This window comes from Oryctolagus cuniculus, chromosome 14 (assembly GCF_964237555.1).
Source record: "Oryctolagus cuniculus chromosome 14, mOryCun1.1, whole genome shotgun sequence".
Lineage (NCBI taxonomy): Eukaryota > Metazoa > Chordata > Mammalia > Lagomorpha > Leporidae > Oryctolagus > Oryctolagus cuniculus.
In genome coordinates this window covers 63,555,034-63,627,122 of record NC_091445.1, presented here as the reverse complement: position 1 = coordinate 63,627,122, position 72,089 = coordinate 63,555,034, and the positions used below count along the sequence as shown (strand labels likewise).

At 44.7% G+C, this 72,089-nt stretch overlaps 1 long non-coding RNA gene across 2 annotated transcripts; it reads left to right on the top strand.

The window, feature by feature from the left end:
- The first annotated feature begins 35,853 nt into the window (after positions 1 to 35,853).
- LOC103349610 (uncharacterized) lies at positions 35,854 to 65,310 on the top strand. Of its 2 annotated transcripts, none has more exons than XR_007922477.2 (5): positions 35,854 to 35,974; positions 36,895 to 36,952; positions 39,100 to 39,196; positions 40,569 to 40,641; positions 63,781 to 65,310. It is a non-coding gene; the product is annotated as an uncharacterized lncRNA (long non-coding RNA). The 2 variants fall into 2 exon arrangements; XR_007922476.2 differs by lacking the exon at positions 39,100 to 39,196 and adding an exon at positions 38,965 to 39,067.
- Positions 65,311 to 72,089: the final 6,779 nt, after the last annotated feature.

Sequence of the window (72,089 nt, the reverse complement as noted above, 5' to 3'; positions counted from 1 at the left end):
ATCATGCCATTTGATTATCATCCTATGTCCACTGGATCAATAATATAGAAGGGATTGCCATCCTGCATATCTCAAGCAGTGTTGACCTACAGTTACCTTCCACCCCTCCCAGGGATGCCATTTTGTTTTCTGGGAGGGACTGTCAGTCCTTCCTGCCATTATGTAGACCTTACTCTACAGGTAAGGATTCTTCTAATTGTTACTAATGGGTCTGTGTACTCGAGTGCTGATGAAATCACCAGGATGTGCTTGGGATTTCTCCAAGTTGCCTTTAAACAAAAAGCACCATGTGGTCCCTGCAAGCATCCTCTCGATCTCTAAGAATGTGTCAGCGTAGAGTCAGTGTCACAGTAATCTCTTTCCCTGAGACTGTGGGCAGTGTCCCTCAGTTACCTTTGATGGTGAGGAGGATGAGCCATCTCTTGTCCTGGGGGTACCTCAGTGTCCCTAACTCCTTCATCAACTGCTCGATTCCATCTGTTGTTACTCTCTGCCCTAGTGGCTTAGCTTACAGTCAGATATGGGGCTCACATGAGTTGGAAGCTACACGGCTTCAACTGTATTGATAACTTTCAAATTAGGCCCCATGACCTCAGAGGGGAGTTTTCAGTTTATCAAAATGTTTTTGTTTTCAGCTGAGTTGGGGGTTTCTATTTTGTGCTAGGTTTCCAGTGGGACTGTCTCTCCCAAACTTTGTCAGTGTCCTGGAGTCCATGAACCAAGTGTGGTGTTTCTGTCAATGCCCCACCAACAGGATATCCCTCACTGTCAGCTGCCTTTGGATTCCCTTTTCATCCCTCCAACAGTGTGGCCCAAGTCACCCAGTCCACCATAATTCTTTGAGATCTGATGGATCCAATCTTAAAAAATGAAGTCTTCCCAGGGACAAGCTCTTTGTTTGCAATGCTTGCTCCCCCACCCCAAACTGTGAATCAACAGGTCATACTATCACTTCAGTGTTAGGGCTAAATTCTCAATTCTGCCACTAAAATGGAGCAGTTTGGTTGGGCACACAAATGTGAAATCAAGGGGAAACAGGTATTTTCTGTGTTTACCGACTACGTTTAGCTCCTTGCTTCTCACAGTTGTTCCTCCTCAATAATTTGTGCGTTCTGTGCTATTGGACAGGCAGTGGTCAAGTATGGGCAGATGTCTTTCTGGTGTTTCATTGTCTTCCCATGGGTAAATGACCCTCAGGCCTCAGATTTCTTGATGGGAATCACTGGTAAAGAGAGCAGCAGGTGAGTTCATGTTCCTTCCTCTCTCACAGATTTGCACTATGAAAATCTCAGCAAATTCTCGCCTTGAATGGTATTTTCAGGTGTATGAATCAATTAGGACCTTAACGAATCTTGCCCATTGACCCATGGAACTTCAGAATTAACTAGCTTTCACCAAGGATCCTTGCCATCTACACAGTTCCCATTGCCAAGTCAACTCTGCTGCCCATCACAGCAAACACACCCCTTTGCACCTGCTGGGCAGGGCCGTCTCTTCTGTCCTCTCTCCTCACCAATCCAGCTGGCTCTATCAACCCCCCTGGAAAGAGAGAGCCCATTTCAACTCTAGTGCCTTCTATGAGCATACCCAATCCCACACCAGCCAGTATGAAAGAATTACTGAAAGATGGCAGGCCTCCTCTCAACAGTGTCATTTCCCAAGGCTTTGGTGAGGAACTCACCAGCCCCTCCAGAAACTCAGAGACTGGCTGCTGGTCTAATACACTAAATCTATTCCAGCTCTCCCATCTTTCAAATTCTTTTGACTTCCTTTTCTAGTTTATGCTAAGAAATTTATCTCATCTGATGTCATTTAGGGACTTCAGTGTATGAAGCCAACCACAGAGATCAGTAGGTGCACCTGTACTCATAAGGTCAGGCTACAGTTACGCCCTTTCCTCTTTGGTCAGGCAATCTGGGAACAGAGTCATACGTGATTCCCTAGATTTTTGCATATAAAATTAGAAAATTGTTATGATTTGGGTTTTTGGTTGCTTGCTTATATTTTTTCTTTTTAGCATATAAGCCTTTATCTAGATTTGTCTTTATAGATGAACCTCAAAGGCGTGGTTAGGCCTGGAAGGGTGAGGAAGCTTCACCAGCTCTTACTGGTTTTCTTAACCTGCTCATATCTCTGTAAGCAGTCTCTTCATTATGGTCTCTTTGAATCTTTCATTTGATCCCGTGTCTCTCCCTCAGTGTGCATGGTCGTTGGCAGGGGTTTTGACTGGCTGAGCCTGGGTCATTTGCTTGTGTCCTAGTATCTCTGGAATGAAGGCAAGGGGATGCTCATGCTTCTTGTGAAATGGGTTCTACCTTTCACCAAGACCCACACTCATGGGGATTTCTCCAAAACCACCGCTAACAACAACAGGTATTATAATGATTGGCAATTTTAAGAGAAGAAGCAAATGTCCAGGATAACACAGGATTGGCAAGTGGTTCTGCTTGGACAGAGCGAAGGAGATGGCTCCAGAAGCAGGTGAGGTTCTTCTCTCTAAGGGCTCAGACTCCAGCCCGTGGATAACACTTGTATGTCACATGGAATGGGACAGTCTTGAGCAGGGAATTGCATACAGTGTGTGCTTTGAGCTCTCTTGGCTAGGACAGTAAAAAAAAATACCAGAGCACAGAATTTTACTTCCTGTTTTGGATTGTGAGCTGCACAGGGGCAAGTCCTTGTGGACTGGTTCAGTGTTTCTCTTCCTGGTGAAACTGGCCATAGATTGGATACGCGGTCAGTACTCGTGACAGAGAATCAAGAAGCACAGACTGGTTAGCAGGCTATTAAGCCTGCCCTGGTGAGAAACCATGAGGCCTGAGTGTGTAGAAAGAGAAAGGACCTATACTGAGCACTCGTCACATATCAGGTGCTTAACCTGTATCATCTCATTGGGCTCAATCTGTTATAGGAGGAACACATTATTTGTTTCCATGACACAGATGCGACTTGAGTAAGTTGAGTAAGAAGTCCACATTCACACATGATAAGTAGTGGGGGTGGGATTTTAACTCATGTCTGACTCTGGGGCTCCATCATGCTGTCCAGGTTAAGGATGGGTGGAGGAAAGGAGAGAGCAGGTGTAAGAGATATTGGGGATGGGCTGGGTCCAGTGGGTGGGACAGAAGAATGAGACGAAGGTGAGGAGTTTCAGGTGTTGATCTGAACCACCAGGAGAATCTTGTGACATTAAAAGCAACACAGACATCAAGGAGAGGCACTGTCAGGGACAGACACTTGGGTCAGCCCTGGATGTGTTGAATGAGGGTCCTGAGGGGCAAGTTGGGGGCACCCACCCACCAAACAGTGAGAAACGCAAGTGTGAACTCCAGGCAGCCATAAGGAAGTGGGTTAGCAGGTGGGTCACACTGAATCGGTAAGTTGAAGCAGAGCGCCCAGGTGAGAAAAGGTTACCCAGGACACAGCAAGAATGCACCCAGTGCGAGCCTGCCCTGCAGGAGCAGTGAGTATGTCCAGGCTTTAAGGCAGGCCTGGAAAGTAGATGTCCCCCCTCCCCAGGTCATCATATCATCACTTTTCTTATGGTTTCCGCATTGATATAAATGTGGCGTCCTGGCAAGGGGTGAAAGATGCAAGAATTCTGATCACCGAAGGATTTGCTCTTAGTGCGATTTATGTCCTACACATCCAGTAACTTGCTCAGACTTCTCAGAGAGGAAATCTTAACATCCAGGTTAAGAGCTGACATGCTGGTGGCTCTCTGCCTGGGAGCTGAACACTCAGTGTCCAAGGCCACCTGCTGCCAGGGTGCACAAGGACAGTCTCCAGGGTTGGGTTTCTGTGGCTCAATTCTCCTCCCTTCCAGAAAGCAGCTACCTTGGCTGAAGGGGGTCCCCTTGCCCGGGGGCTTTCCAAGAAGTCCCGTTGTCGCCTGAGGAGTGGTCATTACACTCGTCCTAGGAAGTGGGGACCCTGAAAAGCTACTTCTCAGGCCAGTCTGCATTCCAGCCACAGTCGGAGACAATCTCATCTTTCTACATCAAACCAGAAGAAATGACACAACATTTCTTTTTAAACATAAGTAATTCAAAACGGCTGAACTTTAAGAATAGTTTTGCAGGCAACACTCAGCGATGGAAGAACACTGATTAATTTAGGAAAGCTGGCACCCTGATTCAGCTATAAATGACTGAGAAGACGATTTTGCATCTCTTTTCTTTAGGATGTTTCACGAGCATCTAGCGCTGCAGAACAATTTCCATGACAGTAAACACAGACACCTGTGACTCGATGGTTGCAGAACTGTAGTTTTCTACTGCTGCTTCTCAGAGGCGCATGGTTGCCTGTGTGGTTTCAGTTCCCGTTTTTGTTTTTTGGGTTTTTTTTTTTTTTTTCGCCTGCAGAGGAAACAACAAACGTAAGACACCAAAGCAGAGTGAGAGTCAATAGTCCATTGCCGCCGTCAGCCGAGCGCTTATTGGACAGTTATCTGGGAAGCAGGCGGGTTCAGCTTCACGCACCCTGAGCAGCAATGCTGGCTAATGACCAGCAGAGGGCAGGCACAGCCTCCTAATTCACCGCGAACGCGGTTAGACCACCGTCCACGCCAACAGCACCCTTGCAAAACCTTCCAACTCTCGGTACCACGGTAGAAATGATTGCCGTGATGGAAGGAGACCTGCGTTGTGTCCCGTCGTCACAGCCTGTGTTAGATCCTGGCTCTGCCACTGACTAGCTGTGTGACCCCAGGCAATTTATGTAACCTCTCTGGGCTTGTAGCTTCTGAAATATCAATAATGCCTACTTCAGGGGTCAGCATTGTGGCATAGTGAGTCAGGCTGCTGCCTGCAGCTCTGGCATCCCATATGGGCACCAGTTCCAGTCCTGGCTGCTCCACTTCTGATCCAGCTCCCTGCTAATGGGCCTGGGAAAGCAGTAGGAGATGGCCCAAGTGCTTGGGCCCCTGTACCCAGGGGGGAGACCCAGAAGAAGCTCCTGGCTCCTGGCTTTGACCAGCCCAGCCCTGGCTATTGTGGCCATCTGGGGAGGGAATCAGTGGATGGAAGATCTTTCTCTCTCTCTCTCTCTCTCCCTCTCTCTCTCCCTCCCTCCCTCCCTGACACTCTTTCAAACAAATAAATCAGTCCTTACTTTTAAAAAAAATGCCTACTTCATAGGCTGGTTGTAAACATTTAATGAGTTAAGCGCCCAGGGCAGAGCCCAGCACATGGTCACCTAGGATACTTATTGCTATGACCGCTGCTATTACACGAAACACTCTTGATTTCTCTTTCATGGTCCCAGCAGCAGTGTCCGCGGGAGGAAGGGAGGAAAAAGGCCTTGGCAAGTCTCAAGCCATGCCAGGGGTCTCTGGGTGATGGAAAAGGGATCTTGAGAAAGGGCTGCATCCTGGCAAAACAGGAAAATGGCTCCAACCAGGGCTGGGAGAGGCAAAATCTGCCCTACGCCCACTGCTTCTTTGCTAAAGACACAATGCCAGACCTGAACTCAGGCCATGGGGAGGTCAGCAGGCTTCCAGCACACGAAGGGCTAGGGGCAAGGCCAGAGCAAGACACTATGCTTCTCTGCTGCCATCAAGCATGGTGCAATTAGCAGCAGCCTGGGGGTCGTCCTGCACTCTGCCACTGGGGGGCGTCCTCTCCCAGTCTGGGTGAAGGACAAGGGACGACACAGCTGCCACAGAGTGGCCTTGGAGGTTGTTACACAACCCGTGAACACAACCCGAGGCCCAGGAGGCAGGTGGGTGGCCTCGCTGCCTCCAGCAGAGGTACTAATGTGGGAGAAGTGAGTGGTGCCTGTGTGCGGGGTCCACAGCTGGCAGAGGGGCCACACCCCCTGGGGATGCTTCAGAAACCTCTGGGTAGTGACCTGGAGGAAATTCTGGAAGCTTCAGGGCTGGCACCCCCTTTGGGCCATTGTGGAGTAGCAGCTGCTGGTCGTAGGGCTACAGGTGCACTTGCCAGGTTTGACCACTGCATCTCCTGACACCTGGTAGGATGCCCCTCTCCTGTCCACTTGACATCAGTAAGGCCACGTGACTTCCTCTGGCTAATGAAATACCCAGAGACACATAGCTTGCAGAGCCAGTGCGACTTTCCCAGGTCTGTTTTCCCCCTGAGCCGGCTGGCAATGGCTGTACCCGCAGCCCGGGTCCCTGTGTCACTGCAAGGAGCTGAGCATGCCTAGGCGGACCAGTGATGGATGTGGAGCGTGAGGGAGCCTCCATTGCTTTGAGCCCCGGAACTGCTGGGGGCTAGTTGTTACCACAGCATAACCTGGCTGGTGCTGACTGAGACATCAGCTCCCCTGTGCCCAGGCCCTGCTGGATCCCAGAGGCCTGTTTCATGTGGCACCACCCTGCTCAATCCCCCAGAAAGTGCTCTCATCTGGGTCCATCACCCCCATTTTCCAGATGACAGGATTGAGCAAAATGACAGAGCTGGAAACCTAACGCAAGCCCTAGATTCCGAATCCTGTGCTGGTCCTGCTACCTGTCACCCTCCGTGGCTTGCTGCCTGGTCCCAGCCAGTGCACCCCAGTGAAGCGCTAGTCTGGCCAGCAGTGACACCCCTGCGCTTTCCCGGGGGCCATGCTCTGTGCTTCTGTTGTGAACACATTTGTACCGCACTGTGTCATTAACAGCAAAGGGGAGAGCAAAGGAGAGGATGCATCATGCTGCGTGGCCCCCAGGGAAGGCCCTCTTCCCGAGATTGACAAGCTAACGGTTATCACAGTGTTTTAAACCAGTTGCTGCGGTTGGCTTTCTCCATGGCTCTCATCCTAGTACCGCTCCCTGCACACCAAGGCCCTGACGCGGTCACCCCACCTCTGAGGTTTCCCCCAGGAAGGTTTGCCTGGCCTGGTGTCTCCTTCAATCACAGCCCCGATTTCTCATGGACACTGACAGCCCTGTCCAGCTGACCGCATGCCGCGGCATCTGCATGTCCCCCTGCCTCTCCCAGGCTGTCGCAGCCAGGGGACTTTAGAGCGACTCACAGCCCGGTAGGGGAGTTCTCGCGGAGCCTCCCCGCTGCTCATGACAGCTCAATCGCATCCTGTACCTGGCAGCCAGAGCTAGCCAGCCTGGGATTGCTTTCTGCACCCATCCATCTTTCGATGCCGCCTTTGAAGGGATCAAAAGAGCCCTGTGTGTTTTTTCTAATCTCCCTAATCCTCCTAACTATTCCTGTGAGGATACAGGTATCATCACTACCATTTTTTCAGATGAAACGAAGGCCCCAAAAGTTTGGGTGACAGACCCAAGGTCACCCCCGCGGGCAGCCGGCAGCACAGAGAGAGAGAGAGAGAGAGAGGAATAGAACTGACAGCTGAGCGCCCAGCTATCAGGCCTCCAGGGGACCCCGCTGTCGCGCTGATTTCCCCCTGCAGTTTTCGCTGAATATCATGTTCTTCTGCACTTCCTGCCCGAAACAGGGCGACAGCTGCCAGAAACGCCGGCTGGCGGTGCTTCCGAGGCGGGAGAAGTCGTGGCTGGGGTACGAAGCGCGCCGCAGCCCTGCGGGGATAAAAGGGCCCATTGGGCTGGGAGAGATCCTTGACGGTAGAAAAGGGATGCCCGACTTTCAAATGACGCCGCGTCGGGAACCAGGCTAAGAGGGAAACACCCGGGGAGGGTGAGTATGGGAGCTGGAAGGAAGGGGGGGGGAGGTAATGGGATGAAAACTTGGCAACCAGAGAAAAAATACAGACGCAAAGGAGCAATGCCCTTGGTCAAAGTGCCAGTACACAGCTTTGCTGGATTGTCCTGGGTTCAGAATCTCTTGAGAACAGTGCAATAGGGCTTCAGGGGGATTGGAAGCGAGAGGAAGCAGTCGCTTCTCCCTGTTCTGCCTGTGGCGGCTCAGTGCTTCTGAGAGCCTGGGGTTTATCAGAATGACCTGCAGGGCTGGGTCAGGCTGTTTCTGGGGCGCCTGCGGGGAGCTGGTAGCCAGCAGGATGCGCGACCGACCTGCAGGACACACGCGCTAAAAGGGGAGCCAGGGCCATTTGGGTTCATGAGCCACGCCCTGACCCCTCCTGGATGCTGGGGGAGGGTCTTTTCCCGTGGAGAAGCAGCCTTGTGTCTGCCGCGGGCCGGGGCCTCCTGCCTTTGCGGCCGCCTGTCTGCAGGTGGAGTGAGGCGCAGCGCTGCAGTGGGCGGAGGCCCCGGGGGTGGGGGAGACGGGGCATCTCGCCCTTGGAAATCTGAGCGGTTTGGTCCAGGTCAGGAGGAAATTGAAAAACTTCCCAAGCAAAACGTTGACTTCCCGAAGAGATAAAAAGCAGCTCAGGCTCATAAATCTGAGCCAACCCCCAGGACCCAGAGGTCAGGCTGAGGGCCAGAGCGGATGGACACAGGCCAGCGCCAGACATGCAAGGTGGAGCCTCCTAGGCCATCGGGGGGCCCAGCCTTCCAGAAATGCCCAGGCCCACGGGCCCAGTGGGCTCCTAGAAGCCCCCGGGACTTCGGGGGTCCAGGCCACTCGCATGTGGCTGGGCAGCAGGAGCCTGGGGGAGGGTGCAAGCCTTCGCCCTCTGTGCTCGCTGTCTGTGCCCTGGCTGGTTTTGGCAGAGGGGACCCCGGAGAGGTCGGTCTGCAGAAAGGAAGTAGATTAGCAGGACAGGGACGCAGCCTTAGGGGTAGGGAAACAGTTTCCACTTCTCTCACTAAACCCTTGTCACCTGGGTGGGGCTGGGACTGGGGGAGGAGGGGTGGGAGATATTTCCAAGGGCAAGACGCGTGCTTGCGGGGACATTTTACATTTTCTGGATACATTTTAATCACTTCCACTGCACAAGAATGAAGCAGAGAATCCCTCTGTTAAGGGGGTGGGGAGGAGAGGAGACGTTTTCAATAATAGAAACTCTAAATAAGGCTGGTTTCCCTCCAAGATGGCCCTGACGCGTCGGGGGGGCCTCAGATTTTCCCTCCATGATGTTGTTATTTCACACAGTCAGCGAATCGCGAATTTTAACTGGACCTGGAGCCCTGTGTTTGACAGGCAGCAAAAGCTGATCAGAATAACCGTGTGGCATCGCCGTGGCAAAATCACAAACTCCATCTAAAAGCTGTTAGTAGCTGGATGGGTAGGCATCACAAAGATGGAGGTTAACGGTTCAAGCAGAGACCCCACTGTTCATCAAAGAACTAAGTCTCTATCAGGATGATCCTTTCTAAAGGGCACCTCCCGTTTCAGGAATGAAATGACAGATAGGACAGAAATCAGGACAAGAAGAGGTGGCCAGGGGGAGGGGGAAGGCAGGTGCCGTGGATTTGGCCCCTGAGAGTCTAGTCTCAGCATGAGCCAGCTTCCTGATCCCATGACGCTGGCCCTTGGGTCCCCCATGTTTTTTGAAGCTGTGGCTAAGCAAAGGAACAAATGAAAATCACTGCCTCCCAACAGAAAATCCCCTGGATGATTTTAAGTACACCGTACAGAATGAGCAATGTGAACTCTGCTAGGTGCGTTGTCGCACAGCAGAACCCTAGAACATTGTCGTTTGATGGATTGAAGCTCCATACCCATTGGACAGCAACCCCCCGTTTCCCTCTGAACCCGGCCCTAGGAAATCATCATTCTACCTCCTGTTTCTGGGTTTGATTACTTTAGATATCTCCTACGAGAGAGATCATCACAAAGTCCATGGCAACGTTAATTATGAAAAAAATAAAACTAGGCATGGATTTTAATTTTGTATGAGCTTTCTTGAAATAATCTCCTCAGTGAAATCAGGCTCTGTCTTTTGGTGTCTTTCTCTACTTAACATAAAGTCCTCAAGTTTCATCCATGGTGTAGCATCTGCCTGTATTTCCTTTTTTCAGGCTAAATGGTATTCCACTGAATGGACATACCGCATTTTCTTTATCCATCTGCCCTTTGATGACACTTAGGTCGCTTCTACATCTTGGCTACTGTGAACAGTGCTGCACTGAATGTTGCTTTGTAAATATCTTTTTGAAATTCTGCTTTTAATTCTTTTGGATATATACTCAGAAATGGGATCGCTGGATCACTAGGTCATTTTATTTTAATTTTTGGAGGCATTGCCACTGTTTTTCATCATGTCTCACCATTTTACAATTCCACTGACAGTATGTAAAGTGTCCCAGCACTCCATGTCTCTGTCAGTTCTTCTTATTTTCTGTTTTCCTGATAGTGGCTGTCCTCATGGGAGTGAGGTGCTATCTCACTGTAGGGCTGATTTACGTTTCACTAATACATAGTCCCATTGAATGTCTTTTCATATGCTTATTGGCCATTTGTATATTTTTTTAGACAAATGAATATTCATGTTCTTGTTGATTTTTTAATCGGGTATTTTTGTTATTTAGTTGTATAGGAATTCTTTAGGTACCCTGGGTATTAATTCATTATCTAATATATGACTTGGAAATATTTTCTCCCATCCAGTAGATTGCATTTTCCCTTGGTTGATCATTTCCTTTGCCCCACAGAAGTTTTTGAATTTGATGTGGAGTTTGTCTATTTTTGCTTTTTTTTTTTTTTTTTTTTTTTTTTTTTGACAGGCAGAGTGGACAGTGAGAGAGAGAGACAGAGAGAAAGGTCTTCCTTTGCCGTTGGTTCACCCTCCAATGGCCGCCGCGGCCGGCGCGCTGCGGCCGGCGCACCGCGCTGATCCGATGGCAGGAGCCAGGAGCCAGGTGCTTTTCCTGGTCTCCCATGGGGTGCAGGGCCCAAGCACCTGGGCCATCCTCCACTGCACTCCCTGGCCACAGCAGAGGGCTGGCCTGGAAGAGGGGCAACCGGGACAGAATCCGGCGCCCCGACCGGGACTAGAACCCGGTGTGCCGGCGCCGCTAGGCGGAGGATTAGCCTAGTGAGCCGCGGCGCCGGCCTATTTTTGCTTTTGACACCTCTGCTTTTGGTGTCATAGCTAAGAAACATTGCCCATTTCAATTTCATGTAGCTTTTCTCCTGAATTATCGCCTAGATAGTTTCAGGACTCATACTGAGGTCTGTGATTGATTATGAATTAACTTTTGCATATAGTGTAAACTAAGATGCTACCTTCATTCTTTTGCATATGAAAATCCAGTTTTCCCAGCACCATTTGTTAGGGACTTTGCCCCCATTTTGTGGTCTTGGCACTCATGTCAAAGATCATTTGACTGTAAACATGAGAGTTTATTTCTCAGCTGTCTATTTGGCTCCACTGGTCTATCTTTTATCATTATTTCTGCCCCATACTGTTTTGATTATTATAGCTTTATAATATGCTTTAAAATTAAAAAAAGTAAGATCTTTAGCTTTGTTCTTTTTCAAGAGTGTTTGGATTATTTAGGATTATTTGGGATTCCATATGAACTTTAGGAATTTTTTTTCCTATTTTACAAAAATTTCCATTGGGATTTTGATAGGGATCACATTGAATCTATGGATTGCTTCAGTTAGCATAAACATTTCAACAATATTAATTCTTGTAATCCACGAGCATTGGATGTCTTTCCATTTTGTGTGTGTGCCTTTTAAAATTTGTTTCAGCAACATTTTGCAATTTTCAGTGTATAAATCTTTTGTCTCTTTGGCCAAGTTTATTCCTAAGCATTTTATTGTATTGTAAATGGGATTATTTTCTTAATTTATTTTTTGGGTTGTAACTAATTTTTGAGTGTTGGTTTTGTGTTCTATAACTTTGCTGAAATTATTGGTTCAAATCATTTTTTGTGAGTGGAAATGTTAGGAGGAATATATTTATACATAAATAATTTTACTTCTTTTCCATTTTCAGTGATTTTAATTTCCTTTCCTTGTCTAGTCTCTCTGCTGTGTGGTGAGAGGGCATCCTTGGCTGTTGCTGAGCTTAGAGGAAAAGCTTTCAGTTTTTCACCACTGAGTATAATTCCTAGATGACTTTTAGTACGTCATGGCAGTCTCCTTCTATGGCTACTTTGTTGAGTGTTTTAATAATTTTTGTCAAGTGCTTTTTCTGCATCAGTTGAGATGATCACATGACTTTTTCTTCATTCTTCATTCTGTTAATATGCTGTATTACATTGATTGATTTTCTTATCGTGAATTATTTTTGCACCCCAGGGTTAAGTCCCATTGATTCTGGTATATAAGGCTTTCAAGGTGATGTGGAATTTGGTCTGCTAGTATTTTACTGAGGATTTTTGCATTAATATGCACCATATATTATAAATAATATATATAACGGTCTATTGTTTCTCTTCTTGCAGTATCCTTGTCTGGCTTTGGTATCGGTAATGCTAGCTCCATAAAGTGAGTTTGGAAGTGTTCCCCTCTCTTCAAGTTTTTGTAACAGTTTGAGAAGGATTGGCATTCATCCTCTGACTGCTTGGCAGACTTCTCCAGGAAATCCATCTACTCTTGGGCTTCTCTTTTTTGGGAGGCTTTTGATTACTGATTGAATCTCACTATTGAATCTCCTTTGATTACTCACTAATGATAAATTCAGATTTTCTATTTCCTCATGATTCAGTCCTGGTAGCTTGTATGTTTCTAGAAATCCTTCCATTTCCTCTATGGATCCAATTAATTGAGGGTGTAACTATTCATAGTAGTCTCTTAGTTTATTGTATTTCTGTGCCATCATTTGTAACACCTTTCATTTCTGATTTTAGCTATTTTTATTATAAGGAAGTTGTTGAACTAGGTGAATGCTAAGTGCTAAAATTCTTTGACCTCCCTAAAGAACATTTTAAAATGTATTATACAAAATGGCATAAGGAAGAATGCAATGAACACTTATCCAGCTTAAGAAATAAAGCAGATTACCCTCTGTGTATCCTTCCCCAAATGTGTTTTGCATCTCAGAAAAAACTATCCTCCTGAATTTTGTGATTTTCATTCCATTTCCTTATGCTTTTTATTTTATATATGAATATTTGTGTATCTATATCCATACATTCATATATGTATATAAATAGATACATATTATGTTACCCGTTTTCAAACTTTCTTAGAATTATCATCGTGTATTTCCTAGTCTACACATAGTGTTTTTCTCTTTGAACATGTGAGATTCATCCTTGTTGCTGCATGTAGCACTTGTTGATTTTCAGCTCCTAGAGTACCTGTTGCATGATAGTGACATATTTAATTATCATTTGTCGATAGACATTAGGTTACTTCCAAGATTTTGTGTTAACAAATAATCTTTCAAATATCCATGTGCATATCACCTTATGATACTTGCTCTAACGGAAAACTGTCTGGGGCTTAGGGAATGTACATCTTCTCCTTGACTGAATAATGCCACTTTTCTCTGTCAAGGAATCTCTCCTACCAGCGTTAGGTGGTTCAACATCCATACTACCACTTATGCTAGTATCAGACATTTCATGCCCTATTGTATGTTTCAGCATAGAATGGTCATCTGCTATGGTTCTCACTTTCATTTCCTTGGTAATCACCAGAGTGACATTTTGTTGAATGTTTAAGCCATCATCTACACTCCCTCCTCTGTGGATTGTTTTTCTTCTTCTTCTTTTTTTTTTTTTCAAGCTTTTGACTTTTAACATGAGTGAACTGTATTTACCCTACCCCAAGAGAATCACAGATTTCCTGACCAGCTCTCACCACTGTGGACTGCATTCTTGGGGGTATTTTTTAACATGGTTCCCAATTGTGTCACCAGTCATGTGAGGGAGCATTACCTCTTCTCAAGACATTAATATGTCTATATTTTCTTCTTATCTGCCAGTGCAGTTGCATCCCAGGGCAATGCACCGTCTGAGAATGTGAGTTTCCCATCAGCGAATTGAAACTCTGTGTCCCCATGGCAGCACATGCTAAGCTGATGCTGCTTCTTTCCCGATGGCCACACGAACCACCCAATCCGGAGAGGCCTAAGCATGCACTGTAGGGAGGCTGTGCATCCACGTCCTCCACATGAAGGTTCATGGAGCTGCAACTCATGCTCTAGTGCTTAGAATGTCCTGGGTGCTATGGAGAACTGTGCATTCCTGGAATTTTTCAAAGTTGCAAAATGCCACTATTTATTTAGAGATATGTCACAAACCAAATGAAACATGCTCAAGGTTGAATTTGAGATTTCTCAAGCCGCAACTTGGAGTGAAACATTTATGAAAAAAGGGTCAGGAGTGAAGAAGCAAGGAGCTTATTATGTTCATTCTTGTTTAATCCTCTTACTGAAACCTAACTTTGTCCATAGGGTGTAAGTAAGTTAGGATACAAGAGGTAGCAGACAGGACATGAGATAAATGGGTATCAACTGGCAGCTTAGTCTAGACTTTATTTGTGTGAATTACTGCCATTGTCACTGTAGGTTGTTGTTCCAGCTACAGTCAGATTGGGTTGGTTTGCACGGTGAATTGCTCGTTTCAATTGGTATATCCAAAATGGACACATCCCTGCTAGAGAAAACCAAATTCTCATCGTCGGCTCTCAAATTAAAAAGGGAAACTGTGGCTTTGGAGTTGAAATACAGTTCATAGGACATTAAAGAGGCAGAGAGGAATGGTTCCTTTTCCCCCAGCTCCCAAGCCCCCTGAAAAACATATATGTACACACAAACATGCACACACACATCAGTTCAGAAAAGCATATCTACTGCCCGCAGCCCTCAGTTTCATGATTTTAGTTTATCCTATTTCTGTTTTTAAGTAGCAAGAAAAGTAAAAAGTTGGGATGTAGGAGATTAGGAAAAACAAGAAAAATTCTACCTATCAGGCTTGAAATTCACAAGAAGAATGAACAAATATGTTTTCCAGCAGTCTGTGAAGCAATCGAAACACCATGAATATGTCAATTAGGGTATAATTGTTGAATGCAAGGTTTTGTGTCTATTCTGCATTGAGAGGGTGAGAACTCTTATGGTTTTCCCATAAGCTTCCAGAATAGATATTGAGGGGTAGTCCATACTTGGACTGTTATTTCAGTTTTCAATCAGCATCTTAGATTATGCAGCCTATAAGAGAAATACAGAAAAAAATAGGGCCAAGTGGGAAATAAACAGGCTATAAAGGGAGCTGGGCAAGTGGGATCTCTGAAATATACAAACCTTGAGTTGATCACTTCATTTACAAATATGTGTTTATTTACCTTAAAGCTTTTATGTTAATGTATTATTAAGGCAAAGAGAACAGATTCAATGCAGTCCATTATTGAGGACCCAATATACGTTATCAATGTCACTGTCCTATGGGCAGTGTCATAGTATCTTTCCCTCTGTGGTTCAATTTTCTCAACTGCAAATTGGAAATAATAAGAGTACCTGCCTTGGAGGATTATTGTGAGCATTAGATGCAACAACATTTAAAGCATGTAGAACAGTGGCTGACATAAGGTCGGTATGCAATCAATAGTAAGAACAGAGGAAAAAGCGTAACCACAGAGAAACTAAACAATAAAGACATCATTACAAGAGATGTCACAAGGCAGTACATTATTAATTGCCAAACAAATGCTTCTCACCCCTGAATGTCAAAACCGAGGGCGCAGAGCTCAGAGAGAGCCAAAGAGTTTGGTTTCTCACACTTGCCAAGCACCTGCCTTTTGCACGTGTCTGAGAAGCTGCAAACTGGGTCCCTCCAGAGATACCATGGATCATGATGGGATCTTGGGAAAGGCACAGAACTGCCCCTTAGCAACAAGAGTGGGGCCGTGTAGTGCTAGAGGCTGCAGCTGTGGCACAGACTGCCCAAGTTCAAAGCCTAGTACTGGCACTTATTAATGGAAGGCTCTGGGCAAGTTATATGACTCTTCTGAGCCTCAGTGTGTCTGTAAAATAGCAATGACGACACTGTCTATTTCATAGGTTGGCTTGAGGATAAAACGAAATACTGCATATATGCTGATAATTGGCATATACAAATCAAATTGTTCATCTAAACTGGATACTGAACCAGCTGCTTCTCCCAGATCTCCAGGGGAATAAATTCTATGCCCAAGCCCCCATGTTCAATCTTTCCTAGTGTTCAAACTTTCTTCCTGTTAGGAAATCTTTCCATTTTTTAAAGTGCATCTAATTTGAGGGAGCCCTAAGCAACTCTCATAAAACCACTTCAGATGTACAGATGAGGAAATTGAAGCCTGAGAAGTTGAAGTGACTGACCCCAAGTCGTTCAGGTAGCTAACAGCAAGGCTGGGCATGGCTCCCGGGTCTCCTGGCACCCGAAGCCTTACCCTTTCTATATAGACTGTACGTAGAGTTCCCTTTGGAAGGCCTCTCAACCCATGCTCTTCTTAGTGCAGAACTTTGACACCACAGGACCCTGAGCCCTTGGGCAGAGCTTTCCCAGCCCTCCATGGTCCTGCCTTTATCGCCCTGGCGAAGCACTCAACACACGTGCACTCTCCACAAGTGGCAAAATTAAACAAAGGGTGCCGACGGAGCCACAGCATCAGCTGTGCGGTGCATCAGTGGGGGGACACAGTGCTGGGGGAGAGCCCAATAGGCCTGCCACCTGATCCCCAATGGGAGATAGCCACCTTCTGCCCCCTGCACATGGGACATGGAGTGAGGGATTCCAGGAAACAGCTATTTCCAGTCCTGAGAGGAGGAAGGCAGACAGGGGCTGAGCAGAATGTGCCAAGCTGTCCCTGCCCACTTAGCAATCAGAGAAGTCATTACACCTTCCCCAGCAGGGAGAGAACAGAGACAGCCATGGAGGTCAGCAGTGTATGAAACAAAACCCCACTTTGTTAGAAACCAAGAGAGGGAAATGCCTTTGTCTTCTAGTCTCATCCTTTCGGACTGCCCCTGCCGGTGTTCCCTACTCCCTGGCCCTACAGATGGCTGGAACCCAAGGCCTCACTGCGCTCTCTCTGCTCGCATGATTCCTCGTCAACTGTGTCCTTGCTCTCCGGGTGCCCTTGGGCCAACTGCTCTCAGTCTTAGTCCCTTCGGGCTGCTACACAAAATGCACTAAATTATCTGCCTTCTAACAGACACTGATGTATTTCCAGATGTGGGGAAGGCCAAGATCAAAGCACCGATGGTATCTGGTAAGGGCCTGCTTCCTCCCAGATGCTACCTTCTTGTTGTGCCCTTACATGGTGGAAGGGACAGACAGCCCTCTCTTCTGAGGACACTAATCCTATTCACGAAGGCTCTGCACCCATGACCTGGGTCGCATCCAAAAGCCCCCATCTCTTAATAGCACCACACTCGGGATTCCGTTTCTGCCTATGAATGTGTAGGAGAGGTGGAGGCATCAACAGACCACAGACAGCACACTCCCATCATGCAAGACAGGGTTCATGCACCAGCTTCTACACACATCTCTTCCTTCCTCTCCTCAGCCCCACCCTCAACTGTTCACGCGAGCAAACTGGCAACCCGTTCTTGGTGTTTGGGACAGGTTTTCTCTTAGCCATTTTAACACTTTATTCACTTAACCTCCTGAGGGCAGAGGCTGCACCTTACTCATCCATGCCACACACAAAACTCTGACAGAGTAGGTCCTCAATAAGATTTTGTTGAATAGATGATGATGAATACTCTTTGCTAGGTGTCACATGTGATAGTAAGTCAATGCTTTGGCTTCTTCTCTTGCTAAAGAATCTCATTCTTTGATTTACACTGTTAAGTTCCAACAGGTTTGTGCCACTGGGTTAGGCATCACATGGACAGGTAGCTTGTAGCCTCTCCTTTCCAGAATTCTAAAGCCCATTTGGAAAGATAAGGTGTGGGTGCAGGAAAGCACCAAGTGTGTTCACATGATTTATGCAAATACTTCTTTGTATTTGTAAAACACTTTACAATTTATAAAGAAAATCTGCTTCCACATGCCATCTGATGGATGGCTACCCTGTAAGTGAATCAGGGGACTCATCAGCCCCATGTGACAGATTAGTGCATTGAGCTTGAGAAACCCGAGAAACTTACCCAGCATACCCAGCTGGTAAGTGACAGAGCTAGAGCTTAAATCCAGGCATTTGGCTCCTCATCTAGTTTGTAATTTCACACTGAGTAGCAAAATGGAGAATGTTTGGCTATACCAGGAAGTTGGGTGGTGCACACACCTGCTAGGGTCACCTCTGGCAATGCCAATAGGTCTGGTGTGTCTGCGCTGGCTTCCTGAATCTCAACACACCCGTGCTTCATTCAAAATCTGCCAGTAGGTGAAGCCAAGGTCTTTCTCCCAAAGAATGGGGGAAAGTTAGAGGAAACTTAGAGATGGAGAGAAGTAGAGAATATTAGGTAAGGTGGAATGCTAGCTAGCTTAGAGGAAAGACATGCAGATGTAGGCACACAATTTCATTACCTTTATAGGTTCCGGCTACACTCACTCTGAACTTCAAGAGTATATGCAGATTCTTTAGGTCAAAAAGGACTCTTAAAGATGGAATGGGATGGTGGTAGACTGAACAAATTCAGGTAGGGACTGAATCATTTTCTGTCTTAAAAAATAGGATTATAATATGCAGGCCATGAGATGGAAATCATTCCGATATATAGCTAAACAAGTGACTGCACGTCCCATTTCTCTTTAGATTTTACTTGAGGGATATGGGTCTTTTCAGCCTTTAGCATGTCTTGTTGTAGTTTTCAGTCATTTTTGTTCAAATACTTGAATATTGATGGCATAATGTGGATGTGTAAGTGCAAGTTAGCTGTAAGCCACATTCATGAACACTGGAAGAGATCCACTATAGAAGGTATATCAGAGAGTAAGAAGTAGAAAAGATTCGGTTCTCTAGGTCCAAGCTCGTATCTGAGAGTTGGTGATTTAGCAATAAGGACGGGCAAGCATTTCCACCACCCCCACCCCCACCGTGGTGAGGCAAGTGGTGTTGAGAGAACTGTCTGCTGGTGGTGCATCTGCCTTTGAATGAAAGGGCTGTGAGAACTTGACAAGTCCACCAGCCCACCTCCCTCAGAGGTGTGTACTAGGCCTGGGCTTCATTTATCCTCTGCATCCCATACTTGGTGGGCGGCATGGTGCTGATTCTGCTGGCTGGGTATCTGATGCGTTTGCCTCAGGATAAATCTTTTAAGCACCATACTTGTCAGACTGCCTAAAATAGCCAAGAGTGGGGACATTCTGAGTTTACAGAATCAGGTCACGTGGTTGGTTAGGGACCTGATGGTCATTGTCAAGTTGGAGTACAATGGTGTAAAACAGGGCCTGAGGTTTTCTGTCACTGTTGTTGCCACCAAGTAGCCAGGGCATGGGGGCAGATCTGAAGTTCCGTACACCCCTAATGACTGGGGACAGTTGCTGTTTCCCACCGGATCCCATCAACTGTGGATGGCTAAAGTGGTTTCAAGTCCTTTGAAACAGTCCTCAGCAAGCCCCTTCCCTTCCTAAACAAATCCCTGGATGTTTTCTCCTCCTTCCTTTCTTTTTCATTTCCTAGTTCTATCGAGTGACTCCTGATCAAAGGAAAGGGCCTCACAAATGGTTGTTAAATCTTCACACCTCTTGCACGCGTTATTTAATTGAATTCTCATTATAATACAGTAGGTATTGTCCTAGTTCGTAAAAGCTGAATCTCACAGAGGTTAAGAAACCACTGTAACTTTACACAGCTGGTGAGTGATGAAGCTGAGATTGAAACAATTAGAATTAAGAACTTCCACTCCTCTTTTCAGCAGACAACATACACACAGCTTAGAAAGGGGCCGATAATCATTGTCCCATCATGCTCTTACAGCGGATGGCTTCCCCGGGATATCCTGGCAGACTGAAAGACAGTCATAATGACCAGTGATCACCCCTCCCTCGTTCACTCGCTGCTCTATCTGTAAGCACTCCCCGCAGTGTTCCTCTTCCATTTCGGGGCATCATGGAGTGAATCAGAAGACAGTAGTGCTGCTAGGGAGTGCAGACTATCAGACCTTTTTAGTCAGATCAAGGACTGTAGGAAGAGACTCAAGATGAGTTTCCATTTTTCCTTGTTGTCCTGAAAATGCAACTATGATATTTAAAATATAAAAGGAGAAAATTAATGAAAAACTGTACTCTAAATTAAGAGAGACAGTTAACACAAAGGTAAAGTAATCTATGGCTAGAAACCAACCCTAGAACAGGAAGAGGTAGAGTAATAGGGAATTAAGATATGTAAGCAGAATTGCATAAAGCAGTTTTGGTTATTGGGGAAACACTACATTGGTCATGGTCAAAGAAAGAATTTGTGAATTGGAAGACACTTCTGACCAACTGATTCAGAAAACAGCTCAGAGAGATGAAAAGATGAGGAGGAAAGCTCTATACCAGACATGCAAGGAAGAATTTCACACACAAGTCAAACTCTTCAGCAGAAGGCAGAGCAGCCAAGGGATACTCAAGGAAGAAATGGCTGCACATGTTTAAGAACTCAAGAAGGAAGTTCAATGTGATTTTCCCCAAGGAGTGATGCCTTCGGTTCTGCTCCAGCGCTGCTCAGTGTGGAAACAAACATGCCTTTGCACAGCCTCTACTCCACTCCCCAGCCTCCTCCGGAATCAGGCAGCTCTGTCCTTCACGGAACGGTTTCTTCTCCCACATCTTTGCCATTTCTTTCTCCTCATCTTTAAGTTGGATTATTCACTGCCTTGAAACTGCCTCATTTTCCAGAAGAGAACATAAAAATTGCCTTTGATTTCCATTTTTTGTCTGGGTCATTAGGAGATACCTATTTCTAAGTCATTTCCCCTTAATTTCTTCGCAGACAAAACACAGATTAATTGACCTAAAATCAGGACAGTTCAGATCACTACACTATTTTATGCTTGACAAGCCTCTTAAACATACACCAACCTCATTTAATTTTCATCACAAAAAAGGTCAAAGTTCTTATCATCTCCAGGGAATCCAGGATCAGAGAAGTTAGACAATTTTTCTACAAGGACAAAACTACAAGGACAAAAACCAAACAAGCAAGCAAACAAATCACGAAGCAACAAATCGAATGCTTGAGGGTCCAATTCAAGAGATGATTCCAAAGTCCCAGGTGACCTCCAGGAAGGAAAATGCATCTCATCTGCCTACACCTCTTGTCCCCTCCACCTGAGCGGGCTCTGCAGGCCCCTAGCACTCCCTAGCGGATGCAGAGGAATATTCTCATAGAGCCACGGTTAAGGGCAGTGCCAAGTTAGAACCAGCACGCAGCACTAATCCCTGGCATAGGCTAGGAACTCCATGAATACTTATTCTTGAATTGGAATTAGAGTTCAGACCTCTCGTGGGTTAGATGGACTACTGCTTGGCTGGCCAGGGAAACCAACTAGCACTTTCCTCTCCCCATTGTTCATTCAACTCCGGCTCCTCTGGCCTTGAATATATTGTCCTTGACCATCCCAAGTTCACGTTTGCCTTGAGCCTGGAATTTTACTCCTCCACTTTCTTACTCTTAACTACCAGGTCTTGCTCAGATGAAGTCTTCATGGGTCATCCTATTTACAACCCAGCCCCTTCCCATTTTATTCCCCGCCACAGCATTTAGGATCACTCCACATTGCAGCTATTTTACTTGTTTCTTTGTGGGTTCTTTCTCCCCTCCAGGAAACAAACTCTTGAGGACAAGGGTTTTTGTCTGCTTTGCTCCCTGTAAATTTCCTAGTACCCAGAATAGTGCCTGCCTAGTGGTAGTGCTCAAAATGTACTATGAGGAATGAACAAATGCAGGTAGAATGCAGTTTCTGGGGACTTCCAGGTTCGCGTTTCTGTTCATTTCAAGATTCAAACAACTGATATGCAGGCTGACTGTTGGATCACCAGTCAGTTCATAAATGGGACTTTCTGGCCATGTTTTTGAGTGCTAATAATAAAATCCAGAAACTACTTTGAATAAGTCATTTAACCTGGTCTCACCTAAGGGCAACTCTGGGCCATCCAAATATTCAGACACATGCAGGAAAAGAGACTCACTGGGCCCTCTTGGTCTCCTTGAAACTTGGTGGGCACAACTGAGTAGATGCTGGGGGTGGGGGTGATAATAGGGTTGTGGTTCTGGAATTGAAAAAGAGCAAAAGACACACAGAGGCAGAGAAGCAATCCATTTTGAGTCTAGGACAGTGCTGGGCACTGCAGGCCAGGAAATGTCTCTACCATGACTCCAGGAGTTAAAAATCGGGGGAGGGCATCATCCTAGGGTAGGAACACCACACACACACACATACACACACACACAGTTGTAGCAGAACTACACTGCATGTTACAGTAGATGCTCTAGCAGGAAGCGCTCGCTCGGCCCTCGCAGCTTTCACAGAAGCCTCTCTGGAGGTCCTGGATCTGCCCTTTGATCAGGGTGGGAGCTGTCGCCCCAGGAAGGAAGGGGACAAGGAGCCCTAACTGGGCCAGTGTACTTGGTACCACAGAAACAGGGACCACAGTGCTACCCACAGAGAAGTCTGTGCTAGCAAATGTAAAAATACCTCCCTCGCTTTGCTTTTTTCTTTCCTTCTTGGTCTCTTACTCTTCTTCAGCCCCTCCTTCCCACTTTCTTCCTCCTCTGATTAGCCTTTCTGGCAACCCCAGACCTCCTTTTCTCATCCTTGGCGAGAACTCTGACCAGCTTGGGTGGGGCGGCGTTGGGGTGGGGGCAGTGGGAGAGTGGTTGTGGGGACAAAATCTCGCTGGACTCCCTGCAGGTACAGGTTGGCAGCAGCACCAAAGGCCTCCACCTCCCCCCACAGACTCCCTTCCTTCAAATGCCAATTAACAGGTGTCAGCTCTGCTGGTCCCAACTCAGAAGCCCCACGTCTGCATAACAACCCAACTGTTTTGGCCCTCCACCCCAGGGGCATAAATATCGTGGTGTTTGAGCCCTTGGGGCCTGTGGAGTTTACAAGTATGCTGTCAAGATCTCTTCATTGGGCTAGCGCTTGAAGTACTGCCAAGAACCCAGGGGACTCCTTTGCTTTTATGTGCTCCCAAGCGCAGGCTGCCCTGGCTCCTGGACGAGCCCTCTGGGGACCGAGTGTCGGTGTGAATCTCAAACAGCAAGCTGACATTCCGGTTGGGAGTGTGACAGTGCATGCCTGGGTGATGATGCCAGGGCGGCAGGTGACACGGGTCCACCGTGGAGGGGGAGAGTAACTGGAGCGGCTTCCAGTTACGTGTCCTCAGCGCTCTGAAGGATGGAATCAGGGTCGGGGGAACAGTTATAAAATGATGTTACAAAATCCGGATGTCCTGCTCACATGGAGACCACTGAGATGGGGCATTTGCAGCACAGTTGATACTGGTGTTCCCAAAAAAAGCATTCCACTTGGGCTAAGCAAGGATTAATGACTTTGCAAGGCAGAGACGCAAGCCACTGTCCCCCCGGTGAAGGCACACCCGCACACACGCACACAAACACTGTCAACCCTGCAGAAGGAAGGAGTGGGCATCCACGGATGCGCCGTGGGCGTCTCCCCAAGGAATCCGTCTTCCAGGTGCCTTCCCCTCCCCCGGGCTCCACACAGCCTCTGAGACTCTAACTCTGGGTAAACATCTGAAAACAGAGAGGCTGCCAGAGAGGAGAAAGAAGAGGCGAGGGTGGAATGGGGTGGGGTGGGGCATGGCGACAGGAAGAGCTCAAATGATTCTCAAGTTGGGTGACTACCAAGGTTGGCTTGTCCCAGACAGCAGTCGGGCCCCAGCCTGGCGGGCGATGGGGCAGTGGGCATGAGGCTGGCTCCTGCCAAGGGAGGCAGTATTTCCTCTGCCATTCGTACCCACCCCAGGGACTCTGCCCTGGAATTCAGGTATGGAAGATGTTGGTGGACATTTTGTGACGTTGTTTCCACTGCATGGAGAGCTGTATCAAAGAACTTGAACACAGAATGCCTCATCTGCTTTGGGGTCTATACGACAAGTTGGAAAAGTCCACATGAAGAGACTTGATCGCGGAGCGCAGCTGTGACACCTTGCCTTGGGGTCAGCCTGCTTATGTTTTTGCAGCCATTGCTCTGGAAATTGCGATGAAAGGAGGAAAAGTCAGTGCAGATTCTCCTAGCTCTTTTGCCATAGACATCTAGAATATTCAAGATTTCACATCTGTGGGGACCAAAGCTGAGTGAAAGGCAGCAAAGGAAAGAAGATCAAATAAATACTTGTTCTGGTTTTTGGCACAATCTAGCCCATTGGTCCATAATACCCAGTGATACATTATTCCGTGTTCTCTGCGTCTTACCCATATTATGATTTATTGAGAGGGTAACTTAGAATAAGTAAATGTGTCTTTGAGAGTATTTCCTTTGTCCTGAATGTGATTATAAAGGCTTCGGGAGCAGGTGGCCTCTATGCCTCTGCTCCCTCGGCTGGTTTCCTGGGCATTCTCAATGCAGCGCCTGCTCCATGGGCTACTGGAACCTACTGATTGGAGGGAAAACAGCCCACAGAGACTGGCGCTGTCCTGAGAAATGCCCGCCTGACCCTTAGCAGAATCCCAAAGAAGACACAGAGCACGGGCCCTCAAATGTCAGCATTTGGAAGAAGTCGCCTGCCTCCGAGTGAAAGCCAGATGCCTACAGAGGTGAAATAGGACGCTTTCAGAGGGGTGAGATCAGTTCTCTGGAAAAGAAATCGAGGCGGATGAAGGCAGAAAACAAATCGTTTTTCCCAACAGGAGAAAACAACATATTTCTCTGCTCCATGGGGGCCCAAGGCCGCTGGACTATCATGTGTGAAAGGAGTGTAGGTTTTAGAAGGTGGCTGGGGGGCTCATTTTAATTGTACTGTGCATGGCCCCAAGATGGCCAAAGAGGAGTGTCAGAGTCTCGAATCTTTGCTCCCCCCCTTTTTTTGGGAGGCCGCTCTGGGCAGACATTTCGCTGGTCATAATCACTTTTATATGTAACTGGACCTTAATTCATTCGGGAGTATGAGCTACGGAAGGGCGGCACAGATTAGAGAGCTATGTCTGTAACTGACGAAATCTACGCCTGGCGTGCATTTGTGGGGAAATTAAAAATAAAATGAAGCTCATCTGAAAAATGCGTGGACTGGAATTAGCCGTCTCCTGACTGATCACGCATGGAACTTGTCGGAGAGACGACCGGGACAGAAAAGTGAGACCCGGGCAGCCGCTTCCCAGGCCTCATTGCCCGCCAGGCTGAATTTATAATGGATTGTCGTAGGAAATAGGTGAGGCCAGCATGTCTTCAGGAGACAGGAAAGACTACTTTCATTTAAAAACAAAAAGTCCCGGGGCGGAGCCAAGATGGCGGAATAGTGAGGGCGCGCACCGATAGTCCGGGAAAATTTAGTTTAATAAAAGGGGAGTTACGGTAGCCTCAGAAAAAAGAACCAGGAAAATATTGCAGACAAAACTCTTCTGGATCCAGTGGGCGTGAATCGGAGGACCTACTGGGAGAACAAGGTCGCCCACCGCCCGCGAAAGCCGAACCACAGGACCGAGCCGCGGGACTGAGCCGCGGAAGCCGAGCCGAGGGACGGAGCTGCGCGCAAGTGCTCGAAGGGGAGTGCAACAGCGGGGAGACTTGGGAAGTCCAGGGCTCCGAGTCCACACATCGGCGCTGGAAGGGGAGCAGACCTGCGTGGAGAGCGTGGGAGCCCACAGTTCGGGACGTCAGCGGCAGACTCAACACACCAGCGCTGGAACGCGAGGTGAGCCGAACCTCAATAACCCGAGACACCGGCAGGCAAGCGGAGAGAGGAGACTAGAGGGAACGACCCCCGGGGCGGGGGGGACTTCACCAAGCTAACTGGAAGAGAGAGAGAGGGAAAAAAAAAAAAAAAAAAGGTGACTGGTATGGACACGGGTTTCTCTCTCTCCGCTCACCTCTCAAGGGCGAGCAAGACAAAGAGCAGGCGCCATCTTGGACATACGTCATAAGCAGAGCGACCTCAGGTCTGCACCGGCCCTGAGCCTAGCAGTAAAACCTGACTCTGGGTGGGGCGAATTAACAGGAGATTAGGACTTAGTAAATTTATGGTGCTACTGAACTGAGACTGTGAAAAAAGAGACGGTGGGGGAGAGAACTCACGGAATTCACGTGAGCACTCTCCAGAGACGCTACAATTCCGTAACTTTGGCAACCCAGTGGGAGACTGAAGGAGAATTTGAGCCCACTCTAAGGGCCGAACAGATTCCCTGTGTGGTCCTTGGGAAAGAGCTTCTGATCTCTGGCTCCTGTGGGTATATCATTTGCCTGCTAACTACCTCCAACTTTGTTCAGCTGTGCAGAATAACTTCCCTGTTGAATCAAAAAAAAAAGAGAGAGAGAGAGAGAGAGAGAGAGGTTTACCACGCCTAACCTGGGAGTGTCACCTTTGGCACACCAAACAGAGCTCTCAGGCCACACCCATCTCAAGCCCTAAGGCTCCATCAAAAACAGATAGTCCACTTAATCTAGAGTCATAGTATAACAAGAAAAAGCACCACAGTGAAGAAACCAAATATCTCCAATATGACAAATAACAAACGCAAAAACCAAGGTAATAAAAACAAGGAAGTCACCATGAAGCCCTCAAATGAAAAAGACACCCCAATTCAAGATTATGAGGATGATGAGATAGAAGAAATGCAAGAAGCAGATCTCAAAAAATTGATAAGAACATTAAGAAGTTCTCAAAAACAAATTCTTGAACTACAGAAATCCTTAATGGACAAGATAGAAAATCTCTCTCGTGAAAATGAAATATTAAGGAGGAATCAAAATGAAACGAAACAACTAGTACAACAGGAAACTGGGATAGTGACTGAAGTGAAGAATTCAATAGATCAAATGAAAAACACAATAGAGAGCCTTACAAACAGAATGGGAGAAGCAGAAGAGAGAATATCGGACTTAGAAGACAGAGAACAGGAAAGGATACAGTCAGACCAAAGAAAGGAAGAGGAAATTAGGAATCTAAAACATATTGTCGGGAATCTTCAGGATACTATTAAAAAACCCAACATTCGGGTTCTAGGAGTTCCTGAAGGCATGGAGAGGGAGAAAGGATTAGAAGGCCTTTTTAGTGAGATATTAGCAGAAAATTTCCCAGGTTTGGAGAAGGACAGAGAAATCCTAGTACAGGAAGCTCACAGAACCCCTAATAAACACGACCAAAAGAGACCCTCACCACGGCACGTTGTAATTAAACTCTCCACAGTGAAACATAAAGAAAAGATCCTAAAATGTGCAAGAGAGAAACGTCAGATTACTCTCAGAGGATCTCCAATCAGACTCACAGCTGACTTCTCATCAGAAACTCTACAAGCTAGGAGGGAATGGCAAGATATAGCCCAGGTACTAAGAGAGAACAACTGCCAGCCCAGAATATTATATCCTGCAAAGCTATCATTTGTGAATGAAGGTGAAATAAAGACTTTTCATAACAAACAGAAATTGAAAGAATTTGTTGCCACTCGTCCAGCCCTGCAAAAGATGCTTAAAGATGTGTTACACACAGAAACAAAGAAACACGGTCATCAATATGAAAGAAGGTAAAGGAAGGAAACCAAGGAAGGAAAGCTCACAGCAAAAGATCACAGGGAATTCAAAGCATATATTAGAACTTATCTTTGGCAAATGGCAGGGCAAAGTTACCACTTATCATTAGTCACATTGAACGTGAATGGCCTGAACTGTCCAGTTAAAAGACACCGTTTGGCTGATTGGGTTAAAAAACAAAACCCATCTATTTGCTGCCTACAAGAAACACATCTTTCCAACAAAGATCCATACAGACTGAAAGTGAAAGGCTGGAAAAAGATATACCATGCCAACAGAAATGAAAAAAGAGCAGGCGTAGCCATCTTAATATCAGACTCCATAAACTTTACCACAAAAACCATTAAGAGAGACAAAGAGGGACACTACATAATGATTAAGGGATCAATTCAACAGGAAGATATAACAATTATCAATGTATATGCACCTAACTACAGGGCACCGGTTTATCTAAAAGATTTGTTAACGGACTTAAAGGGAGACTTAGACCCCAATACAATAGTACTGGGGGACTTCAATACTCCACTCTCAGAAATAGACAGATCAATAGGACAGAAGATCAACAAGGATACAGTAGATTTAAACGACACTATAGCCCAAATGGATCTAACAGATATATACAGAACTTTCAATCCTACAGCTAAAGATTATACATTCTTCTCAGCAGTACATGGAACCTTCTCTAGGATTGACCACATACTAGGCCATAAAGCAAGTCTCAGCAAATTCAAAAGAATTAGAATCATACCATGCAGCTTCTCAGACCATAAAGGAATGAAGTTGGAAATGAACAACTCAGGAATCCCTAGAGCATACGCAAACACATGGAGATTGAACAACATGCTCCTGAATGAACAATGGGTCATAGAAGAAATCAAAAGAGAAATCAAAAACTTTCTGGAAGTAAATGAGGATAACAGCACAACATACCAAAACTTATGGGACGCAGCAAAAGCAGTGTTAAGAGGAAAGTTTATATCAATAGGTGCCTACATCAAGAAATTGGAAAGGCACCAAATAGATGAGCTTTCTATTCACCTCAAGGATCTAGAAAACCTACAGCAAACCAGACCCAAATCTAGTAGGAGAAGAGAAATAATTAAAATCAGAGAAGAAATCAACAGGATTGAATCAAGAAAAACATTACAAAAAATCAGCCAAACGAGGAGCTGGTTTTTTGAAAAAATAAACAAAATTGACACCCCATTGGCCCAACTAACTAAAAAAAGAAGAGAAAAGACCCAAATCAATAAAATCAGAGATGAAAAAGGAAATGTAACAACAGACACCACAGAAATAAAAAGAATCATCAGAAATTACTACAAGGACTTGTATGCCAGCAAACAGGGAAACCTATCAGAAATGGATAGATTCCTGGACACATGCAACCTACCTAAATTGAACCAGGAAGACATCGAAAACCTAAACAGACCCATAACTGAGACAGAAATTGAAACAGTAATAAAGGCCCTCCCAACAAAGAAAAGCCCAGGACCAGATGGATTCACTGCTGAATTCTACCAGACATTTAAAGAAGAACTAACTCCAATTCTTCTCAAACTATTCAGAACAATTGAAGAAGAGGGAATCCTCCCAAATTCTTTCTATGAAGCCAGCACCACCTTAATTCCTAAGCCGGGAAAAGATGCAGCACTGAAAGAGAATTACAGACCAATATCCCTGATGAACATAGATGCAAAAATCCTCAATAAAATTCTCGCCAATAGAATGCAACAACACATCAGAAAGATCATCCACCCAGACCAAGTGGGATTTATCCCTGGTATGCAGGGATGGTTTAATGTGCGCAAGACAATCAATGTGATACACCACATTAACAGACTGCAGAAGAAAAACCATATGATTCTCTCAATAGATGCCGAGAAAGCATTTGATAAAATACAACACCCGTTCATGATGAAAACTCTAAGCAAACTGGGTTTGGAAGGAACATTCCTCAATACAATCAAAGCAATCTATGAAAAACCCACAGCCAACCTCCTATTGAATGGGGAAAAGTTGGAAGCATTTCCACTGAGATCTGGGACCAGACAGGGATGTCCACTCTCACCACTGCTATTCAATATAGTTCTGGAGGTTCTAGCCAGAGCTATTAGGCAAGAAAAAGAAATTAAAGGGATACAAATTGGGAAGGAAGAACTCAAACTATCCCTCTTTGCAGATGACATGATTCTTTATTTAGGGGACCCAAAGAACTCTACCAAGAGACTATTGGAACTCATAGAAGAGTTTGGCAAAGTAGCAGGGTATAAAATCAATGCACAAAAATCAACAGCCTTTGTATACACAGACAATGCCATGGCTGAGGAAGAAATTCTAAGATCAATCCCATTCACAATAGCTACAAAAACAATCAAATACCTTGGAATAAACTTAACCAAGGACGTTAAAGATCTCTACGATGAAAATTACAAAACCTTAAAGAAAGAAATAGAAGAGGATACCAAGAAATGGAAAAATCTTCCATGCTCATGGATTGGAAGAATCAATATCATCAAAATGTCCATTCTCCCAAAAGCAATTTATAGATTCAATGCAATACCAATCAAGATACCGAAGACCTTCTTCTCAGATCTGGAAAAAATGGTGCTGAAATTTATATGGAGGCACAAGAGACCTCGAATAGCTAAAGCAATCTTGTACAACAAAAACAAAGCCGGAGGCATCACAATACCAGATTTCAGGACATACTACAGGGCAGTTGTAATCAAAACAGCATGGTACTGGTACAGAAACAGAAGGATAGACCAATGGAACAGAATTGAAATACCAGAAATCAACCCAAACATCTACAGCCAACTTATATTTGATCAAGGATCTAAAACTAATTCCTTGAGCAAGGACAGTCTATTCAATAAATGGTGCTGGGAAAATTGGATTTCCACGTGCAGAATCATGAAGCAAGACCCCTACCTTACACCTTACACAAAAATCCACTCAACATGGATTAAAGACCTAAATCTACGACCTGACACCATCAAGTTACTAGAGAACATTGGAGAAACCCTTCAAGATATTGGCACAGGCAAAGAGTTTCTGGAAAAGACCCGGGAGGCACAGGCAGTCAAAGCCAAAATTAACTATTGGGATTGCATCAAATTGAGAAGTTTCTGTACCGCAAAAGAAACAGTCAGGAGAGTGAAGAGACAACCGTCAGAATGGGAAAAAATATTTGCAAACTATGCAACAGATAAAGGGTTAATAACCAGAATCTACAAAGAGATCAAGAAACTCCACAAAAACAAAACCAACAACCCAATTAAGAGATGGGCCAAGGACCTCAATAGACATTTTTCAAAAGAGGAAATCCAAATGGCCAACAGACACATGAAAAAATGTTCAAGGTCATTAGCAATCAGGGAAATGCAAATCAAAACCACAATGAGGTTCCACCTCACCCCGGTTAGAATGGCTCACATTCAGAAATCTACCAACAACAGATGCTGGCGAGGATGTGGGGAAAAAGGGACACTAACCCACTGTTGGTGGGAATGCAAACTGGTCAAGCCACTATGGAAATCAGTCTGGAGATTCCTCAGAAACCTGAAGATAACCCTACCGTTCGACCCAGCCATCCCACTCCTTGGAATTTACCCAAAGGAATTTAAATTGGCAAACAAAAAAGCGATCTGCAGCCTAATGTTTATTGCAGCACAATTCACAATAGCTAAGACCTGGAACCAACCTAAATGCCCATCAACGGTAGACTGGATAAAGAAATTATGGGATATGTACTCTTTAGAATACTATACTGCAGTAAGAAACAACGAAATCCAGTCATTTGCAACAAAATGGAGGAATCTGGAACACATCATGCTGAGTGAAATAAGCCAGTCCCAAAGGGACAAATACCATATGTTCTCCCTGATCGGTGACAACTGACTGAACACCAAAAAGGAAACTTGTTGAAGTGAAAGGGACACTATGGGAAATGGTGACTTGATCAGCATAGCCCTGACTGTTAATGAACAACTTAATACATTATCCCTCTTAGTAGTTTTTTTGTCTGTTCTACTTAATATGACTGATTTAATTCTGTAATTAATACACAGTTATTCTTAAGTGTTGAAATTTAACTGAATTGTGATCCCTGTTAAACATAAGAGTAGGAATAAGAGAGGGAAGAGATATATAATTTGGGACATGCTCAAGCTGACTTGCCCCAAATGGTAGAGTTAGAAACATACCAGGGGATTCCAATTTAATCCCATCAAGGTGGCATGTACCAATGCCATCTCACTAGTCCAAGTGATCAATTTCAGTTCGCAATTGATCATAATGAAAGGACTAAGAGTCAAAGGGAGCACATAAGCAAGTCTAGTACCTGCTAACACTAACCGATAGAATAAATAAAGGGGAGAGTGATCCAACATGGGAAGTGAGATACTCAGCAGACTCATAGAATGGCAGATGCCCTAAATAGCACTCTGGCCTCAGAATCAGCCCTAAAGGCACTCGGATCTGGCTGAAAAGCCCATGAGAGTATTTCAGGCATGGAAAGCCAAGACACTCTGGCAAAAGATCTCTGTGAGTGAGATCTCAGTGGAAAGAACAGGTCTTCAAAAAAGGAGGTACCTTTCTCTGAAGGGAGGAGAGAACCTCCACTTTGACTATGACCTTGTCTAAACAAGATAAGAATCGAAGAACTCAGAGGGCTTCCATAGCCTTGGAAACTCATGACTGGAGCATAGGGAGATTACTGATGCCATAGACAGGAGTGTCAATTGGTAAAGTCAACAACAGGAGTCACTGTGCACTTACTCCTCATGTAGGATCTCTGTCCTTAATGTGCTGTGCATTGAGATTTAATGCTATAATGAGTACTCAAATAATATATTTCACTTTGTGTTTCTATGGGGGTGCAAACCGTTGAAATCTTTACTTAATGCATACTAAACTGATCCTCTGTAAAAAAAAAAAAAAAAAAAAAAAAAGAAAAGAAAAGAAAAGAAACTATCAACTCCCAACTTGACTCTCACTGGGATTAAACATGACAATAGGTCTGATCTGATTTCATCATCATTAAAAAAAATCATCTATTATTTTTCACTTTATGTTTCTGTGTGGGAGCAAACTGTTGAAAGCCTTACTTAATGTATACTAAGCTGATCTTCTGTATATTAAGATAATCGAAAATGAATCTTGATGTGAATGGAAGGGGAGAGGGAGTGGGAAAGGGGAGGGTTGTGGGTGGGAGGGACGGTATGGGGGGGAAGCCATTGTAATCCATAAATCGTACTTTGGAAATTTATATTCATTATATAAAAGTTAAAAAAAAATAAAAAATAAATAAAAAATTAAAAAAAAAAAAAAAAAAAAAAAAAAAAAAAGAATTAAGCCAGGAGTGGGAAGCGGTGCTACAAAATAGAGCTGCTACTGATTACCTGTTGCTTAAGGAATATCATTGGTTGTCAAATGTTTCCTACTTTTTATTGTTTTAATATTATTGATATTTCTAATCTGATTCAAAAATGAATTAATAAAACTCAACCAGATGTATAAAACATGAATATTTCCCCAAAATGATGGCATCTTAAAGGCTCTTGGTTAGTTTAGATGCTGTCTTTCCTAAGGCGTTTTATCATTATCCTGTTGGCTTGCTTGTTTGGACCATGCACTCTCTCTGGTATTTCTGCTCTGGTTGCTTGGGATTTCCTGGTCCTTCAAAAACAAATAAAAAAGGATTAGATGTAGGGGAAAGACTGCAAAAGGGTCTTCAGTGAGACCACAATATGCTGAACATGAGGCATGGCTGTGGCAGTTTCTGCCAAAACTCTCAGTGAAGGCATACCTTCCTGCTCCATGGTGCAGCAGCAGAAATAAGAGTTACTTATTAATCTGGAAATTAGAATGAACAAACTATTTCAGGCAACTTTAGCAGAATAAAAATAAGAAACACTGAAAAAAAAAAAAAAAAAAAAAAAAAAACAAAAAAAAAAAAAAAAAACAAAAAGTCCCGAAAACATGTCCAAAAACTGTGTGACCCGTTGCTGTTGATGCCACCAGATGCTGCATGGCTTCCCGCGGTTCATATTCACCCATCAGATCCTCTGCTATCAACGTGATGTTTGACAGAAGGTGAATGGTACCCCTTCCTAGTGCTGGCACAGGGGTTCAGGTATGCGGCCCTCACCGTAATGCTCGCATCCAAATACAATGGGATTTTTTGCCCAGATCTGTGTGGCTTCCAACCTTGACCCATATACCGGCAAGGAGAAGTTAGAATCCTCCTCCAACTGGGCAGGATCTGCAGGATCCCGATTTTACTGCAGCAGCAGGCTGCACCTCAATTCTTAGCTCACCCAATCTCATCTTGAAATCCCATCTTCTTTTCCTGAAACAATCACGTAAAAAAATGCACTTCAAATTTTCAAAGATGATGGCAATTAAACAACTTAGTTTCCATTGTCAGCCTGGCTTCTGTGCCTTGGTAGAAAGTCTAATGGGATGTTTTACAATGATGACAAAGACAGATAATGCACATCAAGCAGAGCTTCCCTGAAAGGTTGGTAATTAAGGGCTTCGCATTGTTCTGGAATGCCAGTCACCTTCTTAGTGCACCAGAATACAGGCGCAAGCCTTGAGGAGCATTTGCATTTGAGCCACTCTCTGTGTGAACACAGCCTTTAGTTTTTCATTCAGAGAGCTGCATTTCAATCACTGTAGAAAGAAGGACCTCGAGGTGGCTGCCTCTTCCAAAACGCTGGCACTATCCAGCCGCTTCAGGCATCAGAGGTTAGGCAGTACACTTCACATCTGTGATGCAGGGACAATTCAGGCTTGTAAGGAAGGGTTGACAAGAAGCCTGGATGCAAAACACAGTCGCAGCATTCATTCCTATATGTATTCTCCCACCACCACGGCTCCTGAAGAGTGTGTGTGTGTGTGTGTGTGTGTGTGTGTGTGACAGAGAGAGAGAGAGAGAGAGAGAAAGAGAGAGAGGAGAGACAGAGAGAGAATGACTCACTGAGGAAGAGTTCAATGCCCTCCTTGCCAATGTCTATGTAGTCTACGGAGCAGAGGAGGTAGGAGACTGCTGTTGAGACATTTCTAAACAGCACATCCCAGGGAACTTTTACTCCTCACTGATGCATGAATTTTTCCATTGGGTTGAAAGGAGAAAGGGATAAATCTTGAACAGATGCCTACTATGTGCCAGCCTCTGTGCTAGGCACAGTCTCAAATCTTTTTAATCCTTATCACAACCCTCTGAAGTACTATTCTCTTTTTAGAGATGAGGAAATTGAAGCTAAGACAGGTTAGGTTACTTGCCAAGCATTACATAACCCATAGCCAGCCTAAGATTCAAATCCACGTGTATTGGACTCCCAAAGTGAACTCTTTGTCCCCTGGTGAAATGTGACTGTCCCTGAGAAAGGTGGCACAGGAAACACTGTCAGTCACTCACACCACAGTGTAATGCATTTATCTTATCCTTCTGAGAGTTTCAATAACAAAACCTAAAGGTCCAGATTCTACAAGGGGGTAGAAAGGTAGTAAGGAGAGAGGAGAATGATGATAAAACCACGAATTGGTCATTTTTTCCAATTTTGCATGGCCCTAAATATTTCAAGCAGAGTTAACAGAGCAGGTTCACAAGGAAAAGGAAAATGTGAAGAATAAAGTCTTCAACACTGTCTATTGAAAAGACAGTAGAGAATGGAAATACGCTTATATTACAAGAGTGATGATGATAAGGGAGGAAGGGAAATTTTTGATTTCATCCAACCCAACTCAACCTGCAAGAGCAGCCAACCTAATGGACTTGGGTCTGCGGAGTCTCTGGGCCGATTTGGGCCAGGATGAAATATTCCTCAAGCTAACCTGCTTAGCCTAAGTCTCAGAGCTGCTGGGATATGGCAATGTGGGTAAGAGCAGATCGCTGGCACTGGCCCTGGCTTTCTCACTCCCCAGCTATGTCACCTCCAGCATGCTAGCTATGTGCCCTGTACAGATTTCTCATCTGTAAAATGAAAATCATAATGCCTGTCTCTCAGGGTCATTGTGAGAATTAAATAAAATAATGTGTGGGTAACATGCTGTAAATGGTATCTAACGCTACCATATAATCTGTAGTCAAGATAAAGGGAGAATTTGATGAGAAAACTTTGGGGCCAAGTCCACCCTAGCCATAGTCAGAGCTTTCTGCTGCTATGCAGTATGATTTGAGGGGTGATGCAAAGGAATTTCAGCCCCAAAATATCTCCTTTATCCAAAAGGTACAATAACTGGACTTCTGCATGCAGGAGGTAGATACTCTCGGTAACTGCCCCCCAAATCCTTCTATTAGTGCCTTGGATGGGTAATAAATTAATGCTATCTTTTGAAAGAGTCCCCCAAAATGCCTGTGTTGGAAATGTAATCCCCAGGGTAACAGCACTGGGAGGTGGGGTGGAATTAGTAGTGGTTTATGATTGAGGTCATTATTGTGGGAGTGAGTTAGTTATTGTGAGAGTGTTCTTGTTATAAAAGTGATCTCTCCCTTGATCCCTCGCCCTCTCTTGCACTTCCGCCGTTGCTATGGGCTGATGTCATAAGAAGGCTCCCATCACATGCCAGCATCTTCAGTAGACTTCTTGCCTCCAGAGCTACAAGGAAGAAATCTCTATTCTTATAAATCACAGCAGCACAAAATGGACTAAGATGGGTATCTACTAACACTGGCTGTCCATTACAATCAATTAGGAGGCTTTAAAAAGTTGATGGCCAGGTCATACCCTAGAATCTTTAAAGCATTTAGAATCTCTAGGAGGAGCCCAGGCATTGACGAAAAAGTGCCAAACATTTCCACTGTTTAGCCATTGTTGAGAATCTTTGCATTAAACTATTTTGTTCCACTAGAATCTAAGGCCCCAGAAGCAGTGAGCACTGGTACAAGTCCCAGGCGCTCTGCTTCGGATGCAGCTCCCTGCTAATGAGCCTAGCATGGCACCAGATGATGGGTCAAGTACTTGGGCCCCTGACAACCATATGGGAGATGTGGATGGAATTCCTGGCTCCTGGCTTCAGCCTGGCCTGTCACTGGCTGTTGTGAACATTTGAGGGGGTGAACCGGTGGAAAGAATATCTTTCTCGCTCTCTCTGTCTCCCTTTTTCTCTGTCACTCGCGTTTCAAATCAATCAAGCAAACTTTTTTGTTTGTGTGTGGGGAAAAAAAAAGAATCTAAGTACTAGGAAGCCAAGGAACACAACATGGAATCCCTCAATTGCTACTACCCTTGGCACACACCAAAAAAACAATTAGCTTAAAAAAATTTTCATTGATGTTCCCATTGAATAAAAATAAATACAAAGAGAGAACATTTTCAATTAAATATTTCGACAATTCCACCTGGCAGTTGGAAGAAACAGAAAACCAAAGGCTCTGGAATCAGAGAGCTTCAGCTTCAGCTTCAAATCTCACACTCAACACTGATTACTTGCGTGATCTCATAGAAGGAGAGGTCGGGGGTGAGGGAAAGAGAGAGAGGGAGAGAGAAAGAGAGAGAGGTGGGGGGGATTTATAAAGCCCTTATGATCCTCAGTTTCTGTATCTATAAAAGCAGAGTAATGCTATTCATCTCGCAGGGTGGTGAAGAAATCCCAGGGAATCAGCCTGCACTTCGTAGATGACTGACAGGTGCATGTGAGTTTTCTCCTTCTGTCTTCCCTCCTTCCCTCCACTCCTTCCTAGGAAACAAGGCTATTAGTTACTCTGTAAAGATCAACTTTTCAAAAAAAAGGTATCAGTTTGGAGTTTCTTGTGTTGCTAACTGCTGATGGTCATGGGAATGTTAGGGAGAGGTGAAGTAGGTGTGTAGGAATCAACCAAGTGGAAAGAAAGAAAAGGACTACACAAGAAACGCCAGGTCCACTGAAAATCAGACCCATATGAGTGCTGGCTGAAGCCTGAAATCAACGGGGTGGAGCTCACGCTGACTTCAGACGACACAAGGCACAGAGATCCTTCTTTTTATGCGGTATGGAAGAGTGCAAATAGTCCAAGAATGGTTTCTCTTTCTTTTTGTTTTTAAGGCTCATTCGAAATCAGCTCCATTTAGTCTTGATAACATTTTAATGGAAAACTTTGATCACTTTCCTAATATCCTCCCAGTAAATTTTCCATACAAATTTGTGACCTGATCATGGGCTATTTTGGACACTTCATATCATTCTATAATTCTGTTTCCATTTGGGCTTTTCAGCTAAACAAACCTCTTTGTATCGTTATACTTCCTAAGTGATTGTTCTATGGATTAAGAGGCATGTTAACGTTTCATAATCTTGGAGTTACTATTACACAATGCAATGGTATAGGTAAGTTTTATCTTTCTCTGTACTTTATGCTTTAGTCACCTTATGTATTTCATCTGTGTTTAGTATATGAGGATAATTTTAAAAGTTCATTGAAAAGTGGGATTAAAAGATAAGTTTATTTTGGTGAAAGGCAGTTTTGAAATGGATGCCTTTTTTTTTTTTTTGGTAACACGCATTTTCCATGAATTTTTGAAGATCACCTATACGTTAAACTATTTGATACTACTCCATATGTTCTTGAGGCTCTTAATTGTCACTTTAGCTTTCTTTTTATTCTTCACATTACATATCTGTTTATCTATCTTAAAATTCACTGATGTTTTCCTCTGTCACTTCCACTCAGCTCTGAATCGCATTCCGGAAGACATATTTCAGATATTACAAGTTTACATGTGTGTGTGTGTGTGTGTGTGTGTGTGTTTTCTGTTTTCCAATTGAGATGTTCTTTTTTATCCACTATGTAATATTTTCTTTCACGATAATGAACATATTAAAAGCAAGTGCTTTACATTTTTTGCTTATTCCGAAGTCTGAGCCATCTTACAATCCATCTTTCGCTTAAGAGTGGGACACATCTTCCTGTTTGTTTACATGTCAGTTAATTTGTATCTTGAACATTGTAGTGTGAAGTTGTAGACATTTTGCATTCTGTTACAGCCCCTAAAGACAGCCAGCTTTTCTGCTATAGCATGCAGCTAATTCCACCGAACTCCTACTGCAAGCTCTATGTCTTGGACTGCAGTGGTTGTCCTGTACCCTCTGGTTCCATGAACCACTGCGTTTCAGGGTTTCCTTCAGAGGTTTTGCCACCCTTCATGGTATAGATTGAAAACTATCCTCTGGAGGAAAAAAGGGAGAACACTCACTTCGTATTATTTCCTTCTTTTAAGTTGTCAATTGAGAATCTGCCTCCAGAGTATACCTTTACAAGTGCCTTCAAGTAATTCCATTTTTATTTTGTCTATAGTTCCTGGTTAGTCTGCTAAGAGGTCACTTGTAATACTGCAAGCAAAATCAGGCCAGGTATTTGTTTTAGGTTTTCAAATTACTTGCCACAGGGGAATTATAACTATTTTAATCTTTTGATATGTACATGAGGGTACTGCAAAACATTCATGGAAACTCATATTATGATAAAAAAAAAGTCTAGATTTCCAATATTTTGTATCAAAATAAACACTCCCATATATATTCCCATTCTACTTCTTAACATTGTGCATGAATATTTTTCTCTAACCAGATTTATAGGAGTGTTATTTTCTCTACTTTGTAAACTTCTCAAGGAGCTGCTTTTGAAACGTTTTGTCCTTTTCCTTTCCCTAATTGTTTTCTTCATTTCAGCTTCATTTCATTACCAGCTTGCAGTTTGGTAACTTTGTGGGGGAAATATATTTAAAAAACAGTTGAACATTCGCATTTGAGCCAGATCAAGGAGAATGGAAAGGTAACGTCTTCATTTTGTTCATCTGTGTCCAGGCAGGTGGAGGGTTGCTTAGGAATACAGAGAGGCAGCAGGGAAAGAAGACCCCTGCTATTCACGTCCACTGCCTGTTGATCATGGACCACTTGCTTTGTATGTTAGAACAATTTTCCTGGTTTTTTTTGGGGGGGGGGAGAAGGGGGGTTGTCTACTTCTTTTTCTAAAAGACCTACATAAGGATATTTGTTGAAGCATCGATGACAAGAAACTGGAATAAACCCTCCCTAGCTCTGACATGAAATTGGAAATTGGAATAAGGCCATAATCAATGAGACTAGGAGAATAGAGCTGTTTCCCCAAGGTAACATAAATGGACTGGGAATAAGGCATTTCCAAATGAAACCGTGTCCAAGGAATTGACATTGAAATTGTACGTGTAACTGAAACTCTCTGAGATAGAACTTTCTTCTAAGCTCATACAATACTATTTGTTTGTTTGTTTGTTTTGGGGGGGAGTCAATTGCAAGACTTGGACCTTGTTAAATGGTAGAAATGAAATGTCACAAGGGAAAGTTAGATGTAAGCATCAGTAGTGGCCAGCTCCTAAGTACCCCCAGTTCACCCAACTTGGAGAGAACACTCAGCAGAAGGAACCAGAGACTGCTGGTGGGTCACTGGCATGCAACCACTCTGGATTACAAGAAATATTTGGGCCCTTACCCATCTTGTTTTAAGGAAGAAATGCTTCCTCAGCTGCAGCCAAACCAACTTACTCATTGTTTCTGGGACATGCCTGTGGGTTCAGGGCACACGGAGAATGCCAAGACACGCCTCCTGGCATGTGAGGAAAGCAGTGCATGTGGAGAACATAAGAAAATCTACCCCTCCAAGAAATGATGGGTACAAGTGCAAACTTTACTTATTTTGTGCAAGTGCTTTGTCTCCAAGACTTGAAGTTCCTTAGAGTAGTGTTCACATTTTCTTCTTTTTCTTTCCTACAGAGCTTAGCATAGCACTTGTTTGGCAAATATTTTTTGATCAACTAATTGAGAAATATTTCTTGATCCTGAGCGCATTCATTTTTTTTCTATTTTTCATATTCATTTCCATATTCTGTACTTTTAAAGATTTATTTATTTATTTGAAAGGCAGAGTTACAGAGAGAGGCAGAGGTAGAGATGGGGTGGGGGTCTTCCATCTGTTGGTTCACTCCCTAAATGGCCACAAAGACTAGAGCTGGCTCTATCCAAAGCCAGGAGCCTGGAACTTCTTCTGGGTCTCCCACGTGGGTACAGGGGCCCAAGGACTTGGGTCATCTTTCACTGCTTTCCCAGACACATTAGCAGGGAGCTGGATCAGAATTAGAGCAGCTGGGACTCGAACTGGCACCCATATGCAATGCTGGCACTGCAGGCAGCGGCTTTACCTGCCAAGCCACAGCACTGGCCCATCTTCTGTATTTTTTATCTTTCATCTCTTTACTCTTTCCATTTTCCATCTTTTTGTATTTATTTCCATCTTTCAGTTCAACTCCGTTCATCCATGTCAGCCCCACAGACAAAACATCCAGCCTTTCAGCTGCAAGCTTCCGTGAAAAGGTAAGAGTTGAGATGATGGCCAGACCACATTGTCTAAGATCAAACAGTAACTAGAGCCACTGGAACATTTGAAAATCCATTGTGGTAGGCAGAAGAGTGGCCTCTTGGAATCCTTATGTGGTTACCTTACATGGCAAAGGGACTTGGCAGGTGTGATTAAGGTAAAGGCTTTCAGATGGGGTGGTTACCATGGATTATCTAGGTAAACCCTGTGTAAACAGAAAGGCCCTTTAAATGTGGAACAGAGAGACAGTAGAGTTAGTGTCAAAGGGATGCAATGTGAGAACAATCCACTTGGCCATTGCTGACTTTAAATATCAAAAGGCTTGTGAACCAAGACATGCAGGTACCCTCTAGAAGCCAAGAATGTAGGAAAACAGATTATTCCCTGGAGCCTCTAAAAGGAGTACCACCAACATAAGTTCAGTAAAGGCTGTTGCAGACCTCTGACCTTCAGTACTGTAAGATGACAAATTACGTTGTTTGAAGCCACTACCTTTGTGATAATTTGTTACAGCAGCAATAGGTTACCAATATACCCTCTAGATGTTAAATTTTTCTGCTGAAACTTTTCTAATTATACCAAACTGTCAATTTTTTTTTGAGTGAGATATTTTATAAACCAAAGGAGCTTTTGAATATATAATTTAGTTTTTTAGAACTACATTAATTTGCTCCTTGGTCTCTAAGTTAAGACCTAATAATCCATAGGTATACCATCACCAGTGGGTACCATTTCTAACATAGGCTAGATCAGCGTCAAAGTGTTTAAGTTGGAGGTTTCAGGTTTTCTGAATAAGCTATTTTCCTCTACTCTTGTAATTCTTGATATTTATTTTGAGCAAAGGTAACAGTTCTGCAATTTATTAACTAGTACAACATAGATCACTACCAATAAGCAGAACAGATGTTTGGCTGTGTGCTCTACCAGTGCACACCAGACTAAAGTCCTTACATTGAGTTCCTAAAAAGCATAGATATTTCTCTTGACACACGGATATGGCTAAGATCTAATGAATTCACCATTGCTGATCAGGAGAATCTGAGAGGCCAACTAGATTGAAACCATCCAACTTGACTGTGAAGTTGTGACAATGTTGATAAAAATGGAAAATTTAAATTAATACTTTAGTACTCTATTTCTTCTAACTCTGTGTTACTGAATAAATATGTTTGCAAGTCACCTTTTATAATTAGATTTCTAAATTTTTATTGATTGCATTGACAGCCAGAGAGACAGATAGACACAAAGAGGGAGAATTATCATTTTTCAAATGCCCAGATGGGGTTGGGCCAGTCCAAACCCAGGAATTGGGAACTCTGTTCAGGTCTGACATATGAATGGCAGGAACTCACCTGCTTGAGTCATCATCACTGCTTTCCATGGGCTGCACTTGTAGGAAGATAGAGTCAGGAGTTGGAATCAGGCATCAAACCCAGGTACTCATACACGGGATGCAGACAACTTAGCTACTAGGCTGAATGCCTACCCCTGCTAGTCACTTCTTGTTACAACTTTGCCCTATAGCCTTGAAATGCAAGTTGGTAGGCAGACAGACGATTCATACCAATAAATATGAGTTTATGTATCAGGCTGGCTGAATCATCTGGCTCAGCACCATTACTGTTACCATAGCAACCCTTAGCTTTTTACATCTTCCACTTCCTACCCCTCAATTAAAATCCATCCTATTTAGCGTGGCCTGGCATAAATCCCTCCCAGACCTTTTACTCAAACATAGTCAAAATAGCTGGGGAAGTGAATTCCAAAACTCTGGACCTGTTGCCAAGAATCTTTAAAGTACAAAATAAAGAACTAAGCATTGTTGGCAGAAATGCACATGTAATTGTAGCTGCCATAATGGCAAACCATCTAGAGAAATAAAAACCCCCAAGGAAACCAGGTCTCACCTGTCACATTTGGGTTTCATAGATCAGCTCAGACAACATGAATAATGATCTGCTGAGTCATTTGGAAGGAAGAACAGAGGGGATATTTGAGCGCAGCTTGGTGCCAATTCAGGGAATGCCAGGGGCCACAGTGGCTGGGAATCCAGTCCCCAAAGACGAGAAAGCCTGTCTATGCTCAGGACAAATATCTGCATCGTGCCAAATACTGAGCTTGGCCAAAATTGCTATTGGATTTTCCCCCAACCCCTGTACCTACCACAAACTCTGTAGAGGTCCTAGGACCCTCACACTATCTCCTGGATGTCCAAGACATTTCGCTGAAATGAATCAAATGAACCCAAGCTTCTCTGATCATGCTACTTGTCCTGAAATATTCCCTTTTCTTCTCTAAGTCACTGAAGATATAAAAATGTCCAATTGCCATATGATTAACTAGTTCCTTTCAAATAATTAATAGATGCTATACAACTGCCTTTACCCCTGCAAAGACCTCAACACATTGAATTTATTCCTCCATAAAAACAAGGAAAAAATTCCCTAACAATGGCTTGGATCAAGTCTCTGCTCTCTTCCCAGACCTTGTGAAGGGTCCTCTCTCCTATCTCATCATGTGGCTGTAGGGGTTCTCATTTACCAGCCATGGACTTCCCTCATGTTGCCCCATGTAAAGGGGCTCTCTTTGTTTCCCCTGTGTTTCTCCACCCTCCATGGAACCTGGACGTCCTGACTGTCTCATCTGCTATCTCCACTTTAGAGTCCTTCAAGGCCCACACTAATACCATCGTATTTACCACTCTCCATTATTCCTGTATGCCAGACCGAAGTTGTTGCTCCTCCCTGTGAATTCCAATAGCTAGCTGCATCTCCATGGAATCATCTTCTACTGTGGTCTTTGTGTATACAACTCACTCAAATCTACTGAGTGTCAGTATAGAGATCTATTTATGAAGTGTCCTTGCATGTCCCATGGCACAAAATATTAGGTGTTTAAAGATAAAATATCCCCAAGTGTTTATTTACTGGGATGCTCTATTCTGAAAATCACACACACACACACACACACACACACACAGACATTTTAAGAGATACTTTCATTCTAAGGAAAAAAAATTGACCATTCAAAGGAATAAGGCTGGACTCTTCAAAAGACTCATGAGAGAGATAATTTGGAAATGGTAAACCATTCATCCTCCTTCACATTGTAATGACTTCTGGATCTTTTCTTATAAGCACTGGCCACCTCTACAAGAAGTCACATCAAACACCTTAGCCACTGCTGTAGAAGATGCAGGTTCCTAGGATGATAGCTACAGCACTCACTGGCATTTTCTAGGCTATCAGCTGTTCCTCCCTTCCCTGCTTTTTTTCATGTCCTTACATCTGCTTCACATGCCCCAGGGAGAAAATCTTAAGCAATCTTAAATAACTAGTTTACTTTAATTTCCCTTGCCAGTGATTGGTTTAGAAGGGTGCATGGAGGGGCCGGCACTGTGGCTCACTTGGTTAATCCTTTGCCTGCAGCACCAACATCCAATATGGGCACTGGGTTCTAGTTCCGGTGGCTCCTCTTCCAGTCCAGCTCTCTGCTGTGGCCTCGGAGGGCAGTGGAGGATGGCCCAAGTCTTTGGGCCCCTGTACCCACATGGGAGAGCAGGAAGAAGCACCTGGCTCCTGGCTTTGGATCTGCGAAGCTCTAGCAGTAGCGGCCATTTGGGGAATGAACCAATGGAAAGAAGACCTTTTGCTCTATCTCTCTCTCTCTGTAACTCTACTTGTTAAATAAATAAAAAAATAAAAAAAAGAAAGGTGCATGGAGTCAGCACGGCCATTGATCCACAAGGGCAAGGGAGCTCAGGAACTTCTGAGATGGCTTCCTTGTGCATAAAAGGGGAAAGGCAGGCTCTCTTCCACTGAATAGCCCCAGTTTATGGATGTCAACTACTAAAAATTATCAAGTCTCATAAATTTAGGATTTACAAGGTTGGCATTTTCAACAAGGCAGTGGCTGAACTGGACTTCACTTTTGGTTGAAAAAGAATATTATAAAAACCAATTCACAGTGTAAGTAACTCTTCAGGATGCACTGTTAAAAAGAGAGGTACTAAATCAGATGACGAATAAATGGGTGGATTGATGACATTAAATTTTATTCACTCATTTAGCTATCAGCTGTGATTACACACGAAGTCTTCTCTGAGGAATTATGAAGAATCACCAAAAGCCAGTTGTATCAAAGTTTTATTTTAATATGATTTATTATATTTATTTTAATATGCTTTCTCCAGGGACAATGGGTGAGGGCAATATTAAATATGATGTATCTTAATTTTATTAAGGTATTTGACATACCTTGTATGTATTTTTTATTAAGGAATTTAATATATCATTTGGAGTAACATTTCCTTCAAAAGGATTTTTATACAAAACATTCTATAATTCAGTCCTCTTTAATTAACAATAATCATTATTGAGATTTACTTTCTCCTGAATAAGTACAAAGCATGAGACACAAAGTTACTTATTGCATAAGAACAGCATAAGTAACCAGACAATGTGACAATGATTGATTCTTATTTCTTAGGGGATTAGTAGGGGATAAAGGGAGGTAAAACTTGAGCTGATGGATTTCAGATGAATCATCAGATTTGGTCCATATGTCACAGTAGTTCCCTTCCTCTTCCCAGAAATGCTCTTGGTATTAACTTTGGAACAGTACAAAGCAGTTGAACTTTGCAAAGTCTGCACATCATTAGTGTCAGCGGATGCACAGCACAGTAATCATCACATGAGTGCAGCCTATCACAGACTGGCATTCCTTCGGAAAAAATCAAGCAGAGGCAAGTAGAGAGTCACAGTCATGGTTTCAATCCTCCTATATCCTTCCTGATGGGCAACTCAGTAGTCTGAAAAGTCTAGAATCCACCAACTGGCATTGGCTGGACGTAGTGATTCCTCCCAGTGCTGCCTCCGTGACGCAAGCAAACAGAAGCTACTTTTGTTCCACTTCACCCCTACGCTCTGAAAAGTCACAAATGCCTTCTTGATGGGCTGGCTCCTGAAACCGTGCAGCCCCCACGGCTGATTTCCTTCTGGCAGGCTCCTTCCTGGTAAACCTCACAGGGGTGAGCAAGAGGATGTGTGGGTACAGAGCATTGATATGGATCTGTGATTATGATTCTGCTTTTGGTCATCGTCATCTCCAAATTGCACATCAGGAACACAGATTGTACTGGGGACGCTGGGGATGGAGGGGAAGGCTTGTTCATTTCTATTCAAGGAAGATTTATCAGAGCTTACATCTCCAAATTTCCACTGCTTTACCCAGGGAATTGGAGGAAGGAAGGATGTGGACTGAAGTCTTACATGCCTGGAAAATTAGAAGAGATTTGATTGTGGTTCAGCTGCATCACAATCTCTTCCCACTTGTCTTTCTTTTATAGACTTTGGCTCACATTGGAAGACAGACATGGTTCCTTGTCTTGAGGCAATTTGCCCAGCTTCATATTCTGAAATGAAGACTTGTTTTGTAAGGAAATAGAGAAAGATTCCTGGTGGACACCGAAGGTGGAAAGCTAAGCAGGGATGCCATTCAGGAAACAGTTCCCAAAGGTCATTGAAGCCTGATCCTTAAGAAAGCTCGGGAGTGTCAGCTACCCTTCTGCATTCATCCCAAACTGAAGCAGTGGATCTGGGCTTTCACTCCTCTGTGCCAGTCAGTCATTGGCTAAGGGCTGCTCAAGGCCATGTAAACCCTCAGGAACTTCAGAATTACAGCAAAGGCGTCGAGGCTTTCCTCTTGGGGAGTCACAGGTGTAGAGCTAGGCACAAAATCTCCCCGAAGCCAGGGGAGCAGCTATGAAAATGGTAACATGGATCTGAGGGGCATCTGAGAAGAGCAGTGTCCAGCACTTTCCTGAGCAAGGAAGGCAGTCATTTAGCCAATGGCTTTTCTATGGCTTTCAAGATCTGCCTTAGGAATCTTTCAGAATATGGTTTTATGAGAGTTACACTAGGAATCAAACTCAATGGAATCAATGCATACATGATGCGACCCATATTCTGTACTTGAAAACTGATATGACCAAAACATTTTAGCAGACCTTGAAAACCATTAGAATGACTTGCAGTTGATTTTGTCCATTTCTCTGCATCTCTGACCCACCAAAGGCAGTCTTCTCCACTTGCTTTGGCTTCACCAATACTCTAAACTCATCAACACGATCTTCTGCAGAAAAGGTTTCCCTTTTTATGAGATGGTGGCACTATAGCCTGAACTCTTACCACTTAACAGGCACTCAGAATCTGCCCTACTTTTTTAGTTTTTATACACATCTTACTCTTCTAAGTTCACTGCAAGATTCTTTAAGGCAGGGATTTTGCCGCATGTTTCTTTTTACCCTTCCTTCCTGGCATCTAGCAGAGTGTCCAATGGTCTATCAAAGGATGTTATAAACCCTCATTGACTGGTGAATTGAAAAAATGAACGTCTACCTTTGCAATAATCTAATTTTCTTATGCATCTTATGACAACTGTTGGACTAATCAAATGCATTTCATTCATAATAGATGATTTGCAAAAGATGTTGAATTCCAGGGATCTTGAAATTTTGATAAGAAAGACTGGCCCATTTGAAGATAGCTGTAGCTACAGGCATGATTTAGATATGGATGTAGACACACACACACACACACCAGCCAGAGGTGAGCCAGCGCAAAGAATTCTAGACAGGAAGTTAAAATATACTAATTCTCACATCAGGACTCCTGACCCCCCCATGAGGCCTTCATCAGGCTTTCATAGCTTTGAGCTTCAGCTGAGAGATCTACATAGATGACATATAAAGTCGCTTCTACTTTAGAAACTTTAATGGCTGTGTTTGTTTTTTTTTTTTTTTTTTTTTGAAAGAGCAGAGCCCAATAAAGCCATTGCTTCAACCCTTGCTACTGTGCTTAGCCAATGTGCATTCACACTGATGTTATTCTGCACACCCAACCTTTAGGTGGATTTATCCTCCACTCAGATATATATGAAAGGATTATAAGAAATAAGAGGAGACAAAAGCAAAAGGTATTGTGGGAAGTTATCTATTCATTCCTAAGCATACATTTAGGACCTATAACATGTGAAAAACTGAGATAGGTACAGGAATCCCAGGGGAGGCAGAATCGTTGCTTTTGTGGAACTCATCGATTGGGGTTTAGGGAATTCCAGATCATTCCAGTCACTTGGGGAAAATAGTGGAGGTGATTTTGGTTTTCAGTGAAGTAAGCCCTACTACAAATGTCTCATTACTACATGTTCTTCTTCCATTCACATTCCAGGCATCTAGCTTGCCTTCTTTCCAAAGGAAATGAGTGTAGGGATCTGATCCAGCATACCTGGTTTCTAGTTTCATTTCAGTCAGTCACCACCTCTGTTCAAAGGGCACATGACACTTATTCTACTCATCTCAAGCAATTTTTATGAGAACATTAAGGTATTTAGGGTAAAAAGTGCACCAGCACTATATAACATGAAGTGATGGTTTCCTTTCAACAATAACATCATGCATCTGTTTGGAGACGCTTTTTCTCTCTCAAAGGAGAATAATATGAATTTGTTAACTTTTTTTGCAATTTGTTTTGCAAATGGATTTTTTCTTTTAGTACATAAAATTGTTTTCTGAACTTAGTTGTTCATCAAATTGCTTTACAGTTTTAAATATTTTCATTCCTTAGTCCCAACTCAGAAAATATGGAGGTATATTTCTGTGGAATAAGGAGAGATAGGATACATTTACTTAATAAAGGCTAGTGAAAAGTTATCCAAAATATCTTCCTCTGTTTTATGAAAGTATGATGTTCTACAAGTAGTTGAATGTAAAAGACTCTGATGAGTCTTTTACAAAAAAAGACTTTACTTTACAAAAAGTAAAGTGCTTACTAAATCATCCCTTTAAAAAACCATGAAATAAAGAAGACTTGAAGATGCTCAGATCTGACAATTCAGACACAAAATCAAGTCAACAAATAAAGCTGCTGGCACAAAATGTGAACAAAGCCATTTACAATGTCACTGTGCCTGCTTCTCCAGCTCTTTATCCATCCATTTACTCATTCTTTCCACATTCCTTGGGTATCTAGAACGTGCAAGGTGGTGTGCTGGGTGCTGAGCAGAACACCAGGCTCTTACTGAATGCCCCCATCGTTTGTATACCGTAATTGAAATCACAGAGCAGAGGAGAACATTAAAACACAATAACGCTGAACTGAACAAAGCCATCTCTGAGAAGCTACCTTTTAATGTCAAGTTGAACAGCTCTTCCCATTTGTACATCTGGTACCCTTTCAAAGATTCTTCTCATTGCTGTTGAGGCCACTTGCACCCATTCTCCCTTCTGCAGTGCATAAAGGGCATCTTTGTTTTTCTCGGAGTGAACTCTGAGGCAAGCCCAGGGAACAGTGAAACACCCAGGATGGAAATGAGGTGTCTCTGAGAGCAGACTTCTTCTTTGGCCCCCATTTATTGAGATCAATGTGACTGAGTCACCAGTGGATGAAACCAATGATTGTTTTCTCTGCCTTCCGGGAGTCATTGAGTCAGTGGGTAAACTGGGATTAGAACCCAGCCTTGTGCTACGGACGCTGAGCAGTTCTACTATATTTACCCAGGGTCTCATGATTCTTAGTGCTTTTGCTCTGCCCTTTAATTTGCACTGTGTCTGCTATAATATCTAAACGGGAAGTTGCCAGCTAAAATGGTCATTATCCGAGAAATCTATTTAAACATGTTTATAAGGTCAAATAAAGTGGACAGTGGATAAGTTAGAAAGAAAACAACAAACGCTTTGGTTCAGCACAGCCAGTGAGGCAAAAGCTAAAAAAAGAGGTGTTTTAATGTTGAACTAGCACATGGCAAGAAAAGGCAACCTAGGCAAAACTATATCTAAATGTGGGGATAAGCAGTCAAAATAGTGAACCAAAAAATGATTCTAGTGAGGAAGCTGGACAATGGACTTGACTTATTTTAATTCAATTGCTCAGGAATTTGAGGCAGCATGTTAATACAGCTTCTATTCCCAGTTTACAAATGCTGTTTACATTCATTCGTGCATGCCAACCAGAGGGAAGATTTTGGATAAAGTAAGATTATCCCAAAGACCAACTAAAAATGATCTTTGGGGGACTTGACAACAGAACAGTGGGTGTTACTGAGCCAGAGGGAAATAAGTGAATTTGAGGGGTGGAGTACCTAATGTCTCTTGGAGTCCAAGCTAAGATTTCTGTATATTGAAAACATGGAAGAATAGCTATCAACCCCAACAAAATCCACATCTCAGAGCTCTGAGCCAAGTAGCTCATCTGTGACTCTGAGGCTCTGCCCATCCATTCTTAAACATCAAAGTAGGAAAAAGAAGGGGAGAGAAACTCTTTCCTCATTCCTGTTTTCTAAGAAACAGGGTATGAGTCAGTGGGACTCAGGTGAGGAGTGCAGCATCTAGAATGTTTCCCACTTGCTCTGCATGGGGGTCACATGCTAGTTCAAAAAGGACAGTGAAGCAGATTATATGGCACTGGGTGAGATCCAGCATAGCTACTGCTGGAAAATTTGGTACACATGGGCATGGAGTAGTTAACTAATAATGAAATTTTTTTATTATAAATGAAATTCATCTAATGATTTCCTTTTCATGCACATTCCTTTAGAAATATTGTCTTCCTGCAGCTTGACTTGGCATGGTTTGAGCTGGAAATGCAGATGGTTTGCTCCTTCTATTTTACCATGAAATTCTCTTTGACCCTTTCTTTTCTTCCTGACCATTTTCTCATTTATAATAAGAAATTCCCTGCTGTGAGAAAGACAGAGAGAGAGGGAAAGAGTGAAGATTACTGGAGGAGGAGCCATGGAGATCGGGGAAAGTAGGAAAAAGGAAGATAGAGAGCTTGATCAGAAAGAGAGCGTGAGGATGACAGGTGAAGGTCACTTCTGTATTTGGGAGCAGTGCATCTTCCGAGAGCTGTGCCACTGCACTAGCTATGTGTGGCTGTCAGGCACGTGAAATGTAGCTGATGTAATAAGTACAAAACACACTGCAGACTTTTGAAGATTTTGTTCCAAGAATTAAATAATTATGTTAAAATGGTATTATTTTAGATATATAGCTTAAGTTAAATACATTGTGGAAACTAACTGTACCTATATCTTTCAGAATGTACCTACTAGAAATATTTAAATGACATACCTGGCTCCTGATCGGTTTCTGTTGTACAGTGCTGTGCTGGTGCTTCATGAGAAGCGGTGGAATTTTGTTCCACTCCCACCACTCTACCATAGGCAGCCCCAAACTCCCACCCCCAAATTCAAGCCCTCACATAATCGTAAATCCTTCAACAGCAATGGCAATGCTTAAGGTTTCTCTGCTGAGATCAGAAACATACATCACAGCCTCCAGTCCTTGGGATCCAAGTGCCTGTGTGAGGACCATCAGGAAGAAATGTCCCCAGTGTGCCCTTTGGAATTGAGACTCCTCAGCCTGGCTGTCCCTCCAGCCTCTTCTTACTCCAGTCCCTGGGGCTCCTGGCACCAGGGGGCGCTTTTCCTACTCTGTAGCCTCCTCGTCACAGTGTGCTCTGTTTCAGCTACCTCTTTAATTACAGGTATTTTCAGCCTAACTTTGGGTAAATCATAAAAATCTTTTATAATTCAGGGAACATAATGCATCAGAGAAAACGTGGGTGCAGTTCTGAGTATGTTCAAGGCACTCTGAATATCTTAGGGATTTTGCAGTGCAGACCAGAACAATGCAAAACTCCAGGGAGAAAGAGAAAAGGGTTGTACCACATAGAGCAGGTACAACCCAAGCCCTTCGGGGAGAGATCAACAATTTTCAGTCCGTTATTAATATCCAAATATCCAGTCAACATGCTGTTTCTCTGTAAGGTCTCCATATATCAAACAGCTGGGACCTATTCCTGGTGGTACTGCTGCCCCAAGTGCAGTCTACCTCTTTCAGGATGCCCAGAGCCAGAGCAGGTCACAAATAGATTTGGGGATGTAAATGTGAATATTGCAGAAGCAGCAGGCTTCATTTGCCTCACCCAGGATGGGGCAGCACCGCCACCACTCACCAACAGGAGACTCATCCTGCTCACTGAGCAGCCCTGCCTGAGGATACTCCATATGCTGCAGTACTGTAGGCTTTGTGTGAGAAAACACGGCTCCCTATCCCAAACTTGAGCCAACTCAACCAGAGCACAAATGAACCAACAGTTTATGTTCCAGCTCAATGCAGCCATTGACGCTGCCCTCAAAACAGTTCCAGAGCTGAGCTAAAGCTTAGCGTGGGTAGGTGTTTTGTGGACATACCTGAAAGTCTGGGAATAAGAGTCTCCTTTCCTCTGCTTTTCCTCCTGTAGCCCTTGATCATATCACTTGAGGGCAGGCTATGTTTGGTGAATCTCAGACAGACAGACACTAGCATGGAGCCCAGAGACATGGCCGAGCCCAGCCTCTCAGCGTTCACTCCAAAGTAGGAAGTTTCCTGTGACTTTAAACAGAGAACTCACTGGGTTGTCAATGTTCCTTTTTCAAGGCCAGTGCCTGAGAATCATCCATTTTGTAGGTGCCCGAAGTGTGCCATTATGTTTCCTTACTTACAATTTGGTTCCTGGAATACAAAAACAACTTCAAAATTTGGTATTGCAGTGTGGCTGACATTGCCCCTTTGCTTCTTCTCAAATTAACCCCAGCTGTAGCCCTGGAAGCAAGGGACCCAGCTGAAGGACCACATTTCCCAGCCTCTCTTGCAGTTAGGAGTGGCCTTTGACATCCAATTGGCATTTTCCAAGTAGAATTTAAAGGAAAACTCCCTAAAATAAGGGCAAACTGCCAACACCTGCTCTTTTTGTCCTTTCTTCCCTTTTTCCTCTTCTTTCATTGTGTCTAAAACCTAGATGCGATAGCCAGAGCCCTAGCAGCCTTCTCAGATCATTAGGGGGACTTGAGGATGGAAGCTATGCCCTAAGAACTGTCAAAAAAAGAGAAAGAGACAGAAGGAGCAAGGGACACTGGTGATCTTGTAGGCATCCATCACAGCCCTGGGTCCCGACCTTCTACCTCTTCTATAGAAGAGGAAAATAAACCTCTATCTTTTCTGTTAGAAGCCATCCAACCTAACACTAACAGATGCATGTAGAAAATACTCTAAGGCAGTTCTCCAGAAATGTATTTGTAATGGCCATTCATCAATTCAGCAACTTGCTAAATGATAAGTTCACTTAAAATTTATTTCTAATATGTATTTATGAGCTTTGTACCAAATTGCATGCTATTAGATCCTTTTAATGTTCTCTATACTTTAGGCTATGATGATTTTTTTTCCCTCAGTGCTGAACATAGGATGAATTTCAAGAGTTGTATAAGCAATTAAGTAGATCTCTTCTTCCCCATAGAATGTCCATTTTGTGTAGACAAATGATGTTTAGAGTCATGGGTTGGGAAAGCCGGGAATACCTTTTCATATGTCTCCTGTCTCCTCTGTGACAGACACCTAGGACCCCTTCATGTTCTAAGGAGAATGCTCTAGAACCCCCTGCTCACACTGTTCCCCTCCCCCCCAGAGACCTCAGGGTCATTCATGCACACTTTGTCCATCTGACAACAGACAGTTACTCTCTCATCTAGGACCAACAAACTGTAGTTGCCCCATTCACATATGAAGGCACTTCAAAAAGTACACGGAAATTTTGAAGTAAAAGGTCAGTTTATGTTGGTGCAAAAAATTTTGAAACCCTGGCACACCTCACAGTCCCATAGTCATGCTGTTGGTGTATCTGTCTCCTCTAATTTGTTCATCTTTGTGTCTCAGTTGTCTACAGCAATTGTTTCCTGACAGTCTTGAGAGACTGAGACTGTCACAATTCCCTACACGTTTTAGTAACTTTATTTCCTTTTTACTTCTATCCCCAAGTTCAGCATCATTCATTAATTTTATTCAGACTTCTTGGGTTCAGATCTCAGCTCTGCCACCTACAAGCCGTGAGACCTTGGGAAGTCATAGAAGTTCCCCGTGGCTGCATTTCCTCATCACCTGCACAGGGCTAAGAGCAGTGCCTATTTCAAAGGGATACCATGTGGATAAGATGACAATACCTAAAGAGCTCAGAGCAGTTCGCAAGGCACAGGAAGCACTGCTTTTATTCACATTCAAAAGATATTTGCTGAGTGCCAACCCCATGGTAGGAACTGTGACAGGCAGAGGGAGGGGAAAGAAAGGCTTCCTGCCTTCCTGGAGCACACACTGCCCTCTGGCAGGTTTCTATACCCCTCCCTTGGAGATTCTGATTTCAAGCTTGTAGCTGAAATCTAGAAGTTTATATTTTTAAAAAATTTAAATTTATTTTATTTATGAAAGGCAGAGAGAGCAAGGTGGGGCAGAGGGAGACAGGCAGAAAATGGAATTTTCATCCGCTGGTTCACTCCCCAAATGCTTGCCACAGCAGAGAAAGGGCCAGGCTGAAGCCGAGAGCCAGAACTCAAGCAGGTCTCCCACGTGGGCAGCAGGGGCCAAGTACTTGGCTCTCCCAGGGTACACATTAGCAGGAAGCTGGAATCGAGAGCAGAGCAGGGACTTGAACCCAGGCACCCAAAGATGGGATGCAAGCATCCCAAACAGTATCTTAACCAGTGCACAAAACACCCACACACATAAATTTGCATTTTTAGCAATACTCCAAGTGATTTGATACAGATGGTCAGTGAGTCAAATTTTGAGAAACATTGAAAATGCATTCATTCCTATGTACACAGGATGTAAACTCCTCCCTAAGTTCAATCACAAATTAATGTACGTCGTGATCCTTTGAGAAGGGCCCAAACTGGGAGAGTTGAGAACCCAAGCACCAAGATCCAGAGCCTGGTTGTTCTGGGTACTCTTACGTGGCAGGCAGTCAGGTACGGCCACAGGAAGAGACACAGAAGGGCGTCAGAAAAAGGCTCATTAAACCCACAAGTCACAGAGACAGGACCATGCAGGCCACACGGAGACACGAGGGCAGTTGAGAGGCAGAAGACGCTGTGCAGGGTTCACTGTGGCCAAAGCCTTGTAGTAGTTTCCAAGGTAAAGGCAGGCAGGGAGGAGCAGACAGTTTAGGACTGGCCAATCTGAGTCCCTACAGCGGCTCTCAGCTGTAGAGGTGGCTGCTGGCTGTCTGATACCCCGCCCTGGGAGGATTAAGGCAGAGGGTTACTGCCTCCCAGGTGTATGCGCCAGAAAGAAGACATCTGGCTCTGAGTTGGGTAGTTCCTGTATCAAAGGCCTGATATATATATATCTATCTCCTCCCTGCCCCAGAGCCCTTTGCTAGCTCTAAGAATTGGCTAAGCCCGGAGACAGGCATTCTCTCCCCAGCCAGAGAGGTTTTCTAAGATGTCAGAACAGGGGCTGGTGCTATGGCACAGCCAGTAAAGCCACAGGTTGAAGTTCCAGCATCCTATATGGGTGCCGGTTTGTGTCCCAGCTGCTCTACTTCTCTGCTGATGTACCTGGGAATGCAGTGGAAAGATGGCCCAAGTCCTTGGGCCCTGCACCTACATGGGAGACCTGGATAAGGCTCAAGGCTCCTGGCTCCTTGCTCCTGGCTTTGGCTTGGCTCAGTCCTGGCCATTTCGGCCATCTAGGGAGTGAACCAGCAGATGGAAGATATCTCTTTCTCTCTGTAACTCTACCTTTCAGGTAAATAAATCTTTTTTAAAAAAGGTTTCAATGGGGCCAGTGCTGTGGCATAGCAGGCTAAGCCTCCACTTGTGACACCAGCATCCCATATGGGCGCTGGTTCACATCCCAGCTGCTCCTCTTCAGATCCACCTCTTGGCCTGCACCGCAGCTCACTTGGCTAATCCTCCGCCTGTGGTGCCGGCACCCCGGGTTTTAGACCCGGTTGGGGGGCTGGATTGTGTCCCGGTTGCTCCTCTTCCAGGCCAGCTCTCTGCTCTGGCCTGGGAGGGCAGTGAAGGATGGCTCAAGTCCTTGGGCCCAGCACCCACATGGGAGACCAGGAAGAAGCACCTGGCTCCTGGCTTCAGATTGGCACAGTGCGCCAGCCGTAGCGGCCAATGGAAGTGAACCAACGGAAGGAAGACCTTTCTCTCTCTCTGTCTCTCTCACTGTCTAACTCTGCCTGTCAAAAAAATAAAAAAAAAAATAAAAAAAAAAAAAAGAAAACAGATCCACCTCTTTACTTGTGGCCTGGGCAAACAGCAGAGGATGGCCCAAGTGCTTTGGCCCCTGCACCCGTGTGGGAGACCTGGAAGAAGCTCCAGGCTCCTGGCTTCAGATCAACTTATGTCGGGGCCATTGCAGTCATTTAAGGAGTGAACCAGTAGATGAAAGACCTTTCTCTCTACATCTCAAATAAATAAGCAAATAAATAAATATCTTTTAAATAAGGTGTCACAACATAATATCCAGAAAATACTATTTATGTGTGTGCCTATATATAACAGATACACACAAATGCACATTTATAGTCATGTTTACATATATATGTATATATATATTTGGTCTGTATGACTGATTCGAATGCACGTCTGTTGTGGCGGGAGAAGAACAAGGAAGGGAGGGAGTCTCTGGGCAGAGACAGAGAACCACGAAAGTGGTGACGTGCAGCAAAATTCTGCCACCTGAGCTCTCTTCTTATCTTCCATGGAAACAGCTTCTTGTGGGTTTGTCTGTGTCTAACGTCGCTGACGGTTCCTTTAAATAGTAGATCCAAGCAGGTTCCGACATGTTCATGTTTAAATACGTGTAGGACAGATCCACAGAGATGTGTTCATTTCCAGGGAGGCTACAGATGGATGTGACTGATGGTGGGGCAGACCTGCTAGTGACCTGCCCATCTTTCTAGCAACCTGTGACTAAGAGATGCAAGGGTGCCAGCCAGGAGCCCACACTTGCCAGTGGGTGGTCTTCCAGGGGGCAGATCTCACGAACCCTGCATCGTTTTCCTCCACCTCTCCTAGGTATCTTGGTATCTTGAAGCCACTGAGCCAAAGCCATCAGCTACCCATCTCTGAACTTTTTTGAAAATAAAATCCTTGATCTGTGCAAGCCACGGTTGCAGGGTTTTGTTGTCCTGGCTACAAAAATCTGATACAGAGAGCAGAGCGCCTACCCATGCTTTTCCAAAAACCCCTGTGATGGCATGGCTAGGGTCAGAATAAAGACCTATTTCTCTAGAAATGTACAGGCCCAAATGAGAATTTGCCTTTGCACAATAGAGAAAAAGGAGAACAAATAGTCTCTGTGAATTCCCTTCTTATCGTTAAGTAACTTCTTACTGTCATATTTTGATTATTAAATTAAATTTTATTGAATGGAAATAGCATTGCTGACAAAAATCACACAATTTCTTAGACAAACCCACCTGGAAATCTCCAAATAGCCTATGGCTGTGGGAAAAATATAGTATCTATGGCTACAGAATCACAGAATGAGAATTAATTTAGCATCAATTGGGGCTCAAAATGTGCCAGTGTGGTTGCCTATTTGTGGAAATATCTCCTGCCAAATCAAATTTCAGAAACAAAGGCCAAAAGGTTGTGTGTTGCTAATGTGGGAATAACCAAATGTCACCAGTGATCACATCAAATAACCAGGTTGTAGTGGTGCTAAGTCAGAGGTGTGGAATGTCCGGCCCATAGCTGGGTAAATCTGTGAAATCATTTGGTCTGGCCTGGCTGAGGCACCCACAGGTAGGACTCAAAATTCAATAAGTCTAATAGGCTAATTCTTAGGTTGATAATATTGTATGGCACACAAATGGATATCAATATCCAAATGGCCCTTGGCAGAACAAACCTCCCCCACTCCCGTAAATGGTCAGGTGAGGTTAATAAACCCCACAAGTGTCCCTAAGCACCCCTATAAATGCACCCTTGACAGTGTGCAGGTATCCAGGAGAGAGTAACTCCTTTCCTCCCCATTAGCAGCTAGGTTGTTCTCACCAGTATGTTCATAAACAAGTTTCAGGTAGTCCTGGAAATGATGGCATGCAGTTTAGAGAACCACTAAGTTAATCTCCCCAAATGCTGGACAGGGTTGGATTCCAGGTCTAATTCTAAAACAAAGAAAAACAATTTTTACTTTACATTTAGGTATCTACAGAGCATCTCAGTAATGGAAATGGGTACATTTTCCATCACTTTCTTTAAGGTTCATTTATTTATTTTGAAAGAGTTACAGAGAAGGAGGGAGGAAGGGAGGGAGACAGTGAGAGAGGGAGAGAAACAGTGAGAGAGAGACTGTGTGTGTGTGTGTGTGTGTGAGAGAGAGAGAGAGAGAGAGAGAGAGAGAGAGAGAGAGATCCATCTTCCATCTGTTGGTTCACTACCTAGATGGCTGCACTAAATTTTTTAGATACAGAAAATTCAACCAGTGGTTCTTTCTATAAACTATCTTCAACATGCCAACATCATTTTCCTCTCCTGTTATTATGAGGTAATAAGTCTCTTATATGGAAATAACACAGACATAGACAGCTGCAAGGGTCAGGGCTGTGCCAGACCAAAGCCAGGAGTCAGGAGCTTCATCTTGGTCTCCCGTGTGGGTGACAGGGACCCAAGCACTTGGGTAATCCTCCACTGCTTTCCCAGGCACATTAGAAGGGAGCTGGATTGGAAGTGGAGCGACTAAAACATGAACTGGCACCTGTATGGGATGCTAGCATCATAAGCAGCAGCTTTATCTTCCATGCCAAATGCCAGCCCACACACTAAAATTTTAAGATGCAGAAAATCCAGCCAGTGGATCTCTCTATAAACTGTCTTCAATGTCCCCACACCATTTCCCTCTGCTAGTTGTTATTATGAGGGAATAAGTCTCTTCTATGGAAATAATGCAGATATAACTGCATGGCATATGTAGGCCATGTGTTCTAGTAAATCCATAAAAATGTTTTGACAAAAGGCACACAATCTTTCAAGGACATTCATCATTAATTTTGGAAACATAGGGTTAATATGGGGCTTAGTTCAATATTGGAGCAGTGCTTTGTAAATACCTGTCAATGAAACATTCATTCATTCAATAAATATTTAGTGAGAAGTGACAATGCTGAAATTTAAGTGCTATGCCTTCCCTGGAGAGGCATCAGTATATAATAATATGAAAGATATTCAGGTGACAGTTAAAGTTTATAAGACAAAATACTCAAGAAAAGTTATTTTAGGGTCAAGAAGGATGCTTTACAATAAAAGAGAAGTACCCAATCTTTTCTCATCTACAAATGTCCCTGAGATTTTGGTTAAGGCTTCTCAGGTAGAAAAGAACAGAAGCCCACTGAACCCAGCTTAAACTAATTTTGTATCTCAGGACAGGAAGTATATCCAGGCCTCCCTAGATCAGAAACTCTAAAACTACCAGAACTTGTCATTTCCTGTCTCTCCAGAGCCATGTGGATTCTCATTTCCACTTTTGCCTGCACGTTTGCAGCATTCAATTGTTCCCTCTCTGAAGCCCGGGCTTCTCTGCTTCTCCAACTTCACATCATGGTCTGGTTCAAAAGATCAGCTGGTTCTGGCTGTAGATGCCGGGAAAAGAAGATTTGATTGGTTCGGCCTGGGTTGGGTGTCCACCAGTGGTCCAATCAGTTTTGACAGTGAACAGGAAGTTCCATGACAAAGATGTGCCATTGGAGCCCAGCCGAGAGATGGGGAGAGGGGCTCTCTGAGAGGGGCAGCGTGGACAGGGCACACACGCCCAGGCTTTCTTCACTTGAGCCTGAACAGAGCACACTCTGAGTTGCGAGGTTTACTCCAAAGGGAGCAGTGCAGTCCTAGCCCTCACTTCATTTTGCAGGAAGTCCTCCAGGACAAAGACTTTGCTCGCTGCTAGCTGGAAGCGAAGCTGCTGCGATTCAGTCTGAGCCCTGTTTCGTGCTCTAAGGCAAACTAGCTTCACTGAGCAGTACAGACACATCTGCCTTTTCCTTATGAAGGACCTGTGATGAGACCTGCCTTGGACGGGTGCTGTGGTACAGCAGTTAAGCTGCTGCTGGTTGCCCATGGAAGTGCCTGGGTTCAAGTCCCCCCTCAGCTTCCAATTCAGCTTCTGGCTAAAGCACATTCAAGGAGGCAGCAAATGAAAGCTCAGGTGCTTGGGCCCCCGGCACCCACGTGGGAGAAGCACATGGAGTTCACGTCTCCCGGCTTTCCCCTGGCCCAACGCTGGCTGCTGTCGAGAGCTGGGAAGTCAGTCAGCAGATGGAAGACACCTCTCCCTCTCCGTCTGCCTCTCAAAGAAATAAAAATAAACTGAAAGAAAAAAAGAGGGGTGGGATCCCATGCAGTCTCAGCTACATTCTTTTTCATTGCAAGTACTTCCTCTCTGGGAGTTTCTTTGTGTCATTCCGTAGTTTGTCAGCCTGATTCCGCTCCTGAGACATGTCACCCCCACGTAGTTATACGTGTCTTTATTGTATTGGCTTAAAATGGTCATTGCTACCATAACGCCATACAGTCCTGAGAAACATCCCCTCGATTCAAGTCAAAACCAAGAACGCCTAAATAGCCCCCTTTCCCGTGTTCAAACAACAATCTACATCCACTCTGGTTGTCCAGTATCATTTTCTGGATCAGCTCTTTGCCTTGTCTTGTCTCAACCCCTTCTCCATGGCTGGATCAAGGTAACTTATCCTGTTGACATGGTAACACTGTTCCACTCTGGGCCACTGCCTTCCAATTTAGGAAATCATGTCAAACTTTTACCCTCATTGCTCCAATTCTTGTACACTAATCTCAGTGAAAAATTACAAAGCTGATGAATATTCAAATAGCCTAGGCGACTCATGACAAGAGCCTAGGGTGATTACTGATGCCATAAACAAGAGTGTCAATTTGTTAAGTCAACAACAGGAGTCACTGTGCACTTACTCCTCATGTAGGATCTCTGTCCTTAATGTGCTGTACATTGTGATTTAATGCTATAACTAGTACTCAAACAGTATTTTTCACTTTGTGTTTCTATGTGGGTGCAAACTGTTAAAATCTTTACTTAATATATGCTAAACTGATCTTCTGTATATAAAGAGAATTGAAAAGGAATCTTGATGTGAATGGAAGGGGGGAGGGAGAGGGAAAGGGGAGGGTTGCGGGTGGGAGGGAAGTTATGGGGGGGGGAGCCATTGTAATCCATAAGCTGTACTTTGGAAATTTATATTCATTAAATAAAAGTTTTTAAAAAAAAGAGAGAGAGGTGGAAATATGGTTTGTTAAAAACACTTCCTGGCCGGCACTGCGGCTCACTAGGCTAATCCTCCACCTTGCGGCGCCGGCATACCGGGTTCTAGTCCTGGTTGGGGTGCCGGATTCTGTCCCAGTTGCCCCTCTTCCAGGCCAGCTCTCTGCTATGGCCAGGGAAGTGCAGTGGAGGATGGCCCAAGTCCCTGGGCCCTGCACCCCATGGGAGACCAGGATAAGTACCTGGCTCCTGCCATCGGATCAGCACGGTGCGCTGGCCACAGCGCGCCGGCCGCGCCAGCCACTGGAGGGTGAACCAATGGCAAAAGGAAGACCTTTCTCTCTGTCTCTCTCTCTCTCACTGTCCACTCTGCCTGTCAAAAAAATAAACAAACAAACAAAAAAAAACCAACCACTTCCTTCCCTAACATGAGAAACTGATTCAACTCTTCTGTTTCACAAGGCAGTGTTTTTCAGATTAGGCCAACGTGCACCCATTCTAATAAGGTAACCCCACTTAGGGGCTCAAATTTTCTCAGGGGACACCTTCTCAGAACAAAAGTAATTCGGATTTTTGTGTGTTTATTAGATTTTTTAAAGATTTATTTTATTTATTTGAAAGAGTTACAGAGAAAGGTAGAGACAGAAAGAGAGGTCTTGCATCCACTGGTTCACTCCCCAGATGGCTGCAACAGCCAGAGCTGTGCTGATCCAAAGCCAGGAGCCAGGAGCCAGGAACTTCCTTTGGGTCCCCCACGCAAGTGCAGTGGCCCAAGGACTTGGGCCATCTTCCACTGCTTTCCCAGGTCACAGCAGAGAGCTGGATCGGAAGAGGAGCAGCTGGGACTAGAACTGGCACCCATATGGGATGCCAATGCTTCAGGTGAGGTCATTAACCCGCTATGACACAGCACCGGCCCCTTGTGTGTTTATTAGAAATACTATTGATCTAGCTCTTCCAGAGGTGTTTTTTCAAAACACATCCATAGAATTGATCTTACTTTATACTTATAATAAAGATGTGAATGAAGCAATAATAACAAGGAGGGGGGCAGAAATAGCATTCCTCCCATTTTAAGGATGAGTGAGCTGAGGCCTGAAATAACTAGCTTTGTGACTTCATCACAACTAATCCCAAAGCCCTTCCTTAATCTGTAGAATGGCAGTGTTGAACCATGTGGGTCCCCTAAAGTCTCATCTAGCACCAATATTTCATCTTAAATGAAATAATTCATTAAATTTTCTCAACAAAGTCCTACTCTACCGATAAGGCTGATGCTAGGAATTCAGACTGTCTTACTCCAAGTGCTTTGATGGGGAGTCGGAATATGCCGTGTGATGGAACAAAAATAGGATGTTCCAACTCCAGAGTGTGAAGTTGGTGAATTAGAGGTTATGTTTCTGGGATTGTGACAATACCCAGAGTGAATTATAGAAGACAATGTAAATAATTCGAAAGGTGAAGTTCAACTTTCACTGGCAGAATCTTAGCAACAAGTGGAATATTTGAAATAGAACATCAAGAAAAAGTTTATCTTTCAAGCTGTAAAATGGTCATGTTGAAAAATTCCATCCATTTTCCAGCCCAGGGACCCAAATAAAGTTACAAATGCAGGTGGACCTAGAGTAATTTTTCAAAATGGAAAGGTTTTTATACAAGAAATGGAGTTTTTGAAAAGATCATCTCTGGATCATGGCTGGTTGCCTGTGCCAGATTTAGCTTACGTGTCAGAAGCAAAACACTCCAAGCTCAGCATGGGACTGTTGAAATTCCACCCTCAAGCGTGGGCTGCAACTACAGTGGGAGCTTACTCGCAGGAACTCTGGAATCCAGGCCCTCAGGGACACTGGGCTACTCAGTTCTGGGAGCTGTCACCAGATAACTCACCCTCCTGGATGAGCTGTGAACGTGGCAGGGCTTGGCAGGACCTTTAACCACCATTAGATTTAAAACCTTGGCCCAACTGACACAGCACTGCTCATGGGAGCAGCTCTACTCCGTATCAACACCCGTAATTTTCCTATTATGATTTCTTTTATTATGGGTAGATGATTGAGATGACTGTTTTTTCTATCCATAGTGTCTAATATTTTTTTTTTAAAAGACAGCTTTGTTTAATTTGCACATCATAAAATTCATCCATTTAACTTGTAAAAAAATCAATGGTTTTCAATACACTGCAGCCATCATCATAATCAAACATTAGACCATTTTCATTACCCCATAAAGAAACCTCCTACCCATTAACATTCACTTGCCATCCGTGCTGACCCTTGCCCTAAGCAGCTACTAATCTACTTCTGTTTTTGTAGATTTGCCTGTTTTAGACATTTTCTAGCAAAGAAATCAAACACCAGGTCTTTTTAAATTAACAATGTTTGTGAGGTTTATCCATGAGGTGGCAGGTATCAGTACTTCATCCTTTTTCTTGCTGAATAATATTCCATGGTATGAGCTTATCACATTTTATTCATCCATTCATCACTTCTGGACATCTGGGTTGCTTCTTCTTTGGAGCTATTCTAAATAATATTGCTATAAAATTCATATGCAAGGTTTTGTGTGAAGGTACTTTTTACTTATCTTGGGTAGATGCCTGGAGTGGAACTTCTGGGTTAGATAGCAACTTCATGATCCTCTTGAGGACCTGCCAAACTATTTTCCATAGTACCCATAATGCCATTTTGTAATCTTGCCAGTGATATACAAGGGCTCCAATTTCTGCACCTCCTCCCTGACACCTGCCATTGTCTGGACGCTCCATGCTGTGTTAATATAGATGGCATGGCTCTCCCACTGGGCTCCTCATTGTACTTTCAGTGGAACTGGGGGACAATTGCCCATCTCCTTGATGGCCTCGTTTTGAAGGTTTTCAAAGTGCCTGTTGTATGTGCCATAGTCAAGACTCCCCAAAACATATTTGGAAAAAAAATCCTTATTTGCTTTTGCATGATGTGATAATAATTTCATTCACGTATCCAGGTGCTAACCATTCAACATTTTCTTTTCTAAGAACTTCTATCCAGGGTCCCAGGATGCAGAAATCCACGCACAGGGAAGACAGAAGCTCATTTAGCCAAAGGAAGAGTTTCAGACTTCTCCAAAATGGCAATTTACACAGAAACTCAGAACACAGTGCTACTTATTATTTTGATAGCAATGCTACTATAGTAGTATTAAATATAGTAGTGTTAAAATAATGAGGAGGGCTATTGTTCCAAGACTGTAAAGCATTGTTTCTCCAAATGACGCCTGTGCGCCACCTGCATCAGAATTGGCTGGGTGGAGTGCCTTGCCAATTATCCAGAAGAGTGGGAGAGCTCAGGGCCCTGTGCCCTGGAGTTGTCTGCATGCCTATCCTGGCTAGGGAGTGAGAGAGGCTGCCTGCGACTTTTAGCCTAGCAAGGAAGAAGCAATAGTGGGGAGCAGAGGCACCGGCTCTCACCCTTTTAGAGGCAAGACTCCTGAACTTATGTGAAGTGAGTCCAGGTGTACCCACCTCACCTAGTTTAAGGTTTGGGACTCTTGTGTCCAGCACATTGCACCAAACCCCAGCAAGAGGACGTGAGCTGTGGCTTTCTGAGTGACTGGAAACAAAATGCCCACCATCTGGAGCTTGGACCTGGGTGGGGAAGCCAAGGAAAGATCGGAGACACTGCCTGATTCTACCAGGCAGGGTTGGAAAGAACTATGCATTCTCTCAGCTCCACCAACGTGGCTCCCTGGGACCCTGGAAGCAAAGCGGGCTATGGCAGAGCGAGTGACCTCTAGCAGGATGAACTCCAAGGACTGCTTCCTAATAGAGAGGAAATTTCAAGAGAGGCAGTGGTCACAATGGCTAGAAGGCAGGCACGCTCAATGAGAGGCTGCCCTGAGCCTAACACATTCTTCTCCACCGGCGAAGGTGTGGTACTGTTAGCTCCTCCTGGTAGAGCCACGTCCTGCTCCATTGCCCATTACCATATGAAATACTTGAAGCTGTCTACTTTATAAAGAAAAGAGGTTTCATGGTTTTGGAGGTCTCATTTGGTGATGGCTTTCTACCAGCAAAGTCCTGAATTGGTGCAAAGCATCTCATGGTGAGACAGGGAGCACCTGTACGTATCTATATCCATGTTTCTCACTCCCTCTGCTTATAAAGCCACCAGGGTTCAATCATGGGAGCCCCATGCTAGCCATCTTCTCTAACCCTAATCACCTCAGATAGCTGTAATCTAAATATCAGTGATATTTGCCCTCACACTGGGGACTAAATTTCAATACATGAAGCCATGGTGTTGGTGTTGGTGGTGGTACAGGCACACTCAAGCCGTATCTAAACCATAGCACGTAGACTCTGGGAAGACCACAGTGGAGGACAGAACCAGGCACCTGACATCAGGACAAGATCTCCAAAGGCTGTAGGCACCAGTGCCAGCAGCAGCAAATAGATGAGGTTGACTCTTTCTCATGCTGGAGCAGGAGCAAGTCTCTTTTCTCTAAACCCCGTATCAAGGACCAAAATCCCACCCCAGTGGCTACAGCCAAGTGAGGGTTCTGAGGTGAGCTGTGTCGCTCCCCCTCTTCGTGGAGGAACGACACAGGACCCTGCGCTGTTCTTTCGTCTGCTCGGCCCTCCCCGGGTTTGCTGCTGGTTCTTCCCGGGTTGGCTACTATCCCTTCCACCTCCGTGGAAGGGCAGTTCCCCCTGGCCACATTCCCCACTTCCGCAGGGGAGCGGCACACCGCCGGCCGGCTTTCTCGGGGGCTGCACAGGTGTTCCTTCAGCTAGATGTTCCCCTTAGATGTTCCCTCGTGCATGCCGTCTCTCTCCTCCTTTATAGTCCTCCTCTGCCAATCCCAACTCGGCTGCCCACACGCCGAGTACGCTGCTCTCCTCCAATCAGTAGCAAGTCCTACAGTTTATTGGTTGAACTGGAGGCAGCTGTGCAGAAGCTGTTTACTTCTCTCCCAGCGCCATATTGTGGGAGAGCAGATGCACAGAACAAGTCTTAATTCCAGTAACTTAGTCCAGTCCGGATTGCTCCCCACAAGCTGCTCTAAAGATACGGAACCACTGAGGAGAACCTGAGTCAAAAACCTCACAGGGGGCCTTGACGCATCTCAGGCAGCCAAGTCTTCACAGGGCAGACATGGATGCTAAGCGGACAGTGAAGGCTCAGAAGGCACTAGTCAAGCCTGGAGGGAATTAATCCAATGAGATTGCAGAAGACTGAGCCCTAACAGGCCAGGACACTTGCAGCTGATAACAGGTGAGGGCCCAGAGCCGGGGCTGCAAGTACAGGGCTGGGAGATCATGCTACAGGGAGCCCCTGGGGCTGGTACCCTGGGGTACCAGGGGCTTGCTTCCGGAGAGAGACACTCAGGGCTGAGTTTTTCCCAGGCCTCGCCTATCCCACCCAAGAAGTGAATGGAAGCCTTTCTGGTTCTCTCTAGAAGGATTCAGGGAAGGAAACTGGCACGGCTGTTAAGTCACTGCTAGGGACGCTCGTGTTGCACCGTATCAGAGTGCCTGGTTCAGGCGCCAGCTCCACTTCCAATTCCAGCTTCTTGGGAGACAGCAGGTGATGGCTCGGGGACTTGGGTCCCTGCCACTCACATGGGAGACCCAGATTGAGTTCCTGACTTCTGGCTTCAGCCTGGCCCAGCCCTGGCTGCTGTGGCCACGTGGGGAATGAGCCAGCAAATGGAAGATATCTCTGTGTCTCTCTGCCTTTCAAATAAGACAAAAACAAAATTTTAACAAATTTAAGGAGAAAGAAGGATCCAGAGAAAGAGGAGCAGGAAAGGGATTCTCAAATTACTGCGAGCTGGGGTTGTGGGTCAGTATGTGGCTAGTGTTGCATTTCCAACTGTTCACCTTTTGCATTGTCAGTAGAGTTATGGGCATAAACCTATCAGTTCATTATTTGCAAAATTTCCAAATACTCCCATGACACCCTGGAGACATGCACACACTCAGACACCCACCTGTAAACACACACGGTAATTACCAGATGCCACAGCCCACGCAGGTTTCCACGGCTGCTCTAGAGACAAGAGTTGACACTGATCCCCTTGAATCAGATGTGCGAGGATTGGTTTTCAACAAGAGACAAAGGGAGGAAGCCAGCATTGTCCTCACCAACACCGTGAGTGTTCAGATACCAAAGCTATCTGGAGTGCAAACCTCAACAGATCAAGTTCCCTGACCAAACTCAAAGTATTTCCTGGACTGTGTCGGCCCTAAAAGGCTAGAAGGACGCTGGAGCTCCTGGCATTTTGGTATTTCCAGCAATTAGTGGTGTTGAAGAATCCCTAAGGGGGCAGAGGATGGGGGGGTGGAGAATCCCAGGCAATGATTTCATAAAGGAAAAATAAACGAATCCCAAACAGGGGTGAGAGACTGAGTCAGATTTTTACTTTACTTTCAGGAAGAAGTTCATGTCTAGGTTTTATCTGCTGTGGACCCCGGCAGGTGCAGGCGAATCCTCAGGCTGAGCTGTGGGTCTCATTTTGACCCTGGGTCAGTTGTGTTAGTTCAAGTTTTCAGACAGACTTAGAATCATTAGTCGGGAATCTTCTCGTAAGCCGAGGCTTTCAACGTGGCCTCCTCCACCTCGAAGGCTGAGTGGTGATAACCGGAGAGGGGTGAATTTATGAAGTGAGCAGCTATTCAAAAACACCAGTCACTCCGAATTCATGGAAGCAGGTGCGAAATGACCAAGTTTCAACAGCTGAGGTAGGATGATACTTTGTAATCAGAGAAGCCCAGCCCGGGACAGGGGAAAGGGACACCGAGAGGAATCAGGGCAGGCTGTGCCTGGGGCCAGCACTTGGGAGCTGGGGGAACCCAGGCAGGGATGACAAGCTGATGGCTCGGCAGGGAATGTGGACCCAAGGGTAGCAGGGAGCCCCGCGGGGGATGCAAGGGACCCCAAGGAAAACAGAGCTCACCCCAGCTTCAGGAGGCAACCACTGCCTGCAGGCTTTTCTTTCATTCCACACAAATATTTAAAGTACAGTTGTAAATATTTTGCAAACCAAAAATATCAGCAGTGGGGAGAGGGGGGTGGGGAAGGAGGGGGGTAGAGGAAGTAGGGACATTCATGGATGGTTTTCTGCCTCTAATTTTCGACTGAAAAAGTCAGTAACATTCCCGTTGCTTGTATTAAAAATGTTTGTTTTGCTTAAGAGTCAGCCAACAAGAAAAGAAAGCCTCTCTCTCTCTCTCTCTCTCTCTCTCTCTCTTTCTCTCTCTCTTTAAAGAAACGTAGCAACCCAAGAAGGCAGGTGTATTTTATTGAATGGCACTTTTTGGAGTTCAGTTTTTAAAAAAAGAAAAAAAATGAGAACGTGGTCTCGGCACAGATCCTGGGACGGGGAGATTGGACATCACAGCGGCCTTTCCCAGAGTGCACCAAGCCCAGCGGAGTTCAGAAGCACCTGCCTCTTTTAAAGAATGGCATGCTCATGCCACCTCAGCCCCAGCAGTAGCGGGCATCTGGCCAGGAAAGGCCCCTACAGAGCCCCACTGTAGAGAAAGGGCAGGCCTGAAGGAGGACGGGAAGTGGACATGTAGGCTGAGGATGAGCCACACCAGCTAAGGCTGTTTGCTGGGTGCTTTGAATAAACAGAGATGTCCTATGGAGGAGATAGAATGTTCCAGGTTAACTCAACCTGGGTGGTGGTCTTGCCAACTAATTTTATTATATTTGAAAGGGAGGGAAGAAGGCAGGGGGCCAGGGAAGAGAAAGAGAATGAGGCAGAGAGAGAGAGAGAGAGAGAGAGAGAGAGAGAGAGAGAAATCTCCCATTCACTGGTTCAATACCTAAATGCCTGAAAAAGCTGGAGCTGAACCAAGCCAAAGCCCCAAACCCAGAACTCAATCCAGGGAGTGGGTTGGGTGGCAGGGACCCAAGTACTTGAGCCATCACCTGCTGCCTGCCAGGGGGCACATGAGGAAAAAGCTGGCATTGAGAGTGGAGCTGGGATTTGAACCCAGGCACTCCAGTCTGGAATGTGGGCATCCGGAGTTACAGCGTCTTTTTTTTTTTTTTTTTTTTTTTTTTTGACAGGCAGAGTGGACAGTGAGAGAGAGAGACAGAGAGACAGGTCTTCCTTTGCCATTGCTTCACCCTCCAATGGCCGCCACAGCCGGCGCACCGCGCTGATCCGATGGCAGGAGCCAGGTACTTATCCTGGTCTCCCATGGGGTGCAGGGCCCAAGGACTTTGGGCCATCCCCCACTGCACTCCCTGGCCACAGCAGAGAGCTGGCCTGGAAGAGGGGCAACCGGGACAGAATCCGGAGCCCCGACCGGGACTAGAACCCGGTGTGCCGGCGCCGCAAGGCAGAGGATTAGCCTAGTGAGCCGCGGCGCCGGCCACAGCGTCATCGTTACAGCTCTGCCAAACACCCAGTTACTGCTCTCTGTTTTCCTTTGACCCTTCTTTGGAGAAGCCAGAGCCTCAGGCAGCACCAGCAACATCACTTGCAGATCCCAGTGAAAAAAGAAGATGTGGGCTCCTTTTTCAACAGTTACTGAGGCTTTCATAGGGTAAGGAGAGCGCCCTGGGCAAGCTTTGGCCCTTCCTTGGAGTGTGCCTCTCCTGGTGTTGGGCCTGGGTGACCCTCCGCTCCTAAGTGGAGCCTGTTCCTTCTCGGGTAAGGCAGCGCTGTGGGGGTCACTCTTCAGGCTCCATCTTGCCAAAGCTTTCTCTCGCACGCCTTCCTTGCCAGGCCAGCCAGGAAATTCTGAGATCCCGGCTTTACAATCCAAAAGCAAGAGTAACTCCCAGAACAGCAGCCACACCAGACAGCTGCACATTTAAAGATCATTTCCCAAAAATAACCTTTGTTATACCTTCTTGTTTTAATTATAACAATACATGTCGATTGAAGAAAATTTTTAAAAATACAGAAACACAGGGCTGGCGCTGTGGCATGGTAGGTAAAGCCTCCACCTACAGTGCTGGCAACCCACATGGGTACCGGTTCTAGTCCTGGCTGCTCCACTTCCGATCCAGCTCTCTGCTATGGCTTCGGAAAGCAGTGGAGGATGGCCCAAGTGCTTGGGCCCCTGCACCCGCATGGGAGATTCGAAAGCGGCTCCTGGTTCCTGGCTCCTGGTTCTTGGCTCCTGACTTCAGATCAGCCCAGCTCTGGCTGTTGCAGCTATTTGGGAAGTGAACCAGCGGATGGAAGAACTCTCTCTCTCTGTCTCTCCCTCTCTATCTATAACTCTGCCTCTCAAATAAATAAATTTTAAAAATACAGAAAAAAGATCATAAAATTACTGGGTATCCAGTCACTCAGATATAGCCACTGGTGACATATAGTTATGTATTCTAATTAGTTTCTACATATGCTTTACACATGGATGTGTAGAAATGTAAATTTTCTAAAATGGAAGCATGCCATAATACTGTTTCATAACCCTGTTCCACTTAATTTTTTTTTACAGGCAGAGTTAAGACAATGGGAGAAAGAGACAGAGAGAAAGGTCTTCCTTCCGTTGGTTCACCCCCCAGATGGCCACTACGGCCAGCGTGCTGCATCGATCTGAAGCTGGGAGCCAGGTGCTTCTCCTGGTCTCCCATGGGGTGCAGGGCCCAAGCACTTGGGCCATCCTCCACTGCACTCCCTGGCCAGAGCAGAGAGCTGGCCTGGAAGAGGAGCAACCGGGACAGAATCCAGCACCCCAACAGGAACTAGAACCTGGTGTGCCGACGCCGCAGGTGGAAGATTAGCCTAGTGAGCTGCGGCGCTGACTCCACTTAATATTTTAATATTTCCCTTTGTCATCAAATATTCTCTAATTGTCTCATCTTTAGGAGTTGTACAGCAGTTACACAGACTTTATATTATGTAGAGGGACAGAATATATATTTCAATGTACTTAACTCATATATATATATAATTTGCACTTGTATTCTCACGTAATATGTGTATGCATGAGACTAAAATGTATTTAATTAAGCTGGAGGGTATGAATTTTATTAGGATTTGCAAAAACACCACAATCCCTGTGCAGCCACATTGGTCAGACTGACAGTAGAATTTCTTTCTCTATTTGCTGACTTTGTAGCTTTTAAAAATGAGGAGTTAAACTGACTTCTTTAAATGACAAACTAAGAAGAGAACGAGGGGACCCTCAGCTTTGGAACAATGTTATCCCAGCACATTGGCACAGTTCTGTCCAGCAATTAGCTCACCAACTGCAATCCTGCTGGATCTAAGACATAAATGGCATTTTTTGACACACGCAAGTGACAGATGATTCTTTTGGAATCTACCGGTGTTCACAAAGGAGATAAGCAGCAATATTCCTGCCTATGAAACTGGAGCGTTTCCTCATTCAGTCACAGAGGTGGGGGGTGGCCAGGAGCCCACAGGTGAAAGAGAAGAATACTAAGCACCCACCACGACATTGCCCAGCGAGGCAGGGGACTCACGGAGCGACAGTGCATTTCAACATTCTTTCGACAGTTCAGTCAACTTCTCATAAAAGCAACAGTAAATGCTTTTTCAAGGGGGGTATGTGCACCCTGGTAGTTTTGCGTGATTTGTTTTCTGTTATTGAACTATGCTACCCTGGAAAATGCTCAGCTATAAATGCCATTCTTTATAAACATGCGCTGGGCCACTGATACATGGCTTTGCAGTTCTCTTTGAACTCAATGTGGCTGCAATCCGTTGCCTTCTCACCAGAGCGAGGGCCTGGGAAGAGGAGCTGGAGAGGCAAAGGTCAGGGGTTGTGCTGGAAACAGCATCTCTCCCAGGAGGCAGGACGGGTTGGTGAGGCTCAGCAGCTCCCTTGCGCCAGGGACTGTGCCAGCTGCTGCCATGCGTCTTCTCTTGTTAACCCGCCAGCAGCCCTTTGAAAAGCAGGACATGCCCAGTTGTTAGAGTGGGAAACGGAGACTCTGCCCACTCTAAAGTCATGCCACTGTGGGTGGCAAAACGGAAGTGAGACTCAGATCTCCTCAATCCCTAGGGAACACTGTTTCCAATAACCTGCCCCAGCTCTTTGGAGGGATGGGAACAGACACCCACACCATCTCCTGTCTTTGGAGGACTTTGGGGACAGTTCTGGTGGCAGAATAGCACTGGGAACCTTTCAGAATGATTTTTCAAAAGTTTCCCTCTTTGGCAGCATCAGCTAGGTGCCAGCTTGTGTGGATTCCTTTAAAGATCCTAACCTGGGCTAGAGAATCCCAGGGAATAAGCCAACATTTTCCCGGTGACCTTTACACAGACCTAAACTTTGGAACTTCCTCTAAGAGTTGCAAAAGGAAGTGTGTGTGTGTGTGTGTGTGTGTGTGTGTATATGCACAATGG